The 67,277-nt window shown below is 33.4% G+C and overlaps 5 protein-coding genes and 2 long non-coding RNA genes across 8 annotated transcripts; 4 read left to right on the plus strand and 3 right to left on the minus strand.

The window, feature by feature from the left end:
* Window positions 1-9,141: 9,141 nt before the first annotated feature.
* Window positions 9,142-12,848, plus strand: LOC122276142 (receptor-like protein kinase HSL1). The gene is made up of 2 exons (XM_043085642.1): window positions 9,142-11,980; window positions 12,200-12,848. The coding sequence occupies exons 1-2, from the start codon at window positions 9,265-9,267 to the stop codon at window positions 12,589-12,591; spliced, it is 3,108 nt and encodes a 1,035-aa protein (XP_042941576.1). The 5' UTR covers window positions 9,142-9,264; the 3' UTR covers window positions 12,592-12,848.
* A 4,237-nt stretch (window positions 12,849-17,085) lies between these two features.
* Window positions 17,086-18,970, plus strand: LOC122275395 (putative receptor protein kinase CRINKLY4). Its single transcript, XM_043084428.1, has one exon. It carries the CDS (start codon window positions 17,415-17,417, stop codon window positions 18,414-18,416), a length of 1,002 nt encoding a protein of 333 aa, XP_042940362.1. The 5' UTR covers window positions 17,086-17,414; the 3' UTR covers window positions 18,417-18,970.
* Window positions 18,971-21,771: 2,801 nt separating this feature from the next.
* LOC122275651 lies at window positions 21,772-23,444 on the minus strand. The gene is made up of 3 exons (XR_006228618.1): window positions 22,843-23,444; window positions 22,326-22,478; window positions 21,772-22,052 (listed from the first exon to the last, which is right to left on the minus strand). It is a non-coding gene; the product is annotated as an uncharacterized LOC122275651 (long non-coding RNA).
* Window positions 23,445-23,476: 32 nt separating this feature from the next.
* Window positions 23,477-26,032, plus strand: LOC122275652. Its single transcript, XR_006228619.1, has 2 exons — window positions 23,477-23,682; window positions 25,589-26,032. It is a non-coding gene; the product is annotated as an uncharacterized LOC122275652 (long non-coding RNA).
* A 7,715-nt stretch (window positions 26,033-33,747) lies between these two features.
* LOC122277763 (NAC domain-containing protein 73-like) lies at window positions 33,748-37,578 on the plus strand. The gene is made up of 4 exons (XM_043087896.1): window positions 33,748-33,989; window positions 34,101-34,331; window positions 34,487-34,676; window positions 36,504-37,578. Exons 2-4 carry the CDS (start codon window positions 34,182-34,184, stop codon window positions 37,070-37,072), a joined length of 909 nt encoding a protein of 302 aa, XP_042943830.1. The 5' UTR covers window positions 33,748-33,989; window positions 34,101-34,181; the 3' UTR covers window positions 37,073-37,578.
* Window positions 37,579-39,991: 2,413 nt separating this feature from the next.
* LOC122275880 (guanylate-binding protein 2-like) lies at window positions 39,992-51,120 on the minus strand. Of its 2 annotated transcripts, XR_006228714.1 has the most exons (15): window positions 50,730-51,120; window positions 48,613-48,774; window positions 48,414-48,479; window positions 47,950-48,093; window positions 47,652-47,765; window positions 47,099-47,200; window positions 46,534-46,719; window positions 46,084-46,173; window positions 45,885-46,019; window positions 45,450-45,572; window positions 42,724-42,809; window positions 42,012-42,624; window positions 41,777-41,854; window positions 40,285-41,621; window positions 39,992-40,200 (listed from the first exon to the last, which is right to left on the minus strand). XR_006228714.1 is itself a non-coding variant. In XM_043085187.1 (14 exons), exons 1-14 carry the CDS (start codon window positions 50,979-50,981, stop codon window positions 40,578-40,580), a joined length of 3,195 nt encoding a protein of 1,064 aa, XP_042941121.1. In that variant the 5' UTR covers window positions 50,982-51,120; the 3' UTR covers window positions 39,992-40,577. The 2 variants fall into 2 exon arrangements, 1 of the variants encoding a protein (XP_042941121.1); XM_043085187.1 differs by having other exon boundaries at window positions 39,992-41,621.
* Window positions 51,121-58,236: 7,116 nt separating this feature from the next.
* Window positions 58,237-59,031, minus strand: LOC122275274 (glutaredoxin-C9-like). Its single transcript, XM_043084261.1, has one exon. It carries the CDS (start codon window positions 59,013-59,015, stop codon window positions 58,482-58,484), a length of 534 nt encoding a protein of 177 aa, XP_042940195.1. The 5' UTR covers window positions 59,016-59,031; the 3' UTR covers window positions 58,237-58,481.
* Window positions 59,032-67,277: the final 8,246 nt, after the last annotated feature.

The following is a 67,277-nucleotide window of genomic DNA, read 5'->3' on the forward strand; positions in this document are numbered from 1 at the left end:
TATAACTTTTCATATGCACATATATATCTATGTCATCCGAGATGATGCTGACCCCTTTATTACCTTCTTCTTTTTTGAAAAACACAAAATTTACTGTGGGGTGGATTTATTACAAATAAAAATAAGAACATTCGAATGATCGGTGCAAGAATATGGTACAAGAAGTGCGTTGGCATCATTAATAATATTGAGAGTAGTAGAGGTGAAAACCGACTCCATCGGTGTAGTTTTTAGACAAAACCAATGCCAACTAATGAAAGGGAAAACGGTGGAGTAACTAACCGTAACCATTCGATAGAGAGGAGAAAAACAGGCCATATCAACTCTAATGGTTCACAGTTGGTTCTCTGTTTCCCTAAAAGCGATGGTTGTCTGAGAGTGTAGAGAGAGAGAGAGAGAGAGGACACAAGAAATGGAAAACAGATCCAGTAAGAAAAAATGTCGAAGAAGACTTCATAAATTACCTTCTTCTTTTTTGAAAAACACAAAATTTACTGTAGGGTGGATTTATTACAAATTAAAATAAGAACATTCAAATGGATGGGGAAAGAATATGGTACAAGAAGTGCGGTGGCATCATTAATAATATTGAGACTAGTAGGGGTGAAAACCAACTCCTTCAGGACAGTTGCTGGGAAAAATTGACGCTGACACACAAGAGGAAAAATGGTGGAGCAACCAACCGTAACCGGTCGATAGGGAGGAGAAAAATTGACCTTATCAATTCCGGCAATTTACGGTCGGTTCTCAATTTCCCCTAACATTGATGGTTGTTTGAGAGAGAGAGAGAGGACGCAAGAAATGGAAAACGCATCGAGTACAAAGAAAGGTTGAAAAATACTTCATAAACTAGAAACGACACAGTTTGATTTTAAATCAAACAGCGTCGTTTCACTTTTTTTTTTTTTTTTTTTATATGTAATGGATAAAATGATGTTAGTGTCGTTTCAATTCTGTTTAAAACACAACTGATGGCATAAAACGATGTCGTTTAAAAAACACATTATTTAAAAAAACATAATGTTTTAAGCCATCAGTTGGCTCAACAGTTTGAACTGGCCTCAAATTGTGACCTAACCAACACCTATCATTTTTGTGAAAAATTTGTTGCCCGCCGACCAATTCCTTGCTGATTTCGGCCAATTCTAACCTCCGTCAACTGGTTTGTGTCGATCATGACTGGTGTGGAGGTTTTTTGTACATCCCTGGAGACTAGTACATCAATGTATTACATAAACATCGTATACATTTTTTAAAATAAAATAATAAAATTTATTATATTTATTTATACTTTAAAAAATATATACATGATATTTTCACAAAATATAATTATAAATATTATTTCAATATTAAATGTCTGTATAAATTAAAGAGTCATCTGTCCTCGTCGTCTCTTCTAACGGATACAAGCTTCTTCTTTTTTTCTTATGATAACATAAATAAATACACGTGTGTACTGATAGCGAAACGTAAACGCACCTGATGATCATCTATGACCTGACTTTGCCAACACGTCGGGGGATTTATCGAGGCCAGCAAGAGTGAGCTTTTATTTTTGTCCTGTTTTCTCCCCCGTGAAGTTCCTTCAATTCACCCACCTACCTACCTATATTGAATAAGGGTGGTGACAGGGTTATTACCCTACTACTACCCATATATTATTCTAATTCATTTTAAATTTTTTTATTATTTTATTATTTTTTTAAATATTTTTTTAATATACTTAATTATTAAAAAAAATTAAAAAAATATATAACTTTATTAATATTCATTTTTTTAATCATTAAATAAAATAAAAAATTAAAAAAATTAAATATAAAAATAATAGTAGATAGATAGTAAGTGGATTGTAAGCTATCATTAGTCATTGAACAAAGTGTAACCACATTGAGTTGGTTTAACCCATTTCTAGTTCGACTGATGATACGGGTCATTGCTCTTTACAATCCATATATAATTAATGTTCTTTTTAAATTCCAATGCATCAAATAAAAAAAAATTAATAAATATTTTTTTTATAATTATTATTTTATTTTATAATTATATAAAAATTGTGATTGAGTTATATATACTTTTACCATTTATCCGTTTAAAAAAATTTAAGAGATGTATCATACTGGACTCTATTTTTTTAAAAAAATAATTACATAATGTTTATATATTCTAAACTGTATGTATAGATATTTTTTTTCGTTCTATTTTAAATATGATAGATACAATAAATTTTACACTTTATATATAAAAACTAAATTTCTGTTTAAAGATGTGATATTCTCGTTTTATCATAAAATATTATATTAATTATTTATATAGTTGCGGTCTAGGAGATTATCTAGTTGTTAATTCTTATTAATTAAAATATATAATATCTACTAAACTAATCAATAAAGACAATATAATTCAACTTAAAATATAAAAACTGTCATATTCAAAGGAAAAATATAGGAATCTTGTTGGGAGCTCCTACTCTTTTTTTATAGTTTTTTATTTAATAATTAAGAAAATATTATTTAATAATATTATATATTTTTTAAAAAAAATATTTAAGATTGTTAAAATAAATAATGTGAAAAAAAAGACAAAAAAAAAAAAAATTCAAATAACCTAGCGGAGGCCAGCGGTGAGTGTAGACCCACCCATATTCAAATCGTACTCCGGGGCTCTTGAGAGAGGGAGAGGAAAGAAACAAGCTAGGCATCATTATCAAATGTCGAAAGAGGGGGGGAAGGGTCAAGGGGGACTGGGAGTGTGTACTGGAGTGGCAGCGATTGACTAGGCGTAACGTAAGCCATCAACACACCAAACAAAATCCTGAGTCCCTGACCAGTTTGCCGTGGCTCGTGTCTGGGCGTGGGTTCTGTGGCCTGAAAACCCTACTAGTTTTGGCTTAAACTAATAAAATGTCTGAATTAACATACAAACAAACAAACTCGGTCGTGGAGTTTAGTGTGGGATTCGTACCCATTGAACTTATTGAGAAAAGAGAAAAAAATAAAAAGGAGAAATTTGGGTCCAGTCTGACAGATTTCACTGCTATTCTTTGACTATCTTTGGGCAACCATCCACGAGATGAATCTTATGCTTCAATATCTTCCCCCCTCCAAAACCCAACTCCCCTTTCAGTTCCTAAAGTTGTCACCATGGCCAGTACTGCAAAACTGTCAATGTCTTCCTCTGCAACTTCATGTGGCTTACGCACTACAACTGAAATCTGTCCCTCAAAATCTCTCACTAGTTTAACTAAATAAATAAAAGAAACAATTTCTATAAATTCTAATTACATAAATTTTGCACAAAGTTTTATAAAAATATAGATATTATCTTAAAAAAATATAAAAAATTTATTTATTTTAATTTGATATATTATTTTACAAAAGTGATACGCAAAATTTGTTTATTTACAACTCGTTCTTAGCGCGCATTACTAAACAAATAATGAAAATGATTACACGTAATGGGGTCAAATGGCAGCATACACGCGATAGTGATACATCTAATTTTCGAATGCTGTTGGATAACACCTTGCAGGTGATTAATTAAGATTTTATTTAGATAGTGAATTAATATAAAATGAGTTGAGATAAAAGTTAAAAGTTGAATAAAATATTATTATAATATGATTTTTAATATTATTATTATTTTGTGATTTGGAAAAATTAAATTATTTATTATATTTTGTGTAAATAATTAAAAAAATTATAATGATAAAATGAGATAAAATGAAATACTTTTTATATTCAAACCGGATATTTAACTTAATGATTAACTTGAGAGTTAGAAAAATGGTTGGATAATTTAAAATATGAGAATTGATTCGTACAAATTTAAAAAAAAACAAGTTTCATACATTATAAAAAATAAATCACACTTTAAAAAAGTGTGTATATATATATATATAAGTGAGAGCCACCTTTTTACAACGGGCATAGGCGAAATTTGTCTATATGATATTTGTAGATAGCTAACATCACTCTCAAAATATATATATATATATATATATCTTAGATTAAACAATTAATAATATAGTTTTTTTTTTTTTTTGGGAACTTGAATCTTTGACCACCAATTGATATGTTATCCTCACGGTCAAATATTATAAACTTCGGATAGCAACAAATAAAACAGAAATCGGCTTTTCAAGAAGAGGGTTTTAAGATATCTTTCCTCGAATTAAAACGACCAAAAACTGATAAACAGCACACTTACTCACAAACTTCTGCAAACAATTAATGATACTTAAATGTAAGTGATTTTAGATTTTATTTTGGCCATTGGTTGCAATATCTCTCTCTCTCTATATATATTTCCCGTTCATACTAATTCATGTTATATCCATTCAACTTAGGCATACGTTAAAGGCACACTGTTTTTTGAGCCATGACGTTTTTGCTTGGCACACTCCAATTATATATTATGCCTATCGGAGTTGGCAGAAACAAGCAGAGATCACGCTTTTGATCAGTCTCAACACTGAACGCGCGCTTGGTGCGATCACAAGCATGCATTTCATGAAGATTTCACATTTTCTCTGCTGCTATAATATTTTTTAAGGGAATTATTGCGTGCGTAGAGTTCAAAATATAAGCTAATTCCAATGCTTCAACACACTATTTCCATTAAGAGTTAGTTTAGATTACTCGCAGTACTACTGCACGTAGTAAAATTAATTTAAACAGGACAATGCTAGCTACTCACCGCCAGCGTGTATCGTTGGGTGTGCTAGTAGTATATTTATATTTTTTAAAAAATATTTTTAACTATTTTTAAAAATATATAAATTTATTAATCATTAAATAAAAAATAAAAAAACATAAATAGTCAAAATGAGAATACAAAGCTGCATGAAATTACAAAATAGCATTTTCGATTTAAATATACCAATTGACAACCTTTTTCGTGAAAAAATATGGCTTAAAAGCCAGCATATCCTATCCAAATGCCAATGACTCATCAAGTTATAGTCAAAGACTCAAAAGTATTAAAATTGATTTGCGTTGGAATAGCCTGGCTTGAGCTGTGAGATACAGTATTTCTATCTATTTTTCTAAATTTGACCAGCCACTACTCATATTCCAAATATTATTTTATTGATTAAAGTATTCTCAAATATGTTTGTTAGATAATTAAGTTGAGAAAAATATGTTTGAATAAAAATTAAAGTATTAATTAATATATGAAGTGTATGTAAAATATTAAAAAAATTAAATTAAAAAAATTATTATTAAAATATATAATATTATATTATTATTTTAACTTTAGACCTCTAGTCCAATGTAAATTAATATTTTTATTAATTTTGTACTTAGTTAAAAACTCTAATTTTTGTCCAATTTTAGAATTGATAATAGCTAATGTATTGCCATTGGTGGAAATCAGTTCAAATCTTAATTTTTCCCTTATGCATGCATGGCTTTAGCTTGCACGAAATCTCCAACCTTCGTAGTGACATGCACCATGCAGTGTTTCGGCTTTGAATCCCTATTCAACAGTATTTATGGTGCCGTTTCGTAGCTTCACCGAAGGTCCGAAAGTGTCTGCCACAGCCGCTCGCAGCTGCAGCCTGCCTGCCTCGAAAATTCGAAATATAACCGTCGGACATGCCGAAGTATTCAAGCTGCTTCAGCCTATTAAGCCAGCGCACACAACATTGCAGGCATGCTTTTCACCTTTACGCATGCATGCATGCAATTAAACGTGCGTGATGGATCTTAATCCACTTTAAAAAAAAAAAAAAGAAAAAGCCAACTTGATCGGAGGGTAATAAATAAATAAAAATTGTAAAACAATTCATGCATCTATATTTTAAAACGAAGAATATTTTTATAAAATATGTAATAAAAGTAACTTCTCACGTATCAATAGGTAGCAATAGTAGCCTACGATCCAGTACACCTCGTCGATGTCTCCGTCTCATCATCCATCGGCTCCACGATGCGACCTACGCGAAGGACGTCTTGTCCTCTGCTTCTTGGCACCCTAAACTTCTTGGGACTCTACATTGATTCCCTTGCTGCTCTCTTCTCCTTCACCAATTACGTGCACCACCTGCGTCGTTTGGCTCGCTTGGATTTGAAGATTGTTTATTCCATCTTATCAATATATTATAATTTTTTAAAAATTTTTATATAAAATATAATAAATAATTTTTAATTTATTTTTAAAAAATTTTAAATAATAATAATATTAAAAAATTAATATTTAAAAAATATTTTATTTAATATCTAACTTTCTTATAAAATCATCTTTCTTCAATTCAAATGAGTAAGAAATACAATCTTCCAATCCAAACGAGCAATTTCATTACGTACCAAAAGCGTGGGAGTTGAACCGTGTAATTATATATGCTACATTTTGAATTCGATTATCTATGACATTTCCACAAGAGAGTTATATAATTAATTAATATTTCACGTCGAATATGATTCTATATTAGCGAAGATGTAGCACGAGCTGGGTCTGGAGAAAGAACAAAAACCATTATTTTATTTCTGTTGATTATTTTTTTACAAAAATCATAATATAATTAAAGAAATATGATCTTAATCACTAAATATAAAATAAATAAATAAACAAAATTTATGGGAAGCCAATCGGACCAACTCTTGGGAGCAATAGCATTTTTCTATTTAGAGCACCCATAATAGCTTATCTATCACATCCTTTTAAATATATTATCAAAACTCATTTTTTCTATTTTACTTAGTGACTTTTATAATATTCTATATATCAATTTTTTTTTCATATTATTTAAATATTATATTTTTTTATTCATTTCAAATATTTTCTTTAATTACCAATAATATTATCATATATTTTGATATTTACAATATCTATTTATATACAATATCATATAATTATGTTCTATTTTAAATTAATTCAAATTCATAAGCTAAACCAAAATATAAATTAATTCAAAAAAAAAAAGATTATATAATGAAAATGTTATATGAGAATATTCATTCTCGATAATTGTAAAAGAATATTCTTAAGATATTATTTTGTATATTCTATGAATATAGTTGATCTATAAATAATATGTGAGACTCAATTTTATTAGAATATCACCACTCAATTTGGAAAAATGAATCATGTTTAGAATATAGTAAAATTAATTGGAAGTAATTACGAGTTGGTATAGAAGGTGGCATTGCCATCGATTGAAATTCTGAAGTTGAAATTTCTTACGAGTTCTTAGCAGATGTAATATAGATACTTGGTTGAAATTCCTTACGACCTCTTGACAGATGCAAGATAGATATTTGAAAAGCTTGAGACAGATTACAAGACAGAAAGGTTGAAATGAAAATAAAAAGAATTTGAAAAAAAGGAGAAATCACATGAAATGAAAGAGAAAGTAATTAAAAATGTTTATATTTGATGAATAGGATATTCTACATGTAGAGGGATCACTATAGCAAAATATATAATATTTTTAAAATACAGAATCTAATAGAATAGCATTTTAAGAATATTTCTTTATATTTTGAAGGAAAAATGTATTTTATAGTAACCATTGGCGGTGTTCTTATATTTCACGAAAATTATTGTTATATATAGTCGTGAAATGTGTAAACATCACTTAATCGTTTTGAAAAAAGAATAAAATTTATTATTAAAAAATTAAAATTTTTTTTTATACGAATCTTATATTAATTTACTCTTTTTCAAAAAAGTTACAAGGTACCTGCATAATCACTGCAAATATCCTAATCTTCCACGAGAGAGTAACTACATCGTTTCTGTTGTAGATATCAATTATATGTGAAGTATCCACCTTGACGGAGTAAATGAGATTATCCCAATTTTTACATTCTGTCATGGGTCACGGGTGGCTGGTACTTCTGAGTTGGAAAGTCGTCCTAGGGAAGGAAAGTTACCCGCTATGTTTCAGTCTATATGGCCCTAAAATTTAATGAGTATTTATTAATCATATCTATACATTATATTTATTTTAATATTTTTAAATTTAATATTTTTAAATTATTTAATTTTTTCTAATCATCTATAAATCATATATTTAATAAGAAAAAAAAAATTATATATGATATATAGTGTGTGATGACTTATGAGTATAATTTTTCTTATAATTATTTTGATTAATTTCTTTATAAAGGACAGATGTTTGCCTCCACAAAATTAACCATCTTACTTACCTATATATATAAAAAATTATATAAAAACAAATTATAAATTAACATAATTTACTATCATACGTTAAATTTATTTATAATATAAATAATTTTATAATTTAACATATGTTAAATTATGTTAATTTATAAATTTATTTTAATATAATTTATTTTCAGCTCTGTAATTATATATGTTTGCTAGGTGCTCAATTGTTCCTGAATGTATTTTCAAGTTTATTTCTAAAATTATTTAATTGAATTGTGGAAACGAATTCCTGATTCACTTACGTCGTGTTTATTGCAGACTGGACTTGATATGGCGGATCATACGAAAAGCAAAATGTTGCCCTTGAAGATGTATTCCTACAAACTTGCACTTCACGCGTTCTCCTTGGTTTCACTGTGAATGATCCACTACACAGTATTTTACAGAAATGGCACTGTAATAATGCTACTTTTTATATAGAGATGTTATTTATCATTTTTGTTACCATATATTATCATATGTGATTTTTTATTTTATTTTTATACTTATATTTAAACACAATAAATATTGTGACTTATTTATTATTATTAAATGATAAAAAATATCTAGTAAAAATTTATCTAATAATAAATGTGATATATCATATATATATATATATAAATAAAATGAGAGCATGGTTTATACACTATTCTTTTAGATAAAATAGCAGAATCAATAGAAGAAGGATCTCTCGAGTCTCGATCACGCAAACAAAGGTGAGCTCTAAATTTCTTTCTTTAGGGAGGCCCATAATACAGTAAAATGGGCATCTGAAACTCAAGTACAATATGTAGCTCCATATTCACCACCGTACGTACCCACTTGGGCTCTCTCTCTCTCTCTCTCTCTCTCTCTCTCTCTCTCTCTCCTGATCTGTATGTACGGAAATTTCATAGTTGTTGTAATATTATCATTTATTTTTGCCCGTAGACGAAGCAAAAATAATTAAGGCATGCGAAATAGAGCAAGTAGAAGAACCAGCCACCTTCAAACTTTTTACCCTATCACACCGTTACCAATGTTCTCTCTCTTTACACGCGCACACATTCATCTCTGTGCTGTCTTCCTCTGCTTGACTCTCTCTCCTACAGCCTTCATTAGCACAATCAAATGCACATTCTGATCCTCACTCTCTCTTTCTCCTCTTTTGTCCCGCATATATCACGCCCAACCACACCGTTTCTCCTCGTGAAAACTCAAACTCACTTCTTCTCTGTTACCCATCCACTAACAACAATGCTTCTCCTTCTCCTTCTCTTCCTCCTTTCTGGTCCGCCTCTCACCGTCTCTCTCAACCAAGAGGGCCTTTACCTCCAAAGCCTCAAGAACTCCCTCGAAGACCCGGACTCCGCCCTCTCCGCCTGGAACGAACGCGACGCCACCCCATGCAACTGGCCTGGGGTGATTTGCGACCCCATTTCCCACTCCGTCCACTCTCTCGACCTCTCCAACACCAACCTTGCCGGCCCTTTCCCTTCCCTTCTCTGCCGTCTCCCCAACCTCGCTTTTATCTCCTTCTTCAACAACTCCATCAACTCCACCCTTCCTCCCGACGTGTCCACTTGTCGAAGTCTCCAACACCTCGACCTCTCCCAGAATCTTCTTACCGGTGAGCTCCCCCACACCCTAGCTGACCTACCCAGTCTCCGGTACCTAGACTTAACTGGCAATAATTTCTCGGGAGATATACCAGACACCTTTGGGCGGTTTCAAGAACTCGAGGTTCTCTCCCTGGTTTACAATCTTTTAGACGGGACCATTCCGGCATTCTTGGGAAACATAAGTACTCTCAAAATGCTTAACCTTTCTTATAACCCATTTGTCCCCGGTGGGATCCCGCCGGAGCTCGGGAACTTGACGAATCTCGAGGTGATGTGGCTCACGGACTGTAACTTGGTGGGTGAGATTCCTGACTCACTGGGTCGACTCAAGAAACTCGCCGATTTGGACTTGGCGCTGAATGCTTTGCACGGCCCGATTCCCAGGTCTCTCACTGAGCTGAGCAGCGTGGTCCAGATTGAGCTCTACAATAACTCATTGTCGGGCGGGTTTCCTTCCGGGATGTCCAACTTGACTGCATTGCGGTTGCTCGACGTGTCGATGAACGAGTTGACAGGGACGATTCCGGATGAGTTGTGTCGGTTACCTCTCGAAAGCCTCAATCTTTACGAGAATCGATTAGAGGGAAGCTTGCCTGAGAGTATTGCCAACTCAACGGGCTTATACGAGCTCAGACTATTTCGGAATGGACTCACCGGTGAGTTACCCAAAAATCTCGGCAGGGATTCGCCACTTAAATGGCTCGACATTTCGAGCAACCAGTTTTCCGGCGAACTTCCGGCTGCTTTGTGTCAAAAGGGGGCGCTGGAAGAGCTTTTGATGATAGACAACCACTTCTCGGGTCCAATCCCGGCGAGTCTTGGCGAGTGCCAGAGTTTGACCCGTGTCCGTTTGGGTTTCAATCGGTTTTCCGGCGAAGTACCGGCTGGCTTTTGGGGTCTCCCACGCGTGTCTCTGCTCGAACTCGTAGGGAACTCTTTCTCGGGCCAAATCGCGAAGACAATTGTTGGTGCGGCAAATCTTTCCAGTTTACTCTTGTCTAGGAACAAGTTTTCGGGTCCGATACCAGATGAGATTGGATGGTTGGGTAATCTGGTTGAGTTTTCGGGTTACAACAATAGTTTCAACGGGTCATTGCCTGGGAGTATTGTGAATCTTGAGCAACTTGGGATTCTTGATCTTCACAACAATGAGCTTTCTGGAGAGCTTCCAAGCGGAGTTAAATCTTGGAAGAAGCTTAACGAGCTGAATCTAGCGAATAACAAGTTTACAGGGAAGATACCCGAGGACATTGGGAGGTTGTCTGTGCTTAATTACCTTGATCTTTCAAGAAATCAATTTTCTGGGAAAATCCCGCTTGGATTACAGAATTTGAAGCTCAATCAGCTCAATTTATCATACAATCGACTATCGGGTGAGCTTCCCCCGTTGTTTTCCAAGGAAACGTATATGAATAGCTTTGTGGGTAATCCTGGTTTGTGTGGAGATTTGGAGGGTTTATGCGATGGCAAAGAGGAAGCTAAGAGCAGCGGTTATGTTTGGTTGCTTCGGACAATTTTTGTCGTTGCTGGGCTAGTGTTTGTTGTGGGCGTGGTTTGGTTTTACTTCAAGTACAGGAACTTCAAGATGGCGAAGAGAGAAATCGACAAGTCGAAATGGACGTTAATGTCGTTTCATAAACTTGGCTTTAGTGAATACGAGATATTGGATTGCCTAGACGAAGATAGTGTGATTGGTAGTGGATCTTCCGGGAAGGTGTATAAGGTTGTGCTAAGCAGTGGCGAGGTTGTTGCGGTGAAGAAGCTTTGGCTCGGGCTTAGGAAAGAGTGTGAGAGTGTCGATGTTGAGAAAGGTCATGTTCGTGACAATGTCTTTGATGCAGAGGTTGAGACTTTGGGAAAGATTAGGCACAAGAACATCGTAAAGCTATGGTGTTGCTGCACCACCAGGGACTGCAAGCTATTGGTTTATGAGTACATGCCTAATGGCAGTTTGGGTGATTTGCTGCATAGTAGTAAAGGAGGGTTGCTGGATTGGCCAACGAGGTACAAGATTGCTTTGGATGCGGCTGAGGGACTTTCTTATTTGCATCACGATTGTGTTCCCCCAATTGTCCACCGAGATGTGAAATCGAACAATATTTTGTTGGATGGGGATTTCGGAGCTCGTGTGGCAGATTTTGGAGTGGCTAAGGTTGTTGATTCCACTGGAAAGGGACCTAAATCCATGTCAGTCATTGCCGGATCCTGTGGGTACATTGCACCAGGTTAGCCACGTTAACTTCTGGTAGCTGGCTTTGGTTGGTTTGTATGCATTTTCAACTTGATCTCGATCAAATTTCATCTTCATGTTCCAGTTACTGTCATTAATTAATTCCTGTCTATGATTAGTGTTACTTGGATTCCATAACAGATATGGTTTCAATGTATAAAGTCTTTGTTTTGAGCTCAAAATTTAAGTGCCCTTTTGCTTAAACTTGTTTCAGAATATGCATACACGCTTCGAGTGAACGAGAAGAGCGACATATACAGTTTTGGCGTTGTGGTTCTTGAGTTGGTCACCGGGAAACTCCCGGTTGACCCCGAGTTTGGGGAGAAGGATTTGGTAAAGTGGGTCTGTACCACATTGGATCAGAAAGGCGTGGACCACGTTCTTGATCCCAAACTTGATGCTTGTTACAAGGTAGATATGTGCAAGGTGCTCAACATTGGCCTTCTCTGCACCAGTCCTCTCCCAATCAATCGTCCTTCCATGAGACGGGTGGTGAAAATGTTGCAAGAAGTGTGTCCTGACAACCAGTCCAAGATGCCCAAGAAAGATGGAAAATTGTCTCCTTATTACTACGAAGATACCTCAGACCATGGAAGTGTAGCTTAAGAGCTTGGGTTCAAGTTTTATACTTCTATTGGTTTACAAAATATATTATATCCATGGATGGGGGGAGTGGTAGCTTTTCTTTTCTTTTACATTTTCTTAAGCTAACTCCACATAATTAGATCCACTTTGTGTTTGCTTGAAAGCGTGGGGAAAAGTACATGAGAGTTCAAAAGTGAAAGAGGGAGTGGATTTTTTTAAGTGTAAAGTAATACATCCTTGATGGATTTATCCAAAGATTGCGTAGCTGCTTGCATTAACACCTCTTCTTGAGAATGATGTTTAGCACTGTTTCTTGATGGTGGACTTTCTCCCTGGCATCACTCAGGCGATTTTGAAAATGTAAACCTTTGGCTACATTGTCAAGAATCATGCTAATTTTTACTTCTGTTATGATGAGAAGATCCATATATAGGGAGTCTCTCAAAAGTAGTCATGCGGTGGTGTTGGTGCTTAACTTCTTAATTAGAGCTTTTAACTATCCTCTCTGTGAGAATACACAGCGGTTTATGCTACTGTAGTACTGTTTAGTGGGAGAGGCATAGGGGAGGAGGGCAGCCAGCCTATACATCAAATTCAATTAAGAAGGTAGTAAGGTTGATACAGAAAGGGTCCCTCCCATTTAAGTGAAATAGCTCCCTCTCTTTGGGCTGCTCTTATAACTGAACTTTGTGGAGTCCAGGACTCCAGATATACACATCCTACTTATTGGAAATGACTAGGACATCTCATTGGTAATATGGGGTTGGTCCTACCCACATTCAAGTGTCAAAAAAATCAAATTTCCTAATATGCAACTTCTTCGTATTTGCTATGGATTCAATGAAAATATTAGAGATATTATTCTCTTTTTTATCCCGTCTAATGATTGTCAGTAAGTCCTGCAATATGCTTATTTATGAATCTGATAGGATGGGCAAAAGCTAGTCTAGAAAGAGCGCAATTACTACTGCAAGCCTGCGCTGAGAGCCGTCTGTTGTTGCTCTAATATCCAGAGGTACAATTTTGGCACACCCCATTTACTCAGTTGAGCAGCTTCCTTGTAAAAACGTTGTTAAAATTTGACGGCCTTCTTCATAACTTTATAAAATACAAATTTGGGTTTTGTTTTCATCCATTCAAATGCAATGATGCCTTGTGGATGGATACCAGCCTACAGGAATAGGTAGCCCCGTGAAGAGGGCAGGAGTTATGCAATTCGCCATTAAAAGTTATGTACTTTCGCTTTCAAACTCTATATACCCAATTAATGCACACTTTCGTTCCGTCTTCGTTCCAACTAAATTCATGAATGCTTAAAAGAATTGTGACTTTGACGAGTCGCCTCCGTAGAAGAAAGGTATGAGATTCTGGATCTCCTTAGATAATCCTTCATCAGAGATATTTGGCTAAGAATAATGTGGCATTTGTTTGCTTTGTTGATTATTCTTCACTTACATATTTCTTAGACACTCAATTATGTTGTTGTTGGGTCCAACGGGGGGTTGCCTTGTACACTAAATGAGAGTGGCAGCCAGTGATGTCTCAGATAAATATGTCTTAACAGGATAGACGGCTCATATCTCGCACTCTTGAAATTATAATATAAGGACTTTAAACTTTTCTCTTTCAAGTAATGCGACATGTCATTCAATTCTTTTAAACTTAAATTCAACCAAATCAATCCCAAAATCCCATTCAAAATAGAAAAGAGAGAGAAGGTGACTTAAGGGTAGTAGATGGGAACTACATACATAAAAACTTCATTCACATAAACATACTGTAATAGTAGACTCATATAAATTGATGTAAATACATTACGTTATATTGTAAACTTTTTTTTTTTTAATTGTAAAATAGATATGACATGTCACTCAAACCAATGACAGTTTATAAATTTAAATCTATTTGTGAATCTAGTAATTCTCAGTTACATGACAGTGTTATCCTCCCGTTTAATTTCATCCTTTTTCTGCTTTTACTTCCTCACTGGGAAATGGGCTGTTTGAGTTTGACCTTATCAAGTTTCGAACTTGAAATCCACTTTTGTCGGACTATCCAGCGGATAAGTCTACATTTCGATGTTTATCTGGAAAGATGAGCCCATCAAAATATGCAGAGCATGAGCCCACGCTGGGCATAGGGTTAGATGGACAGCTGTACTTGTAGTTGTGGGTTTCCGAGATATTCAAGACTTAATAATTCGGCCCCATAGGACAATTTTAATGTTCTTTTAAAAAAAAAGTTGTACTTAATAATAAAGATATTATATAAAAATAAATTTATAAATGGATATAATATATTATATTATAAAATTATTTTTATTATAAAATAAATCTAATAAATTCTATAAAATCACATCAATTTATAAATTTACTTTACGTAATTTCTTTATATTTATAGCAGTTTCTTGTTCACGTACATGCTATTGTCAGTTTCTTCTAGTGGTGCGCCACGTATAATGGGTAATGGAGATAATTATATGGATTTTTGCATGATTCTGACAAGCTTAAAAAACTATGTTCATGTGTTTGGGAATTTGACTTTTTTGTTTTTCCAAACTAGTACTTATAATTTAAAATTTTTTAAACAAATCCTTGGGGCTTAGTGCCTATTTGAAAAGATCCATTCTTTCAAGCTTCATTAAGTTTAACATACAACTATCATTTCATAACCAATCAGAAGAGAATACTTGTCATATTCATATACAGTCAGCTTTTAAACGGTCACGTTAGTATAAAATGTTGAAAAATAGAAAATCATAAAATAAAAAATGGATCACTCTATATATATATCTTTCACTAGAAGTCTTGAAATCGGACAATTTGAAAACGTGTTTTCTCAAATTGTCATTCACTTCACACAGCCATTTTGGTCGGTTAAGTTTAGTGCTGTAGAGTTTTAAGACGTTGGAGCGATCGGACGCTACCGCGTACAAGTACTCGTTTGATTTAATTTCTAACGAAAACGAGATGGGACCATTTGACCCTGCAACAAATTTTGATGGGCCCAATAAAGTTATCTGTTTCAGCTATTTGCAGGTGCGCTCCAAAACTACGTATGTTGGTGGCTCTAACTAAAATGTTAAAAGGATGTATCAATATTCCTTATTTCCAGTCATGTGAGGGGAGATTGTTGGGTTGTTCCAGATCGATTGTTGAAAAGATTGGTGGTTATTTTATAAATATGAGAAAAAACTCCATATTTTGAATTAACTTTTGAGGTTAAAAAAGGGTCCAGACCATCTAATACTGGTATCAGAGTCTAAATTTATCAATAGTCTCAAATTTAATAGTTTGTAGAAGAAACGAGTTATCACTACTCTAACTTAGGGCCCGATATGTAAGGGGGAGATTGTTGAGATTGTTCCATATCGATTGTAGATAGGGCTGTAATCGAGCCGAGCCAAATCGGTCTTTGGCTTATCGAGTTCGGCTCGACTCAAAATACTATTTTTTTTATTTTTTGTTCGAGTTCGACTCGATAAGCTAAACTTTCAACTCGAGCTCGAGCTTGAATTCATCCCACAAACGAGTTCAAGTTGAGCAAAGCTCGAGTTCGAATTCTTTATTTTTTTTATGTTTAGAATAATAATTAATAATTAATAATTAATAATTAATAATTAATTAATTAAAAAAATAAAAAATCTAATATTGAATTTATGCAAATAATAAGTAAAACCTCTATTGAATTCTAAAATTTTCAAAAATTTATAAATAATTAATATTTAACTAATTGATATTTATCCAAAATAGCAATATATTATATGCCTATATATATTATTAATACATACACTTAATATGATAGTATATATCTATTTTATATATGGTTTTCATATAATTATAAAATATACCTATAAAGTATATTCAATATATAAACATAAGTAATTAGATTACATATTATATATTTAATTATAAAAGTGGTATACTTATATTATTAACTAATACATATATATACATAGGTGTATATATATATTTATCAATATATGAATAATTTTTAATTGAGTCGAGCTAACGAGTCGACTCAAATATAAACGAGCTGGCCTTAATGAGCCTTAGTTGAGTCGAGTTTTGTCGGGTATGTGTCATTTACAAATCGACTGGGTATCTGCTTTCATGAACGTTTTTTTATTTTATTATTTTTTTTTCCCACCAGTTCAGTTTGATTTGAGTTTAACTAAACGAATATCGAACGAGCTATCGAACAAATTAGTTTATTTACAGCTAATTGTAGAAGGGGTTGGTGGTCAGTTTATAAGTGTGACCTCTTGAGCTAACTTTTGAGGTTAAGAGAGATTCAAAACCATGGCACCCAACACAAAACTACGCCTCATGTGCTATAACTTCCACTGGATTAGTCCTTTTCATGGTTTATTTGTGCCACACAAGACACATGTAGTAGGAAATGCATGCGGCCTCGAGTGTGGAAGGACGAATAGCAATCACACCTACTTCCTAATCAAGTTGAGATATAATATGGTTTCAATTCCTGACCTGTAAAACTTCTCTCTTACGTAGAAAAATCAGAAGCCCAATCCCAAAACAAGAGCGACCTAAGCATACGTCATGTTTCATTAAGGAGGCGGCCAACCGTGAACAAACTCTACACAACTAAAAACCATGGAAAGTTTCCAACTTTCTCACCCATCTAACCCCGCAATATTCAAACCGATACCCTCTATTTTCTTCCCCATCATATCTGTCATTGATTGGCGATCATGTTCCTTACCAACTTTGAATCCCATGTATATAAGCCGATTCAAACACCGTCATATTGACCAGCCAACCCCTTTCCTCTTTTCATATTTAAAGCTCTCTACCTAGTCAAACTCTGCAAACAGAACGAAGATGAATCCAATCCAGCATATTGCTTATTACGTTGTCATGGTTTGCCTATCCATCTCTCTCATCGTTCTTGGTATTGTTCTCTACTTTATTTGCAAGAAGAGATCTGCTGAATCCGAAGAACCACTTTCCATCAAGCCTTGTGCTCGTGCATACTCATTGACGGATATTGATACTGCCACTGATGGCTTCAACCACAACAGAATTATCGGCCGGGGCCGCCTAGGAACTGTATATGCAGCCATACTTGAGCAAGAAGAACTAGTTGCCATTAAGCGGATTCATCCACGGCTCGTTCTGAGCAATGCGGGATTTGGGTTTTCAAAGGTGATCAAATCACTTTCTTTTGCCCAACACCCCCATGTAGTGCCGATTATAGGCTTTTCGGAAGCTCCTGGTGAGAGAATTATATTAATGGAGTTTGTTGGCATGGCGAGTTTGGATTTCTATTTACATCAAAACCCAGATGGGGCGTCTCTGTTGGATTGGGGCGACCGTTTGAGAATTGCTGCCGGGGCTGCTCGGGGACTCGAATATCTGCACGAAGGCATCGCACCGAATATAGTCCATGGTTGTATCAAGGCCTCAAATATTTTGATTGATGTGAAATTTTGTGCTAGAGTTTGTGATTATGGGCTATCTTTTTTGGCACCCTCTGGGGAGAAAGGCCTTGAAGGGTATGTGGATGATGAGTACTTGGGTGACAGAGGAGGTGGTGCTTGCAAGGAGAGTGATGTTTATGGTTTTGGGGTGGTTCTGCTAGAACTTCTGAGTGGGAGAGGAAGTGAAGAAATGCTACTTGTTAAGTGGGCATTGCCATTGATCAAGGACAAGAGGTTTTATGAACTTTTGGACCCAAGACTAGTAATTCCTTCCGATATAAAATCTCTTGTTAGACTGGCTAAAGTTGCTTCAACTTGTGTTGGTAACTCAAGGAAGAGCAGGCCTTCCATGGGTCAAGTGACATCCATTTTGAACAATTTAGAGACGGAGGTATGTCTTTGATTCACAGGTCTCTCCAAAAGGAGCTAATGACGCAGTTGAGTTACAATATTGAGCACAATTCAGAGAGAGATTTTGAACAAATTGGTGCCCCCTTCAAGTCACGGGCAGGAGTCAAGTACTACTGGTCTAAAATGGTTGCTGCTAATATCATTTGCGGAGAATTTTCAAGAGGAAAATGAAGAAATAGGAAAAATGGTAGTATTTGACTCTGATCAAACGCCATCTTAATGTTGTGGGTTTGAAACGTCTTTGCCATGTTTTGGTTTTGTCCCGTCTATGAGAATTACTTGGGGGAGCTCTTGGAATGCAAAGGTGGGATGGTGCCTCCATATTTCGGACGGTGTGTTTATCTTTTGTTTGCGTGTGGGCAAGGGGGAAGATTGCTCTAGCGTTGAAGGCGTTGAAGGGACCCATTCCAATCTCCCAATCAACCTCTTGTTTTGTGCAGTACTTTTTTGGGTTGTCATTGCTTAATCATTTGATTAAACATCATCTGTATATCATTAATGTACAATTATAAACAAGGCCATCGGCTACAAAGGATTTGTGTTTTATTTTTCGTCTTTTAGCCAAATGCTAGAATAAATGTTCACAAGATGGATAGTATAACTAATAAGGACAAGCTATCCATCCACATTTTATTATTTGGCAGGAAGGTATCTTTTTTGCTGTCACTTCCTATTGTTCAAATTATTATTAGAATTTTGGGTTTCTGTCTTTTGTGGCTAGGCGGGCTAAAAAACCGGTTGAACCGATGATTCGATCTGATTTGGTATTAGCTTTTAAGAATTGAAACCAGTTCTAAATCGGTTTAGTTTCGATTTTCATATTTTAAAACCCGGTTTGAACTGTATTGGACTAGTATATATATAATATATTATATCATATGCTAAAATGTATATTATTCAAGTCTATTAATTTTATAACATAAAATTAATATAGCATTTAATATAAATAAGACACTATTTATAATATATTAGTATAATTAGACATTAATTATATTATTTTAATCTTATTATTCAAATATATTAATCTCACTTATAGGTTGAACACTACTTATACTATATTGGTATAATAAGACATTAGTGAATTAATAACTATTAATAATAAATACTAAATTCTAACAATTAAGTTTATTGTTGAAAAAATTATAATACTAAACTTATGTACTGTCACGCATGTGAATAATAAACAGAAAAAATTAGACTGGATCAGATTAGACCGAAACCATAAAAACTGAAAGTTTCGATTTTAATGATAAACTGATCCGTATTGATTATTAAATTTTCAACATTAATGTATACCAATTCAGTTCTAAAGTTTGTCCATAACCGAATCAAACTAGACCAATTACACTTTTACTAGTGGCCATGGAGAGAATAAGTTGGGGTCTTTTAGAGATTATTACTAATTATAAGACTTGTCAGTTTAATACAACTAAATTAGTACTCTCAATCTTACTGATATTTTTTTTAATGACCAAGAAGTTTTAAAGACAACATAAATGCAACATATCTTTTACCCAGTTAAATTTTAAAGCACATGCAGTGCTTCCATCACCCGTAAACTATTTTCCGATAAGACATGAGTATGTGATCCCTCAAAATTGTTGCATTCCTTTTAAGATGAAAGAGTGGCTTTACAGCCACCGACTCGGAATTTAAATTTGAGTCTTGACACGTGTAATTTTTTTTTTTTTTCATGTGTTTTAAAATATTTTTAAATATTTTAAAAATAAAAAATAAAATTCACAATATTAATAAAAAAAATACTTACTTAATCACTAAATTAGAAATATATATATATATATATATAAAGTATTAGGAGAAATGCTCGAGACCCATTATCAAAAACCCAAGCATTTTCAAAAACTAAATTTCATACTACTTGAGCCAACGTTTAAGAGTTTGATCTCAATGCTAAGTTACACATCAAGTAATAATAAATTGTTAAGAATTCATTAGGTCTAACCACTGGGATGGTGGGTGTAACTTATTATTTGTGAATTGTGAGTACGTAATTGGTTGATCGTCCGCACAAAAATCTTATCTTTCCTAAAGTTAGTTCGTTATGTTAATTATAGCTTCGACAGTTTTTTTTTTTTTTTTTTTAAGAATATAGGAATTTGGTAAATGCAACCAAAAAAAAAAAAAAAAAAACACAGTTTTATTTGCAAAAATATGTCTTTTAATCATTGAACCAGCCCAAATCCCATGGACTTGGCCCATATTTTGTGCATTTTGAAATTTGGTCTGGTCTATTATTTCCAAGAACGTGGTTAACCCCGAGAAGTGACGCTTTTGGGCTGATAGACTTTTGCAAGGAAAAACTCTTAACGTATCAGTTGAAAGGATGCTGTCTCGTTTATTTTGATAAATGAAATGAATTATGATAAAAATTAAAAATTAAAAAATATATTTTTAATAATTATTATTATTATTTTAAAATTTTAAAATTTAAAATTTTTTATTTTATTTTGTATGAAAATTTAAAAAAGTTGTAATGATTAGATACGATCAGATGAGATGTATTGTGAAAACAAACGATTAGTTTTAATTGTTAGATATTGTTTTGGAAAAAATTTATTTATCATCATTTTTATCATTATACTCTCGACATTTCTTAATGTGACATTAAATGATAGGCTTACAAGTAAAATGTAATAAAAAATCTCCAATAATTTAATATCATATAATTGAATGATGAGAGAATTATGATAAAATGGATGATGAGTAGCATTATTCATGATTACTTTGCCTATGTAGTTATATTTTTCATCTTTTAATTAATGTTCAATCCACTTCTTATACGAGAGAAGAGGCAAATATCATCAGATTGTAAGATTTATTAATTATGAATAGTATCCATTCAATATAAAATTATGGGTTGTTTTGATTATTTCACTTATCAATTTATTTATTTTTATTTTTTGAAACACAACTATTAAAATACCTCAAGTTTACCATATGAGAGTCATCTATCTCAAAATCTGCCATTAAACCTATCTCTTACCCTCGGCCCCTCACCCATCCACACTCAAAAGAAGTAATTTTTATACTTAATGGTTAAGAAAGTAATTTTTAATGAGTTTTTGATTTTTTTTTTAATATTTAAGGGATTTAAAAAATATTTGGAAAAAAAAAAATAGAGGGGATAGAATGGAAAGCTAGCTACATATGCCTCCCAATCAATGTGGATCTAAATTCCATTTTCTCTTTTCATTATAAGAGGATGATTTCAAACTTTGCCATTTAAACTTAATTTTAAGTTAAAGTAAAGTATCAGGACTTTTTGTAATTAGGAAAAGATAGTAATGAAATAAGATATATATATTTTTTTAATGGAAGTAATGAAATAAGATAAAAAGTAAGCTCTGGGTGAATACCTAAGATCAAATCATTTTACATTGACCATTAGTCATAATTTTGCGCGTTAAACTCGACTCCAAATTATCATTTGTCACCGGCCTTCTTTCTTTATTTTGAATGGGTTGGATTCATACAACAACATTGGGGTAACATCATCGACCAACATTTTCTTCGCCATGGGGTCCATGCCTATTAAAGATTCCTTGACCTAAGTCTCGGCCAGCTTCAACTCACCTTTAACATTTCTCCATTGACATAGACATGGTTTCTGTTAAATATACATTTCACCATAGAACATTAGGTTAGTAACCGATAGAGAAATGCGATGCTTATCAAGAGAATAATAAAAAATATATATATATTTTTATAAATAGAATTGATTTGATATGACGTATTATATTGTAAAGTTTTTATTTTTTTAATAAAATAGATTTAATTATATATTAAATCAAATCATATCAATTCATAGTTTTTTGTTTTTTTTTACAGTATTCTTTGCCGAAGTAGCATTTCTATTATAGAATATTTATGAGAATTTAACTTCAAACAAAATATGATCGCATGCTCCCATTGTTTTACGAGCTGAACACGATATTGCAGGGGATAGAACATGTTTCTCTCCAATTAATCGAGCTAGCATCCCGCAGCTTGTGTTTCTCTCCAAAATCGATGGAGCACATCCAACCTGTGTTTTCTGAACCCTATGTCATCGTCAGCATATAAGAGATGAAACCCAAAGAAAATTATGCACTAACCATACACCCTTGTCATCAAGCGCACATTAATATCATTAAGTTCTGTCCAAGTCCCAAATCCTGGCAAACAAAATAGACCCCAAACAACTAATGCCTTGAACAAGGATTGGCTAGAACCTAACTTTACGAAGATGCAATGCACTTGTCTTGAAAGTTTCTTAAATTTTCATATACATTTTTTCCTTTTGTATTTGGATAAAGGCAAATCATAGTGGATGTTAACGAAAATCACAATGGATGACAAAGTACTCATTAGAAATCATGCCAACATTACACGAAAAATGGGGCTGTTAACTGCCTCACCTTCAGCGGGTCTGGTCATGACAGAGATGAGGCGATGGCTGTTACAATGGGTGGCGAATAAAGAGACTATAGGGAGAAAGAAACGAAGCTGAACATTGATGGAGGGGCGGCAGAGCGAGCTATCAGCAATGGCAGCTAACATGTCTCAACAGTCCAAATCGAACACAAGTGAAGAAGACACTGATATATTTGTTGTTTAACTTGTGGACTACTATCTTCAGCAACACACTCATTTTAAAATCGAATTTCGTCGGTGTGAATCGATATTTTACACCAAGTCCTATTCAATTGGTGAATCATTATTTGTACGTCTCTATCAATCAACCCTGGCAATGGAGTATCCCAACTATTGATCCACATGCTACTTTCATTGATCATGAATTGCGATTAGCCATGACATTTAAAAGAACTAAAAAACAAAACAAAAAATAGTGATCCGCGGGGCAAAAGACTAAAGTTGGTTGATTCGCATCTAAATTGACTGTTTATCATTTTGGAATTTGGCTAACCTTTTGAAAACTAATTCACTTAGTTCCGCTTTATCAGGTTGACATGGTTGACAAGAAAGGTTCGATCGAAACTTTATTTAAAGCGTCTTGCTTTATAGCTGAACCCCCTTAATTTGTGCCTCCAAGCATGGTCATGCTCATCGTCACCCTGCATATCATCCCACCCACCCTCTCTCCTGGCTGAAAGCTGTGGTCAGACTCATGCTGATCTGGGCTGATGTCAAGCACTGTACTGCTTTTGGAGATCGATCGATCGTTGAGCTCAAGCTCTTGGCGTATTCCGACGTCGACGTTCGTAGGCCAAGCTTAATCATGTCAAGCTCCTAACCTTGTATATATCTTTGTCACTTAATTGGCTTTTTTTGTCACTGTTTTTTTAATACCCATTGGCCATTCCTGAGAGTTATGGAGTCGCGCGGGGTAGTTAGGCCTTTTCTTTTATTAAATACAAAACTTTTATGCTATATATGAATATAAACATCTGATTTATAACCAAACAATAATGAGAAATTACGACATAACACTCCTTAATTAAGATTCGAATTTTCAATTTTTTGAATATTTTAAAATCTGAAATATATTGGCCTCGTAAGATTTCTACTATTTCAGTATTTTGGATAATGATTTTGTAAAGACTTTTTTTCCCCTTTCTGTGTACTCATGAGTCATGACAGTTTCTTTCTGACACGTGCGCGCGCGCATGTCCCATAACAGGACAGAAATAACATGCATCTCACATTCAACGTTCAATTTCAAGACCCTGGCCACCTTGCCCCAATAGCAAAGACTTTTAGCTAGCTAGGCATAATTAATAATACTTGATTGAAAACTTTCCTAGATTTAGCCTGTCTAATAATATACCTTGGTTGATTGTTTTTGGTATGGACATTGACCATGCATGGCAATTGTTCCATAAATATTGTAATCCTGGGAGCAAAAAGTCTTTGATTTGCATGCAATTCTTTACTGTACGTTGTCTCGGCCCTGAATCTTGGCTAACTCTGCGGCTAATGCCTCTTCAACTTCCTATGGTTATAAATGTGTTTTTTTTTTTTTTTTAAGAATTGCTTAGTACACAAAAAGTTCTCACAAAAACAAGCTAATAATTACAAACTCGATCACGTATTTCATGTGATATACTAGATTTTATTTTATTGTAAAAATAATTTTTTAATTTAATTTAAGCACACATCAAGCCACGTGATGAATTTATAAATTCACTCTTATGGTATCTTTTCAGATTATTTCTCATTTTCCAGCTGTCGAAACTTTGACAGTAACTAAGCCACAAAGGTACAAAAGGGTTCGATCTCATTCAATGATAGAAGTGGCCTAGCCTCTGATCAGCTTTGATAAGAACTAGTCAAATATTCAATTGATTTATTCCTTAATAATTAGCACGATATGGAAAACGTCCTGCAATTTGTCTTCAGTTTCTCTAATAACAGATTAATTAATGTTGTTTTGTCATGCATGCAGTTTATGTTCATCGAAATTAGTTTTGGGGAAGTGAGATGATCTTATTTTAAAACTTTTTATAATTTACTTTCTAAATATCACTTAAATATAAATACTTTTCAATTTTTTTCATTTAATTATTATCTAATCATTACAATTTTTTCAAATTTTAAAATAAAATGTTGACTATTTTGCTCCTTTAACTTAAGTCACACATGGGTGAGAAGTAAAGGAGAAGCAAATCCTCAAATCTATAAAAATGAGGTTTAGTCTCATGGTTAAGTGCACTAGTTGAAAGCTTATTTAGTAACTTTTGACTTTAATTAAATTCCTCTATTAGCCTTTCGTAAAAGGGAAAGAGGTGTAAAGTTAAAGGTTTACTAATAGTGTAGCTTTGTGGATGTGTTTGGAATGAGAAGAAAAATTGTGTGATTGTAACAATTTTTTACATAGTGAATTTTCTTCTTTAGGTCTGATGGTTTTTTCTCCTGTTTTGGAGTTTCTACATAAATTTCTTGTGTTGTTATTATTTCTCTATTTTTTTTGTTATTCCTGCAAATGGTAGATCTTAGAGGGGTGAATTTGGGAGATCCAAATTCCTAACAATTGGTATTAGAGCCACTAGGTTCTTTTTGCAGGGTGGAGTTTTAGTGTGGTAGTGTGGATACTTACAGTCTAAGGAGGTTCTATCTAGGAGATTGAAAATTTTAAGTGTGTCTATTTTACCCCTTCAATCTTTCCTGAGAACTGACTTAGTGAGGTACTATTCATTTCTACAGTAAATTCATCAAATCAATGTCAGGAAGTAGGGTTTTAAATCCTATCAGATTTTAGGTGGAGAAATTGGTTTACACAAAGCGTTGAAGGACAGATCAACCCCTGAAGTCAGCAGTGATACTAGCGACTGGTGAAACGGCTAGTACAAGGAGCGAATTCGGCACGTGGCTCCAAGTTAGTAAATGGATATACTAGTATTGATGCTAATGTTGTGTCTCTCTCTATGAAAAAAGAGACATGTATTATTCTCATGACATGTGGCTAATTCCTAAAGTTACAACGATAGAGGATGTGTTAATGTTAGCGGGTCCACAAATTTACACACAGGCACTGGTTTGACATTGATGCAGGGTGTGTGGTGGAAATTCCTGTCGATAACTGATGAACTTCCAGGAGAGTCAAACGTGGAAGTTATACCATAATTTTTAGCAAAGTTGTTTTCGACATGGGCCGAAATCAAATGCTTGAAATTGGTTTATTCTGAATGTATATACTTTTATGGTGAAACATGAAGTAGAAGTTATGAAGATCTTCATTGAGGTGGAGCTTGACTGTGGGACCAGTCAAAGTCGCAAGGTGGAGATTGTTGACTATTTTGTTCCTTTAACTTAAGTCCCACATGGGTGGTAAGTGATGGAGGAGCAAATTCTCAAGTTTATAAAAATGAGGTTTAGCCTCATGGTTAAATGCACCAGTTACAAGCTTATCAAATAACTTTTGACTTTAATTAAATTTCTCTATTAGCCTTTTGTAAAAGGAAAAAATGTGTAAAATTAAAGTTGTACTAGTGGGGTAGCTTTGTGGGTGTGTTTGGGGTGATGAGAAAAATTGTGTAATTGTAACAATTTTTCACATAGTGAATTTTCTTCTATGAGTTTGGTAGTTTTTTCTCCTATTTTAGAGTTTTCACGTAAATTTCTTGTATTGTTATTATTTCTCTATTTTTCTTGTTATTCTTGCAAATGGGGTAAATTTGAAAGATCTAAATTTCCAACACAAAACATAAAAAATAATATAATTTTTTTTAAAGTTTTTGATATTGGAGGATTCAAGTCAAATGATACTTATTTGTTAGATAGCATGTTGATGGTGCTACGATATCTTGAGTTGGCAGGTAAACGCAAAGATGATAGAAAACCATGATCTTTCCATAATTAGGACAATTTTGGCTGCATTTTGGTATTTTGAACATAACTTTAGCTATGAATATCACCCAGTTTTGCTCGGTGTGCATATCTTTTTAGGCCAAAATCCACTATTTTTCCTTTCAAATCTTCATTTTTAGTTATTTTTTGCTTTTTATAGTAATATTTCATTTATTGTTTATGAAGTAATTCTGAATTCGTTTTGAGTCAGATTTTTTGTAGATTACTTATTTTATCATGTATTTAATTTTAGTATGATTATTGAGATTTTGCTATTTTTAATAAATTTATAATAAGGACGATTTTTAGCTATTACAGCCGGACTTGTGAGCTAATTTTTGACAATTTTGGAATTGATAATTTTAAATTGAACATTAGAGGTGTTTCTCTCAATTTGTTTCTTGGGCAATTCTCTTCCTCATGAATTACCTACAGAAAAATCGTTATCTTGTCCTGCGTCAGTTTCAAAGCAAAAATAATATAATTAAAATATTATATTATAATAATATTTTTAATTTTATATTATTTTTATTCAACTTTTTCTCTCTCATTTTTCAACCTCAACAAAACATTTTAATTCAAATTATTTACTATTATTTACAAAATATTTCACTATTATTTACATAATTTTACTTACCTCCTAAACAAGTCCTATGTTTTCATTTTTAAGGACTCTCATATCAAAACTAGCTCACGATATGTATGGTGGGAGCTACACCCTCGTACGATAGACAGTTTGAATAAACAGTACCCTTTTGCTATTGATCACAGCATGAGCAAAACCCAAAACAATACAAAAAACGTTCCATTTGCACCTCATATATGTACAACCAGCCTTCTCCCGGCTGATTTGGGGAATGAAATAAGATGAGAATTTTTTAAATAATATTAAGATAGTTTGTAAATAATAATGAGATAGTTTGAGTTAAATATTTTTTAAATTTTAAAAAATGAGAAAGAAAAAATTGAATAAAAAATATGATAAAAGTTAAAATATTGTAAATATAATTTTATAATATTATTTTTGTTTGGATATTTGAAAAAGTTGAATTTTTTTTTTTTATTTGAAAGTTTGAAAATTTTGTAATGATTAGTTTGAAAAAATTGTAATGATTAGTTTGAAAATTTTGTATTTGAATTATGTTTGGAAATAAAATGGGATGAGATGAAATGAAATCAGATAAAAATTTTATGTCTTATCTAAGGCCCCAAACCAGCCTTTAACTCTTCATGTAATCAACAAAATATACTCTATGTCACAACTCCGGTATATTAATATATGGAAAATGCTAAATATATATACTTAAAAAAAACTTACAAAAAAAATTTTAGACCTAAGTTATGATTTGGATTAATAGTAATCAAAGTTAGATTTCTCAAAATCTAATAAAATATCTTCATTCAAACTATTAATTAACTATATGATTCATAAAAGTTTGAGATACTTTAAGCATCCAAGCATGCTCTAACTTAAAAATATTAACGTTGATATATTCGCTGTGTACATTAATAAGATCTTGTAGTGAGAGTATATATAGCTAGGTGTTTTGCTACCAATTAAGGGACTGGAAAGAGTAATTCTATATATAACTATGAAGTATGTAAATACGGCGTCATCACTTTGAAAAAGAATGAGATCTACTGTTAAAAAATTAATTTTTTCCATATAGGTCTCATATTTTATTCATTTTTTTCAAAATAATTACACAATAGTTGCATAATTAATTCACAATTATAAATATCTATTCTCTAATTATACTGTTCATACTGAACATACATTGACATTACTAGATCATTAAGTTAAAAAGTTAAATTATTAGGATAAGTACCAAACCAGAACACTCGGAATACATATACATGATCTAATTAATATAGACTCTTCGACAAAACTCAGATCGGAGAGAGAGATCTAGAGAGAGAGAGGGAGAGAGATGATTATACGAAGCCAAGATTAGCAACAGACAAGTAGAGAACCTTATCAGAAACATGCATGGCCTCTTTTTCTATTAAGGGAAACAACTTTCGACGGTGTCCCAAAACCCTAGTCCATACGTTAAAGTTTTAAAACACAAAGCTTACGGCGTAAGCTTTTCATTGCGTGGCTTCTTTGAGAAGCTCCATGATATGTCGGTTAGTACAAGCAATAAAATATGATTAACGAAGAAAGATGTTTTTCTCCACAATCATGTTCTTTCCAATGCCTTGTGATCGCTAATTTCCACGAATCATAATTAATAATTTTTAACGTCTAGACGGGGGCTCAAACTAATAATTAAAAAAAAAAAAAAAGTCCTGACAGAAAAAAACAAAATAGAATAAAATGTAGAATTAATTACAATAATAATAATAATAAAAAAGGGGATGTCAAGCTTGCCTGAAAAGCCAGATCTTCGACATTAATTTGTGTTAAAAGAAAAAAAAAAGAAAAAAAAAATTGGGATGTGAAAGTGCCACGTTACTTAGTTTAGAAGGGTAATCTCCGACCGCGTGGTACTCTTTCAGTGGTCCCGTAGGTACTGACCCTGTATTTCTGCTGATTTGACTGGGTTGTAGATATACAAAGGGTGATGTGGCGTACAACGATTGGCCAACTTATTGGATGATGCAAACAATTTAACTGGTTCAGAACGCCCGGCGATGGTATTTCTAAATTGTTTTTTTTTTCTTTTGTTTTTTTTGAATAAATCACTATGATAGTTCCATTTGACCTTGACCGTTCTATTCGACTGTTTTTTATTTTTTTTAATTTAATAATTAAGAAAGTAATTTTTATTAAACAAATATAAAAGAAAAAATACAAAAATATAAAAAATATAAATGTGCTAAGCAGCACGCTCAAATGTTATTAATGCTGGGTAATAGCCTAGTACAACTCTTTTTTTATTTATTGGCAAATTAGTAAGATAAAAAAATTTTACAATTATTATATATTATATTAATGATTGATCCTATAGTTTTTTTTTTTATTATTTATCTGATCATATATTTTTCGAGTGTAGTTAACTGATGCTGGACACACTACAACAAAAATCATTTTTTGAGACGAAATTGCTTTGGGACGAATTGAAAATCATCCCAAAAAGTGAGATTTTAGAACGAAATTTGAATTTCGTTCCAAAATAATGACAGAATGCCAGACCGTTCGAACGCGTTCGAACGCTATTCTTAGGGACGAAATTTTTTGTCCCAAATAAGTTAACCGTTCGACCGTTAATGATTAACCATTCGAACGTTTAATTGTTACCGTTTGAACGTAATATTGACGCGATAGGCAAAATTATTTTGGAAGGAAATTGACAAACCGTTCGAACGGTAAATTATAAACCGTTCGAATGATACATATTTATCGTTCAAACGTTATTTAAGCGTTCGAACATGGTACCGTTCGAACGGTCAGTTAATACCGTTCGAACGTATTAACTGAAAATTAACGCCCTTCCCTAATTAATCCAAATTTCATGATAATAAATGTTATTTAAATGCAATATTCAGTATTAATTATATTAAATATAATAATTAATTCAATTATAATATATTTTAACTGTTAAATATATTAAATGCAATATATTTAATGCGCTTATATATTATGAAACACTATATATTATATTTATAATTTTATATATATATAGTATATATTATATTATATTTAATTAAAATATATTATACTATTGAATATTATATAGTATATAGTATAAGTTATATTATATAGTATAATTAATATAATATAGACTACTATATACATGAAACTATGTTCATGTATTTATATAACATATATATTATATGTGATATTAACTAATATATATATATATATATTTAATAGTATATGTATTACATGACTTGTTTAGTATATTTTTCATATTATATTGCAGTTATAGACTAATTAGATGACACTCTCTATTCTAGCACTATAAATGACACTATATATACTCAATTTTAGTTTTTGTATCATTATAATACACTCTAATTGCTAGTAGTATAGATGACACTATATATAATAGTAGATATCCTATTATTAAATAATATTATAATAATAATATAATATAATAAACACTATATATATATGCATGTGATACATATAACCCTATACTATGATACCATATATATGTTATATATAATAGGTTAATATATGTACTTGACTATAATACTAGATGTAATATGATATTTTATACTATATATGTTACTAAACTATATAGTGTTTAGTAACATATATACTATAGTTTAGAGACATAGTAATATATTATATAGTTATATTACTATGTCTCTAAACTATAGTATATTTACAAATTATTATATTTAAAGGTATAGTGTAAAAAAAATACAATAAGCAACATTTTAATTTGACGTTTGAACGGTTTAAAATAACTGTTCAAACGTATAAGAAAACGTTCATTAAATAACCGTTCGAACGTTAATGTTCTACATTTACACGACAGAACCTCAAAATCTCGCACTCGTTCCAGTCGACTTCCAATCGCTCCCACGCTCATTTTCTTCCAACCAACGCCATTATTCTTCAATCCAGCTCTCAAATATTACTAATTTTTATCAATCTCTTATATTTTCGGATTAAGAGGTTGTTTTTACCGTTTGGTAAAGTGTATTTAAGTTTTGGGCATTGGGTACGGGTAGATTTTCCGGTTTATCTCTCTAAATCAAGTATTCTCCTTAATATATTCTCATTTTAGATTTTATATAAGTGTTTTCGTTTGCTATAATGAGTTTTTCATATAGTTTGCTGTCTTTTGATGTAATTTGGATTGTAAATGTTGAGATTTTCGGAGGTTGAAGACGACTGTAATCTGGAATTAATCCGTTCGAACGGTATTCGTATGCCGTTCGAACGTATGTCTTTAGATCGAACGGTGACTAGCACCGTTTGAACGTTATGTGTTAAAATAATTAATACTTTAAATGCAGGAATTGAATTAAAAATTAATTATTTATAATCTACATTTAATAATACTTAAATACTTAAAAGATTAAAGTAATCAAATGAGAATGAATTAAATTACAAATCATCTAAGATTTAATAATACTTAAATATTTAATAGTTGAATTATTCAACTATAAGTTAATACAAATAGTTTTGTTTTAATAACACAAAAATACTTAATCTTTGAATTAATAAAATGAATTTTAAATCAAATACAAATAATCTAGATTTAATAATACTTAAATACTTATTAAAAGTAATCAAATGAATTTGAATTAAAATATAAATTCTGAATTATAATTAATAAAATGAATGTTAATTACAATACAAATAGTTATAATTATTAACTAGAATGTTAATTACAATACAAATAGTTATAATTATTAACTAAAATGTTAATTAAAATAAAAATAGTTATAATTAATAAAATATTTTGAAAGATATAAAACAACTATCTAATTATTTAATACTATAAATACTTAATTAACATATCTTGCATTGTTTGTTTGATACATGTTATATTGAAGAATTGGTTGCAAAACAATAAGAGTTAGAGGCTCAATTGGCTAGACAAGGAGACATGGAAATGCGCCTCAAACAACATGAAGAAGAACAAACTGAGTTCAGGAGAGATATGCAACTCCAAATGCAACAGCTTATGCAACAGTACATGCCTCCAACCAACTGATGATTTTTTACGTCTAACTTATGACATTATCTAATTATGTATGAACAATGCTAGTATCATGGTTATTTATTTCTTCGCACTTATTATAAAACTTTTGTGAGTAATTAAACAGTTCCTAATTTATGTTTTTCAAATATTATGGATGTCTATTTAGTTTTTTTTTTTTTTTAATTATTGGTTTTAATAAAAATAATATCCGTTAGAACGACCGTGTCACGTTCGAACATTAATGGGTAGGTCGTTCAAACGATAATGTACTGTTCAAACACTAATGACCAAACCGTTCGAACGATACCAGATGCTCAAAAAAACGTTCAAACGCAGGTCATTACCATAGCGTTTGAACATTGATCAGCACCGTTCGATCTCTTCTACCGTTCGATCTGTTCCTTTAACGTTCGAACGTAATTCTATTGATCGTTTGAACGTATCTTGATAACCGTTCAAAAGATACATTAACGTTCGAACGGTAACTGAGAAGCATTCGAACGCCATTCTGGAACGAATTTTAACCGTGACAAAAAAGGTCATCGTTCGAACGGTATCGAACGGTCAATTTCAAAATCGTTCCAAAAGATATATTTTGGGACGAAATTGTGATTTTCGTCCCAATATATCTTCTGGGACAATGATGTTGGGACGACCTTGGGATGAAATTTTTTCGTCCCAAAAAATCTTTCGGAACGAAATCTATATATTTTGGGACGAAAATTTATTTTTTGTTGTAGTGACATCGCACAAATATATATACATAAGTTATGAAAAATGTTGTCATTGTTATTAGGTGTTGTCTCGTACATAAATGGTAGCATTAAGTAATGGATAAATAAAAGGGTCGCTGGTCGAATTACGTACACGGCAAATTCCAGATTTCGCAGTAAATTCCAGACAAAAACCCGAACAGAGACAGAGAAAAGGAGAGAAAAGATGATTCCTTTCTTGGCATGAGAAGTCTACGTAAAGAAAGGGATTAAGATCAAGAAGATCACAAGAATATACAGGTTGGTGTAATGTAATATGCCTGTTATTTCATATTTGTTGGTACGTTCCTACGTACGTACATTTTTCATTTATTTTTTATTTTTTACAACAGCTTTAAGTGTACTCTAGGTTGACACTGCAGCTGAAGCTCCCAACTCTCTCTCCCCCTAGATCTCTCTGAAGAGGTGAAACGTCCCAATGCCATAAGAATCAGGTTGCCTCATCTCCACTCTAGCTACCCTTTTCACATTAAGTTTCACTTTCCTAAGTAAGCTTTTAAGTAAGCTCAACATTCTTTAGACACATAGCAAAATACAAAAGAAAAAAAGAAGAGAGAGAGAGAGAGAGAGAATTAAAACGACCGAAGGCTGCATTCGTTCTCTCTAGTATTGCGTACCGTATGTATAATGTACACTAGCATAACCAAACTTGGCGTGCAAGCATCCTAGCTTGCACTATTTCAAGAATTTAATCTCATCTTTTCCATTCTTTTATAGCCCTTTGTTCTCCTATCTGGAGCTCCCTGTCTCTGTGTCTCTGAGGATGCCGCACAAGATCAGCTTAAGAAGGACCTAAATCAATCATAGCAAGGTGTGAAGAAAAAAGAAAGTGACCAGGAAGATCTAAATCCCTTCCCTGCTGACATCAAGAAGAAGGTGGTCATGGAAAACGTGTTTAAAATTGACAATGTTTCTTTAGTTCTCCTTTTTTTCTTCTCCTTTTTCATTTTTCAGTTAACCTAGCTAACTATGTGGGTATTTTGGTAGAGTCGTCTGTATTTAGAAGAAGTGGAGGAAACAAGAGGGGAAATCCAGTTTTGGAATGGGCATGAGAGCAAAACCAAAGAGATGACATGGTGCAATGACTCTGACGATGAGAGGGCTCTTCAGATAATCTCGTCCACTCCAAAAGAAACAAGTGTTCTCGATCCGAAACCCGATGAACTTCGGACTATAACTTGCCCATCATGTGGCCATAACATAGAATTCCAAGATCAGGTAGATATCTTATAGGTTAATTATATATGTTTCAGTTCAGCAAATCTCTTCTTCCTTTCCTTGGATGTTTCTAATTAATTAGTTTTATGTCCCTTTTTTCTTTTTTCTTTTTAAAAATAATTGGTATTATATGTATGACGTTTCTTGTGAATTAGACTGGGATTCATGATTTGCCGGGCTTGCCAGCGGGAGTTAAATTTGATCCAACAGACCATGAAATTCTTGAACATTTAGAGGCAAAGGTCCTTTCTGATACTCGGAAGCTTCATCCCCTTATTGATGAATTCATTCCCACGCTCGAGGGAGAGAATGGAATTTGCTATACTCACCCAGAAAAGTTGCCAGGTGATGATTCTTAATCGGTACCCTAGCTATTTATCATAGATATTAAGACAACTCGATTACATTGTCAATTTAAGAGTTGCTTGTAAAAGTGATTAGGCTAAGAGCAAAATGAGTTAATTAATTAGAAGGATCGGGAATATTCATGCATGTATTGCTACATTCCTTCGAAAAGGAAAAATTAACGTACAAGGAGATCATTGCCATTTCCTTTAATAATAGAGTACGTAGGAATTGAGAAGAGTTTCTTATTGTTTGTGGTACATGTACTGGAATTACAAATTAATTAGGCATACAAATGAAAAAATTAAAATAAAATAATAATCGCCCAAGAAAATTATTAAATGTAATGGATCGAGTTGTACTACTTTAATCATGTTATATTTGAAAATATAGATATTTTCTCCCTGGCCTGTAGGATACGTCGTCTCCATTCATAGATGTGATCATTTAATGATTAGGAGAAACGTAGAAACGTGCACAGGCCGGATCGCGAGCTTAATTACCTCTCGTAAGCAACATATATAATATATTATGTATGTTAGAAGCAAAAACCTAAGTTGACTACTGCATGAATTACAGATAAAGCATTCATTCCTCATTATTTAGGTCTTGTTGTTTGGATAATAAGTTGAGATGAGATGAAAGTTGAATAAAATATTATTAAAATATTATATTTTAATATTATTATTGTTTTGATATTTGAAAAAGTTAAATTATTTATTATATTTTGTATGAAAATTTAAAAAGAATTATAATGATCAGATGAGATGAAACACTTTTACCATTCAAGGCTTAATTCTATTCGCTATGATATCTTTACAAACAGATCTATATATGTGTGAGAGGCTATATGAATATATGTCGTAATAAATTTGGGTGTCCCTTTTAGTACCGTTGGATTTTAGATATATTGGTTGCAGCTCATAGCCCGACATGTCAAGGATCTAATTTTGAGTTATAAGAATCGCCAAGAGCTTGATGGCCGTTCTCCAAATGGATAATTTGGGTTTGATTAATTCCCATCCTCCTTATCAAAAAAATAAAAGTTATAAGAATATCATTTTGAGAGAATAATTTTTGAAACGGAATATGTTTTATCAAATACTCTACAAATAAGCATTCAAATACTCTATATATCTAATATTTAAAAGACTTCAATGTGTCTGATCTTTAATGCAAGATTGATAGGTGGAGTACTGACGACACTTTTTGACCCCAACAAAAAAAAAAAAAAAAAAAAAAACATTTATGGTCTAACGAGTACCCTAGATTTTCTAGAGGTTTCCATCAACTTCAAATAAACCACAAGCATTTCTTCCCAAACTACAATTTCTGAATTGAAAAGGCAATGCCGATGGATTGTTCTGGCTGGCCTAATCAATATCATTAGGGCGGATTTACGAGATCTAGTAGCTTCATGAATGATATATATAAAGAAACAGGCCTCCTTGCATGAATGACACCAAGTAGTCATTAATAACGTCTTAGCATGCATGAGATAAAGATCTGATTCACATGCTCGATCTGGTCGCAGTAGATCACTGCTAAATTAGCATGCATGAATGAGCTGTATATCTCCAAACTTCTGTATACTTTCAAGATTCTTTAAACACAAGCGCAATCATAATATTCCATGTATGTCAGGAATCACTCTCCTTTAACCTTTGCTCGTTTCCATTTATAATTAAATTGGTACCATGCAAGTTTTATTCCAGATTCGTTCACCTTTATTCCAAGTAGAGATTAATCCTATCTCTCTTACCAAGAATTAACCAATGTAGTTTTAGTAAGTACTACCTGTTTTCTTTGCTCATTTTGTTGAAGCAGGTGTCGGCAAAGATGGCCAAATCCGCCACTTCTTTCATCGACCTTCAAAGGCATACACGACTGGGACTAGGAAACGCAGGAAGGTCCACACTGATGAAGATGGGAGCGAGACCAGATGGCACAAAACCGGTAAAACTAGGCCAGTCTTTGCTGGGGGAGCAATTAAAGGGTTCAAAAAGATCTTGGTTCTCTATACCAACTATGGCAGGCAAAGGAAACCTGAGAAAACAAATTGGGTAATGCACCAATACCATCTTGGCAACAATGAAGAAGAGAAAGACGGAGAAGTTGTGGTTTCCAAGGTTTTCTACCAAACCCAGCCTAGACAATGTGGTTCAAGCATTAAGGATTCGTTTGATACAAGATTGAAAAGCATCCCAAGCGCCCATGATAATATTCCTTTACCTAAGAACACTGCTTTCGTGGAGTACTATGATCCTTTTATCAGCTACGACCAGGGGAGCCATAATAGGGAAATCCCACCACAATTAATCCCAAATTTGGTTGTCCAAGGTGATGGGTCTTCGTTTATTCGATTAACTGCAGATGCAAGCAAGAGGAAACTATGAGAGAAAATAGTGATTGGAGAGCTTTTGGTAGGGTATCAACGACAATGACAGCAACTCCTTTGGACGTTGTTGCAATCATTACTGTGTAATACGCGAATAAGTTATTAGATTGAGATTTTTAATGGGGAAAAGTGGTATGGGAATATGATATGTGGCTTCCGAATTGGGTATATATATATAGAAGATTCCGCCATAAATGTTCTCGAAGTTCTTTTGTGCAGGGATGGAAGATGTCGGGACAGTGACGGACGTTGTCCTTTAGAACTGTACAGAGGTGATTCGTACAAACATCCATACGTTAGTATTTACATGTTCTAGCTAGTTTAATTTCATCATGTCCATCTACGCTTTGTTCCTTTGAGAAACTTTTGCCTGAATTGATAACGCTCTCGACGTTCTACCTTTGGTATTGTACAAGCTGTCCATGTCGTACCTTTTTATACGATTGGGTATTTTCATTTTCAATTTTATACGTACATGTATGAATTTTACCATCTTTCTCGTTTTGTGAAAACTTCCAGTTTAATCATTATGATATGCAATGATTTTCTAGAACGATGATTAAGAGCTTGATTCAGATAATGTTTTATATTGTCTCATATATATTATCATTACACAAAATATAATAAATAATTCAATATTTTCAAATCTCAAAATAATAATAATATTAAAAAATAATATCTTAATAATATTTTATTTAACTTTCAACTTTTATTTAAAACTATCTCATCGATCTTATCTCGAAATCCAAACCAATTGTAAGACTGCACTATAATTTATTATTTTATCATTATTTTTTATTATTATTTATTACTATTCACTACTATTTAATATTTTATCATTATTTTTTCATCATATTTTTATTACTGTTCACAAATCATCTGAGATCATCTCATTGCCCAATCGTAATCTAATTCTTATAATTTTTGTTGTTTAAGCGAGAGGTCTAACGTGTTCATATGAATGAGAGGTGGGCTGAATTGTGAATCATTTTACATTTAGAACTCTTTCAAGTTTTGGTTGTACACAACATTCCATGTTCATATATGAAATATAAATATTTTGGTTGTTCTTTTAGGTCTTCGATTTCTCGGGGATTAAAAATGAAGAAATTTGCACCTTTTTAATCGTATCATCACAAAAGCATGTCTTTGATAACAACTTGAGGTTGATTAATTTGAGTTTTGTTTGTTTAATAAATGAAAATTAGACAAGTACTACTTTTATGTATAAACCCGGCTTAGTTTTTATAAACTCGTATATATCTTCATTTTTTTATTATTAGTTTTTATAGTATTGTTTAAAATCTTAAAGATGAATATTTTAATAATCTAGAAAATGAGAAAGATTAATGTTACAGGCGGCCAATGTGATATATATGCATAAATATCAAAACACAATTAGCGCAATTACCTATATACTTAATTACGTCGTTTATATACATACGGATTATATATGTGACCTTAATTAATGTGAACCATTTAAACTACACACTCTTCAAACAAACTTAATTTGCAGCATTCCATTTTTACGAATTAGACTTTGGTCTTTTATTTATTTATTTTTAATTAAGAGATAGTGAAGATGCATGCAGTAAACCTCGATCGCACCTTATTATTTAGGAAAACACTATTCCAACCGAGGATATCTATCCATTTTTTGTACCTTTTTACTTCATGGTTTAGTAAATATTTTTTAATAAATTTTTATTTTTTAAAGAAAAAATTATTTAAAAAAAAAAAAACAAATTACACATTTGGTGGCCCATCTTGCAGCCTCGTCCTATTATTTAAGTCAGGAAACTTATTATGCTTGAGGGCGTACGGAGTCAATACGTGGCTTCCAAGCAACCAACGGAGAAAATACAACTTTAAACTTGTCGACCAAGAAAAAACTCGTTTGTCGTTGCATAATTGATTATCCTCCGATGGTCGTAGAAACTTGTCAACACGTAACTGCATTTTTAACGTTTAGACCCTGTATTCACAAGACAAAAAATTCACAATTCAAAGACGTCATAGAATGAAAAAAAATCTAATTATAATCATAACTACATATTAATATATATATTAATTTAAAATAATTAAATAAAAAATAAATTTTATTAATATTAATATTAATATAAATTTTAAATATAAAAAAATTAATATTAATATATAAGTTAGTACACAATTTATATGTAATTTTATGTAGTAAAACTCTTTTTCTGTTTCACGGAGGTTTGAAAATAACGAGACTTTGAGACACGAGAGGCCCATTGGAGTTTCCATTAGGCTGAAATGGCATTCTCATACTTACACATCGTGTAGGCAGGACTAATTATTTTAACAAAAATTTTATATACGATTATTTTTATATATTTTTTATACACTCTATTAATATAATTGATTAAATCACTTTTTGTTAATATAAAATAATAGTTTTAAGCCATTAAATCAGTAGATATTGCAAAGAATACATAAAATTGGTTATATATTAACTCTTATTTTAATGCATAAACTATCCCTGAAGCTATATTAGAAGTGCAATTAAAAGGGCGGGATATACCCATTCCGTCTGGGATCTCTTTTCTATGGAATTAATTTGCAGTTTAGTTTCTTAAAAACAAAACAAAACCATTTGATAAGAATTGGTCCATTAGAATATTGTTAAAATAGTGGATGATTTTAATTTCTTAAAATACGGTTTAAATTGTGAGATAAGATTAGATGATTTTAAATAAAAGTTGAATAAAATATTATTTTTTAATATTATTATTGTTTTAAAATTTTAAAAAATTGAATTATTTATTATATTTTGTATGAAAATTTTTAAAAATTATAATAATAAGATGAGATGAAATACTTTTACTATCTAAATAGAACCTAAGTTCCCAAACCAACAAAGAAAATATGAGAAAAGTAGTAAAGGTGGCACATATAAGCAGAAGCAAATTCAAAATGAAAATAAAAACAATAACAAACAAGCGTGATACATACTGTTCGTTTTCCCTTCAGATGGGAATTTAGTTACACGATGCTGGTCCAACACTACTAGGCCCACGCCAATCGTCCATTTGGCACTTCAACCACACAGATCAGACAGTCAAATGAGTTCAATGGCCGAAGTACATGCCCACACAAGTAAATCTGAAAGCACCCATAAAAAAAAGCCCTTAAACGAGAATAAATTGGCTCGGAAAACAAAAGAAAAACAAAACTTGCAAATCTAACCTATTCTGCACACGCTAGTGCCTGATGATGGTGCTAAATGGCGAATTGCACAGGATGCACCACTACCAGTGAAGCCAAATTTCAAAGCTTCAATCTACAAACCAATGAGGATAAGCTCACAGGCCCTAACCTTAAAAATACCATCTTCCTAATTATGCCTAGATAAACACGTTGATAAGATTTATTAGGAAACCAACCCCTCGACAACTTATTGCTCTGGTACTATGCTAATTTATCAAGTGAACTTCGGTAGATTACAAGCACCTTCCCTTACAAGTCTTTTGAATGGTTTGTCATGACTTCTGGAGAACACATTTCTCGTACAGAGCAAGAATGTCTTTCTTGTTGGGATTCCTCAGCTGCAGCAGTTCAGCACCAAAGTTATGCTTTGTTAGTTCCTGCTTAAGTTTCTGAATGGTGAATTTCATATAATCCTCCTGATTGGTTTGCTGGCTATCGCTATCCTCATTGCCCCTGAAGACTGAACCACCGTCTTCTGTGTGCACATACTTCAGTGGGCTAGTTGTGCTCCTCGACTTCTTATTTTCTCTCAAGATTTTGTCACCTGTGTCCATGTCCTGAACAGACTCCACACCCATTTCAAAATCCTCTACCCTGGGACGTTTTCCATGGGAAACAGTCTTGAGCCTGCTATCCAATGCTGTTTCATTTAGACGAACCTTGGTAAACTGTTGCTGGAGAATATCAATTTTTGCCTGTGCGGCTTGTAACTGAAGAGAGAGGGCTTCTGCCCTGTTGCTAGCCTCTACATGTGCTGCCCGTTCAGAGTCCAGAAGACTCTGAAGGGCTTGCACTGTAGTGGACCTTTGCTCATTGTTTGATGTAAGTAGTGACTCTATTTCTTTCTCCCTTGCTTCAACTCTTGCCTCTAATAGTGCAACTTTCGAAAGGGCATCCATCTCTGATATGCGTGTTCTCTCTATTTCATGTGCCAAGTCATTCTTCTGTCTATCCAAATTTTCAATTTGCCTCTCAGCCCTCTCAATTTGGGCCAATCTCTCCATTGCCAATCTCTGCATCTCATTCTTATCCTTTTGGGCAGTACCTGCTTCAGCCCTAGCTTTATCAGCTACTTCAATTGCTCTCTTAGCTTCTCTTTCGGCAATTTTGCACCTTTCCTGCACCTCATCAAACCGTTTGAACTCCGATATGTATTTCTGCTCCAAATGTATCTTCTCCTGTTCTAGCATCCTTGCCTCTCTCTCAAATGATTTGGCCTTATCATTTACACCATCTAACTTCTCGTTCAACTCTTTCAGTTCAAACTTGAGCGATGATAATTCTGCATCATAACTCTCCACTTTTGACTCTGCAACCTGCAAAGGAATTGCCAGTTAAGTACCACTCAATATCATACTTACAGCCAAATAAATGGACTTCATGAAATGAATGTGTTTGTGAGGGTATGTGTACATCTAAATGAGAGAGGCATCATACAAGAGCCGTTATCGTAAAGATCCAAGAAGCTCACCTTCAACTCTAATTTTAGAGTTGTCAAACACTGCTCAGCATACTCAAGCTTTGCTGCCTTGTCCTTTACTTCCTCATCCTGGATATTTTTATTGATAAAGCAAACATGTCATCTTTTTTTTCTTTTCAATTATCAAGCACCATGCTAATGAATTGATTGAAAACATGTAGAACACATAGAACATGTGTGCGTATGTGAAGGGTGTGTGTGTGACAGAGAGAGAGAGAGAGTTGACCTTTTCAGCCAAACTGCCAGAAAATTCTTCCCTTATAGCATCTTCCCTCTGTTGTGTTTGTTTATTTGTGCGTTCTTGCACAACTGCTGCCTTCTCTAGAGCAGCTTTTGCTTCTCTCACAGCAATATCATACTTCCTTTTCCACTCTTCCGCCTCCTCTTGAGCAGATTGAGCTTGTTCCCGAGCAGCTGCAAGCCTAGCTTCAGCAGCACTACTTCGGGACTTGAGAACTGCAATTTCTGAACTGGCTTGTTCTTCTCCAGCTTTCTGTTTCGATATGATCTGGTCATATTTTCTTCTCCAGTCCAATGATTCTTGTTTGGCAAAATCCAAAGCTTTCATCAAGCTCGAACTTCTTTCTTCCAATGAACTGCAATTTCCCTGCAAATTAGTTATGCGACTCATATATTCATCAGCAAGCTTCTTCTTGTCATTGATAGCATCTTCATAACGCCTCAGATATTCAGATTTATACTTCTCGCTAGCTTCCAGCTGCTTGTTAAGCAACCCCATCCTATCTTCAATGGAGCGGCATTTAAGCACAAGTGAACTCTTCTCTGATCTGACTTGATCTATTAACTTCTTGGCAAGGTCGCGCACTTGACCTTCCAAACTGGGGAGTTATACAGCGTTAGATAGATATAAAACCCAATACAGAACTGTGTAAAGACTGCCAACAGCAAAAACCAAACAAAAGAACATTGCTACAAACCTCTGTTGCAAAAACACAGCCAGTTTCTGCCATTTTCCTGGGCCATGAGATGATGCTTCATACTCAGATAGAAGAGCATCAAGAACCTGCATAACATATTTACGATTAAACTCAATGGGAGAAGATGTATTCGGTCAGAACTTTCATGGCATAGACCATGCATTAAGGTAATAAAGACAGCATGTGTTATATATCATACAGAATCATAAGGAAAAGTGTTATTTGCTCTAGAGATACTTCTAGACAAACTAAAGGCACGATTAAAACAGGATAAAAAATTTAGCTGCTAACACAAATGAAGCGAAAAGGAGTAGATATTAAAAATTTGTTAAATTCACTGGACCTATGAAAGTAAAGCTCAATGATCTAACTTGTAACCGATATATGCTTTACAGAGAAAACTAGAGATGTAGTAGCCCTTGCCCCAAAATTGGAAGATTTGTGCTAATTTGTCTTGAATAAAGACCAATAATTTCATATATATGCTAGACAGATGCATAAGGTGAAACACGTGCCTGGGAAAAGTTCATGAGAAAGCACTGATGAAAGCAAGGTTGGCTCATCAGATTGTCCCATTTCTCATCTTCTAAAAGAAAAGACAGTTTCTGTAAACTCGTCCAAGATATAGGATGTGTATTTCATGGAAGTACACCTCTCTCTCCACTAAGATCAATTAATCAGCTCACCTACGTGCAATTTGACTAACCCTCACTCAATGCTGTGATGTGTCAAGTTGACAGAAGTCAACAATATTTTGAGCTAGTAACAATTACAGTAACCAACTAGCTATTTAAATATTGACAATTGACAGTGATAACTGGATGAATCGAGAAACAGCACTCCAACAAACATGGTGATTGTGCCACTTGTAAAACTAACTGACCTGGGTTAAGCCAAGCCAAAAGGGAATTTCTAGCCAGTAAGGAGTCTTAGGCAGCTAATGCTTAAGGTGGAAAATTTTAGATAATTAGATCAAGCATTAGAAAAACTCAATCCCGCGTAAGAGTAGCATGTCAAGATCGAATTAGCTCAAATAGCAAGTTTTGTTCCTCTTCAATTCACACAAGACATCAACTCCTATGCTAGAAATACAAACCAAAGTTGGAGTGGAACCATGAAATTTTGCTTGGGGGCTTTCAGCCAAATTACTCGTTCACCACTCAAGACAAACACAAAGTATACACACACATCTACACACACACAAATGTACATGAAATACAAGAAAAAGAAGATTAAAAGTCTGAATTTTCACATACCAAAGTGAGTTAGAAGTCTGAATTTCCAATTGGTTAATTGGTCAACAGTTTTTACCCCAATTTCTGGGGGAGGTTTGGGGATTCGCCTCTTGACGAAATTCAATCAAGCTCTTTCGGGCAAATGGTTGTGGAGGTACACACACGAAAGGGAGGCTTATGGAAGTTTGTTATTGATTCATAGTTCGGGGAGGCTTGGCAAGGATGGTGCTCGAATAAGGTAGGAGATACGCATGGAGTGGGGTTGTGGAAATATATTAGGAGTCTTTGGGAGTCCTTTCAAGGGCATGAATGTTTTGTTGTGGGCGATGGCTCTCGTGTCAGTTTTTGGCATGACAAATGGTGTGGTAACCATCATCTCCGAGACAACTTCCCTGCTATCTTTGAGCTTGTTAGAGAAAAGGGTGCAGTGATTGCCGATCTTTTGGCCTTTTCAAATGGTTCCCTCAATGGAATATTGATTTTAATAGGGCAGCCCAAGATTGGGAATTGGAGTCTATTACAGAGTTCTTTGTAGCTTTGTATTCCATAAGTATTTCAGGGGGGGCTGAAAACAAGATGCATTGGAGCCATTCCAAGAAAGGTATTTTCTCTGTTAGTTCATTTTATCAAGCACTAACAAGCCCTGGAAGGACAATGTTCCCATGGAAGAGCATATGGCAGACGAAAGCTCTATCAAAAGCATCTTTTGATGTTTTTGATAAGATCCTTACTACAGATAATCTGAGGAAACAACAGGTAATTGTGCTGGATTGGTGTTGTATGTGTAAGAAGCATGGCAAATCAGTAGATCATCTACTTTTACACTATGAGGTGGCCAGGATCATATGGGATGATTTTTTCTCAAGAATCGGATTGTCTTGGGTTATGCCTTTTAGATTGGTGCATTTCCTAGCAAGCTGGAGAGGACTCCATGGCAATTCATAGGTAGCGGCAATTTGGAGAATGGTCCCAATATGTATGTGTTGGTGTATTTGGAGGGAGAGAAATGTTAGAAGTTTCGAAGATCAAGAGAGAACAATGGATGAGCTAAAAGTTTTCTTTCTTTAGTCATTGTTCTTATGGGCGGGGGGCATAGTTTGTAACAGGCTAAGGGTCTATGACCTTCTACTTTCTCTTGTAACCTCTAGCCAGGTGTTCCTCATGTATTTTTCATGTGTACCTGGGCTTTGCCTATTTCTATGAATATAACTTCTTGATTACCTATAAAAAAAAAAAAAAAAACAGAAATATATTGTATGCAAAAGTTATCAACTTTGATATAGATGTATACAAAAGTATCATAAAAGAGAACTTAACGTCTTTCTAATGAGTACAGAGGTTATTCGCTTGGATTTAGACACAAACAAGCAATCCAAGAAAGAATTCACGATATGTGCCTATTATATTGTATTGGCTTCATAGAAGCACCATCAAATTGTGTTTCTAACAAAAGGCAGTGAGAAAGAAATTGTAGCAAGAAAATCACAATACCTTAACAACATTATCTATATTTGCATCAGAAGCGTGGCACGCTGCTCTCATCCTTTTTTCCATGCTTTGTATAGCATTTGAACATTGCAAGTCAGCCTCCATATATGCATTCCTCTTATAATCCTGCATCAATGGACAAATTGACGTTAATGAAATCAGGTCAAACACGCCATTGCCATGTAGATTCAAATGCAGATTAATAACATCTATACGTGTACAAATAACCAATTAGGAAGAAAAAACACCTGCACAGATTCCATTGCTCACAAGTCTATACTATTGTACAGGGGGGTAGTTGGCTTACATAAGAACAAAAAACACACCTGTGTGCAAGAACATCCGCATGCATGTGATAAACTAACTGACTGAGGTCCAGATCATTTTTCAAACCATGTTTTGAGCATTTTATAATGGTATTTTTCAGAAAACAGTTACCTCAAATTCTTTTCTGAAAAACTTCTGGAGAAACTCCTCATATTTCTTCCTAGTGGAACCAGCTCCTACAGCACCAGCATTAAACACAGCTAGAGATTTTTGAACAGCTTCTTCATGCGATTCCCTTAATGCAGCCTGCAATGCTGGAATTAGAAAATAATAGAAACAATTAAGAATGAGAAGTCAAAATAACACTTACTTCCTCAGCTGGCTTTGAACGGTCAAAAGACAACTTATAAACCTCAGTAGCAGAATCAAAGGCTCTTCTACACTCAGCTTCTTCAACACTCTGAGGAAAAAATAATAAAGAACTATATTAATGAGGGGGGAAGCATATCAGTGAATCATATGATATATGGGATAGTTTTCTTTAAATATTGTGATCCTTCTTGCCCCAAGATTTTAAATATGGTCTGCACAATGGTAATTTTCTTCTCGTGTAAACACTACCATAGAATTTATGTAAAGAAAAATGCCATAACTGAATATTCAATGTTATGCAACAGAGTGAAAACAATTACTTTATACCAGCTGAAACGCATTAAGAGAAAAGAGTTGCACAATTATGAATGCACAGTTTTTGAAGAAGAATGCATTGCATTTGTAAAGGCAATGGGATGGAAGTGGGCCTTTTAGAAGCAATACTAACCTGCCATGAGGAGGATATTGTAGGCACTGCACCATTATTGAGAGCATCTAGATAAGATTCTGTAATTCCAACGAGTATAGGACCTGTCATTACTGTTGCCCCAACTTGTTTTGGCCTTGTTCTCTCAAAAACAAACTTTGTCAATGCATCCAGTCCAGATCTAAATTCAGGCCTTAGTTTGTCCAACTGAATGCAAAACAAGACTTGAGTAAACAAGCAATTTTTTTTTTTTTTTTTTTTTTTTATTGACACTTGGTGTTCGGTAACAACGCCCTAACTAATCTCGATGATGCACAGGCTCTCGGCAATGAGTTTACTGCAAGTGCACCTCATGTAATTCAAGAGAAAAATCCTCAGTCTGATGGCCCCTAGAGATTGTTTGCACCCAAGGGAATTTGAACCTTAGACCTAGGGGGAGTATACCCCCAAGCCCAAGGCCTTTATCACTTGAGCCAACCCTTAGGGGTTAAACAAGCAATATAATAGAATGAGAAGACAATAAAGTAAACAAGATGACCCCCAAAAAGAAGAATAATAGAATATATGGGAACCATAAGGTACTAACCGATATTTGATCAAGTCTCTGGAGATCACTTTCATTGTTCAAAGGTCGGACAAGTGTGAAGCATTCTCTATCAGGAAAAAGAGCTCTGATAGAATCCCGAATCTATCGATAAATATAGTTAGAAAATTAGCACCACTGGGAAAAGGAAAAAAGAAAAGAAGAAAGATTCAAATCCAATGTTAACCTCCACATCATTTTATAACAGCCCATGATAGGTCTATTGAAACCACTGCATGTTGCAAAATTCCAAACATGAAAGCTTGATCTACATTTGGCTTAAAATGTTGATCCAATTATGATAGATCTTCTGAAACAAATAGATTGTTGGTGTTCACCACATGATGAACATAAACCCAGCCTTTTTCAAAAGTGTATAGGTTACCTAGATCAGAGCAGAGCATCCCACAAGGTACACTTAACAACAAGCATAGAATGAACACAAGATTTCTCACATTATCCCCTAGTATTCTTTTTATATATATATATATATATATATATAAGTAAATCCCCTCATAAACTTGTCAGAATAACTTAAATAAGAACCAGATAATACCTCATTTTTTGAAGCTATATCTTTTCCACCACCTTGAACAGGCCTTAAAGCAAGCTCCAAGTAATCACGAGGTGTTATTCTTCTATTTTCCTCTACTAAATCCAAATAGAAATCCTGCAAGGGAGAAGTTAATTATTACACAAAATAACCATTCAAACTCCTAAAATAGAAGAAAAAGAAGCAAAATATAAGCCACTAAGTAATGAATAGCAACTTTATGGCATCAAAAACCATTTTACACACACCCATGTATGTTTTTGTCAGGCATAGGAAAACACTATCACACATAACAAGTTACCCTTAGAAGCCAAACAAAGATTGGGGAGAATTGCCCAAGTTCAGAAGCCGAAGTCCTTCCTCCAGATGCTCTGACACGAATATGTTTTGTCATTTGAGTGACAAGAGAAAGACGATCAAGTGCAGCCTCATCTATACCGCCCATCTAATTAAGAGGAATGGCATCAATAGGCAGATCTAGCAAGAAATCCAATAAAAAACATAATATCCCATAAAGGAGTAAAAATAAACACTCTTATGAACAGTATACTACATTTTTTATAGGTAAAAACTTTATTAATATCAATAAAGGAATAGGCATAGCCCAAGTACATGGGATGTTATAGTAGACTCCAACAACTTGAGGTAAAAAAAAACTGTATCAGATCACATTTAATCAATTAAAAGAAGAATAAGACATCTTCAACTATTATATGCATGTGATATCTTCCAGAAGGATCAAGGTCTCCGCATAAGCTGCCCAACCTGGTTGTAGATAAACATGCTTGATAAGAGGACAGCCAAGGAGAATATTTGGGTGCTGTATGTTCCCTGTGAGAAAAGTAGGATGAAAATATCACACAGTTAAAAGGAACTTCTGAAGCAATGTCTACTTATCAAAAAAAAAACTTCTGAAGCAATGTCTTAAGTAGTAGTTATGCAGTGTACAGGTGTGAAGGCTGACCGTCTGATCATAAGCATCTATTCCTTCACTATCTAATAGTAAGAGATTAAACTCGGTTCCATCAAGAGCAACTCTCTTCAAGGGTGCACTCCACAACCAAAGTCCCTTTGTGCATGGACGATGAGTCGATGCTACTTGAAATCCGCTACTCCTCCCAAGAAGCTACAACACAGAAATTTAAAGCATGATACTTGGTTAAGTTGCGACTCAAAAAATCTGATCATTTATCATCTATCAAAAATAAAAAATTTGATCATTTATCAAGGTAATACACAAACAAAATAATTTTAACAATCATGAATCATTTGAGGATTTGTTTATGATCGATAATTTGATCATTGACTTTTATTTTTATTGGCATCGAGTGTTTGGAAACAGCATCCTAACTAATCTTGAGGGTGCACAAGCTCTCGACAAGGAGTTTTTCACAAATGCAACTCGGGTAATTCAAGAAAAAAATCATCTAGCCTGACGGCCCCTAGAAATTGTTTACACCCAATGGGATTTGAACCTTAGACCTAGGAGGAGCATACCCTCAAGCCTAAGGCCTTTACCACTTGAGCCAACCCCTAGGGGTTTTTTATCATTGATTATGGTATTGTAACTTTGTTTTCTATTTTCTATCTTTTCAGAACTGTTGATAATATGAAAGGAAAGAAGCAGTTTTTTTTTTTGGGAGGGGGGGTCCGGGTCAGCTTAAAGGAGGCGGAGAAATATTCAGGCTTCCAACACGAGAATGAATAACTATTTATGCCAATAATTGTACATATCAGCCCCATATACTATCATACTCCCATAACTAAGATTAGTTTCTGCTGTAGTGCTGCCTCTTTTGTCCAGACTTCTTGTCATGGACTCACTCGCCATGGCTAAAATAGCAAGAAGAACCTACCAGAAAGTGAAAGATCAATTTTAAGCACATCTGAAACAATTCACATTTTTTGGTAAGCTGCATGTTCAGTCAATACACTAAAAGCTACAGAGCTAGAGGTGTCAAATCGTGTTAACAGATCGTGTTAACAGGTCGTGTTCGTGTCATGTTAAAGCATGCATATTATACTATATAGGCCAACCCTAATCCAATCCGTTAAGTTTATCATGTCAAAATTTCAAACCCTAACACAACCCATTAACATAACAGGTCGTGTCGTGTCAACCCGTTTTGACCCATTAGTGAATATTACAAAATAAGTTAATATGACACGATATGATCTATTTCAAAATGTTTATATAAATGAATTAAATAGGCCCAAAATTAACTCATTTGATATGATTAAATTTAGTATAATTTTATATAAATGTTAAACTCATAATATCTATAAAAATTATAAAACTAACTACAAGTCCAAAATTACAATTCAAACAATAAAAATATCAAAATTAAAATTCTAACAATTTTACTTTTAGGTATAAGGGTATAATTGTAATTTTAACTTTTCTAACGTGTCATAGCGGGTTATAATGGATTAAAACGGGTTAATCCGTTATCAACCCTTTAAGCAATCTTATCTTAATAAATCAATCCGTTTTGACCCAAACCCATTAAAACTAAACCATAATCCACTATTATAGTGTCGTATTCATGTTAGATTAACGGATCGAATAACATATTACCACTTCTATATAGAGCTGCGTTATAATCTCCATCCCAAAGATTTTTTTTTTTAATTGGCACCAGGTGTCCATGAACGGTGTCCCAACTAATCCTAGGGTCCAAAGATGTTAACATCCTGAGGCAGTGATACTCTTGAAATTGCTGCTGAAAGGTACTTTGCTGGCAATGATAACTAGCTAATAACTTATCAAAATGATAACTAGCTAATAAAACCTCCAGCATTGAATGAAATCACAAGTGCATTCTTAAATTAGCATGCCAAAATCCCTGCTTTGAAACGAGGATTTCGACATCCCCAGAGAAGCAATGCCCCAACTAAAAGCTCCTCGAAATTGCTCAGAAACGTAAAACTACTCCCCAGTCGACACAATGAGACAGTTCCCTTGCCCAAGAAACCCTAAGAAAACTTCTCAATTCACACTTTACAAACCAAGGAGATCAAAGCACTAACCGAGCTATACCTAACGCCACAAACCTAAGTTTCACAACACCCAAAAAGCACCTGGTTAAGAATAAAACTCTTGCCCTGGCGAGCGCGGCCGCAGACGGAGACAACGCCAACTGGCCCCTTGACAAGCTGAAGCGCGGCGACGGCCTCGGGATCCATTCGAAACTTCCCCTTCTCGTCGCAGTAGACGAGTCGGATCGGCCTCGCAGGGCCGGTCACCGGCGGCGCCAGGGAGGGAGAGGGAGAGAAGGGTTGGGGAGAGGCATCGGAGGAGGAATTGTCTCTTCCTCTGAAAAGCCTCATCATCGTAAGCTTCCCCCCAGTTCTTCTCCGATCTGTTTCTGCTTTCGTTAATAATTTTTTTTTTCCTTTCGCCTTTCTTCGCTTTCTTTTTCGGCTTGGAGAGCAAGACGGGTTTAAAATTGGGGAGGGAAATGCTCTTTCGTCCTTTACTTTATACAGCAACTGACCAGGAGCGCAATTTACGTATATATACCGGATATGATATTACGATGGGAAGATATTTCATGTATTGAAAGGTTTTTTGGTCATTACGTAGCTGCCATGGCACTTTTGAGTTTTGACTCGGAGAGACAGCGTGGATGTAAAGCTAAGAGCATTCCCATCCGATTTTTTAAAGTATTATATTTTTTATAATTTGGAGTTTATTTTAGAGTTTTGATCAAAATATCTCCACATCCAGATCTCTATTTTAGGAAAAATATTTAGGAACTAAACAGTAAGTCTCCATATTTGAGGATTTACTATTTATTCCCTAAATTATTTTTATCAATATTTTATTTTAATATATTAAATAAATAATTTTTCAATCATCTACACTTTCTCTCATACTCATATTTATTATAGTTTAAATAATAGCTTTAAAAATAATTTAATTAATTATGAAAATATAAAAAAATTAATTTTAAAAATATTCTCATATTCACAAAAAAATAATTTAAATTTTTGTTTAAAATATTCACTAGAGTAATAGTTCAAAAAATAAGAAAAAAATATTGAGTAGTTAAATTTGTAAATAGAAGTGAAAGAAAAAAGTAATAAAAAAGAATAAAAAAATATTATTTAAGAATAGAGATAGGGATGAGAAATGGGATGTAGGAGATTTTTGAAAGGTGAATAAAATTTAGGAAAAAATTTAAGAAAATATGATTTTGAATTAAATTATAGGGATGGGGATAAAGAATGGGATGTGGATGCTCTAACATACCCTTAACTTGAAATTGTGAGCTTTAGATTGGGCCTGAGAAAAGAGAACTCTGAGGCCCATTATCAGGCCTTGACGGCTGGGCTTAGAGGAAATATCGGCAGCAGCATTCGGTGCAGGCTTATTAAGCTCATGAAATCCAGATGCTAAGTCAGCTAGTCGTAGAATACAACCGACCAATTGATTTACATGTAACATACAGTATAAAATAGCAATTATACGTACCTTTATTTTTCATGAGTTCAATTAAACTTATTTTTTTGATTTTCTAATTTCAAGTAAATTTTATACACACACACATATATGAGATAACCTTCTTCTCGGTCGCATTGGTTTCCTCAAAAAACAGCTTCCAATAGCCAGTTGCCATGTAGGCATTCCATTTGGCTAACTATAGGACCGCAACGCACAAAGAGGAGGATTATCTGAAATTCATGAGGAATGAATTGATATCATTTCGTTCTCCAACAAATTGATATCATTCCCCCTTGAAAGCAAAACTCATAAATCCGTTTCGAAACTTAACTCGAGAAGCTCAAATTTGCAAGGCGAAGCTAAAAACTAAGCTGCTAGAAAATTTTTCAGAAATGACAAATAAAACTAAGAAGAAAGAAGGAAAAACCCAGAAACAAGCCTAAAAAAAAAACCCAAAGAATGACCTTTCAAAAATGGACGATGTGGTTGTACTATTGTACTAAAAGTAAAGGCAACCCTGACAGCTGCAAAAGTGCTTGCAGAAGATGTTGCCCGTTGCATCATTGCGCCACCTCTTTGGATGTCTTCCTATGAGCGTCTCTGCCTTTGCCTAGCAATTGCACTTTGTGTTTGAGTTTGGGACTAAAATCTGATACGATATGGTATGGATAGAGAAATAGATCTCCTATGAGCGTAGTTTGTTGTGATAGAAAGCACTTGCTGTCCTCAAGGTCTTCACTGAATTTGGGACTAAAATCTGGTTTTGCGCTCGAGAAACTTGGGATAGAGAAATAGATCTCCAACCATCCGTCGTATTGTCCTAATCACCTAATTCTTCAACTTTTTCTTTACCATTTATTTATAAAGGTTTTTATGTGTTCATCTCTCCTTCTACTGACTCAATAAATATGGTTATTTATTGAGGTGGTCTAGGCAATTACTGTTTATTTTATTTTTATTTTTAAATTCGTTCACGACAACTTGGTCTCCTATGACAATGGTTTTTGCTAGGCAACGGACCTTGGTGGCCAACAGAACTTTCGACATCATTGTGTAGTGGTTCTAGAATGTTTGAGGGGCTTTGTTTTATCAAACTGAATCCTTGAATGAGCAATGTAATTGCTTAGGAGTCCTGATTTTATCGGATGTAATGCATCATACTATATTTTGTATAGAATTGCTGATGTGGTGTCATTTTATTGGGGTCTGTTAAAATCTTAAAAACAGATGAACAGTTTTAAAGGGGTTCTATATATATATATATATATATCTACTGTGACATGATCAATGTACAAAACACATTTGCTTAGTTAGGTGAAATGATTATTTAAAATATATATATTTCATTAAAAAAATTTGATTTCAATTAATAATTTATGGCATAAAGGAAAAAAATATGAATTTTAGCAAATATTTGGGCGTAATGATAATTAAGTAGAATACTATAATTATATGCTTGCATAGATTAGAAGATAGAAACATTAGTTCAAAATATAACATGATAGTCCAATATATATTTATAACATCGATAGTTTTATCAAAGTTGTCTGCAATAAGTTTAATACAAGTCCAACAAAAATATTAGTTTAAAATATGAGTCATTTGATATTTTTACTATAATCCATCATTTTGTGTCAGCTTGTACAAGATCAATAGAGATAATATTAAAATTCTTGTGCCGCTGTTGATTAAGTCGATCAAGAGAGACATCTTGTAAATTAACACAAATTTTTGAATGCAATGTTTTTAATTAAATTACTATGCATGTTATAAATAAAAATAAAATTGACATAACATACAAGTAATATCAATTAAGATGATTTTTTTTATAATTTACTTTTAATAGTTTTATTTTTAATATAAACCTCAATATACTTATAGATAATTTAGTAAATATGTCAACAATTTTAAGATATGCTTCACTCTTTTTAAAAAATTATATTTATATTAATAAAAAATATTATTATTAATTTTAAAAGTTATAGTTAATTGTATATGTAGTATATTTATCATCTCTAAAATAAATAAATAATTCTCTAAGTCCAGGAGAACGATGATGTCGTCGACCTTTTGTGTTAAAAAATAAAGATAAGACAATAGACAAAAACTCATCAAATTCTTTGAATGTTCTGAAGAATAGCAAGAGTTGATAACAGAATTAAAAGACCTTATGGTAGGAGGACAATTCCTATTTAGACATAAAAGACATTGTAAGCTTTGATTGCAATTAATATGTTCTTCTATTTTTACTCTTCATATTATTTTTCAACAAACAATCAATTTCGTTGATGACAGTTCAAATTGTATGTTAAATTATAAAGTCTTGAAGTGTGTAAATGTAATGCAATTGTTTTGAAAAATAATAAGATTTAATATTGTCTATTACTTATTGGCTATTTATTTCAAATTATTTTTACGGTTGGGTTTTTATTATTTTATTTTATTATTGCTAAGTTGTTGTGATTTTAAAATGAGTATGTCTTAAATGGGACTTATTAAAATAAGGGAAGGGTATACTTATTTTTGCTATTTTATTTATTTTGAGTTTAGAGCTCTTTTAAATCTCAATCCTTGATTTGTTAACTAAGGGAAATATCTTTTCAAATTTTAATCCTCATCATCCATTTTAGCTTCTAAGGGAATGAGTCTCAAATGTCACTTAAGCCCTTTTTATCTCCCAAGTCGACGGCAACACCAAAATCAATGAAACAAAAATCTTCCTAAGTACTTTATCCACAACCCATCGGCCCCTAAGCAACAAAGAGAGAAAGCTTTCTTCTTCTCCAAACCGTGCGATGCTCACTTTTCTTTATCCATTTTCGGTTTGTTTCCAAGTTTGAATCTAAGGTTTTGTTCTCATATTTCCAAAGGGAAAACCTTGAAGTGCAATCTGTGACGTCCCCAAATTCCATTTGGAATCGGACGGACATTTGAAGCGTCAAGACATGCAACACAAGGTTACCTGCCCTCGTTCATGACATATAAGATGCAATGTTCCTAACATGCATATAACAATATGCAATATTCGCAGCGGATAAATTTTTTCTTTAGCAATACTATGCACAAAATTGAAAATATCACAAATGCTTAAAACATACTTTATACATAAAAACCCATTGAACAACTAAGATCACAACACTAGTCCAAAATGGTTATGATCCAAAAAGTACTAGAGATACAACTCAATCATACAAGTAGTAATTTACGTTAATTACTATATTAACATTGATGTCGCACCGTCACTTAGTCAACTGTGTCTAGTTGATCAGCTCCTGATTCTCTTTTAGGTCCTGTAACAAGATCTACCATTCGGGAGGAATGGTAGTTGGGACTACCAAAGTGAGATTTGATTACAAATCTCAGTAAGTTAACGAAAAAACTTCCACACAAGCTAATGATGCATGGATGACAGTAAAAGTATAAATGCATAATCAAATTCATAAGTAATTAAAGCATAACTTGGCGTACAACATAGCATAATTGACATAACTTAAATTGAAACATGAACTGAACTTGACTTGACATGAACTTGATCTGAAACTTGACTTAGCATAAACTTACTCTGAAACTTGAATTAACATGAACATGATATGAAACTTAACTTATCACGAACTTGTTCTGAAACTTGACTTAACATGAACGTGATATGAAACTTGACTTATCATGAACTTGTTCTGAAACTTGACTTAACATGAAAAATACATACTCCACAGTTGTTGTGGCCCCATGTATTCTACGGAAACTTATTCTTTAACTGCTTAAATACATACTCCATAGTTGTTGTGGCCCCATGTATTCTACGTGTCACAATTGCTGTATCTTACGTAGTGTATGCGTCACAATTGCTGTGACCCCATACATAAGTAATTAAGATGAAACGTAACTGGAATACAAAAGGACTGAAACCCTGAAGTAACATAACGTGACTTGAACATAACTTAAAATACATGACCAACTTGAGATTGAAATATTTCGTAATATGACATAACATATAATAGACAACATATTTAACATGACATGCTTGCAACAGTGAATATTACATGACTTGACATACATGTAATAGATGACATACTTAGCATGATGTACTTGTAATGTACAGCAATACATGACAGAATATGGAAGATATGAGGCTGAAGTGAGAGTTAAGTGTATGACTCTCTTACCCGAAGTGAGAGTTAAGTGTGAGACTCTCTTACCCGAAGTGAGAGTTAAGTGTAGGACTCTCTTACTCAATAATATCCACGAAATTAGTTTAAAATATTTTTATCCAATAATATCCACAAAATTAGTTTAAAATATTTTTATCCAATAATATCTACAAAAATTAGCTCAAGATATTTTTATTCAATAATATCCACAGTTTTGAACAGACGTTTAGTCCGAAAATATGAAAAAGTGTTATTGCGCCATAAGACCTTAAATAACCCTCCGAGTCTAATGGCACAAACCATAATACATTTTGACACTTCTAACTATCTCCAATAATAAAAAAAATACACTTCGGATACCATAGTAAATAATAATATTAACTATGTGGTTAGACTAAAACCTATACGATTAATAGATTCGTGAAAACTTATGGGGTCTTCACGAGATTCCTAAAGCTAATAGAAATTTCACAATTAAATTTCTAGCAGGCTGTTACACAATCACTCGTGTTTCTTCCTCTACATGCCTATAGCATTATTTGGTCCTCCATTTTTCATCCTGAGAAGGAGCTAAGAACCAAGGTAAAAACCCTAACTTGACTCCATTGAAAGCTCTGTTGATCTACTATGCTCCCTCAACATCACGCTAAAGTTCTGTTTATCTCCCTTTTCATAGTATATTTTTAGATATGTTGATCTACTTACAAAAAGTTTTATTTTTCATCTCTCTCTCCCGCTTGAAAGCTCTTTGGTTGACCTCCATGCTATTTGTCCTCAAACAAACAACATAAAGATGGATTCCATTGAGCGTTGATGTGTATGGATAAAATTTTCTTTTCGTTTTTTCCAAACTTCGGCAAATCTAGATCCAAAAAATTTTATTCTAACTTTGTGCTTGTTCTTATTCATCATCACCATCTTCTTCCTCGTCCTCGTTGGGTTAAACTTCATGATCTTATTTTTCCTTTTCCTTATCTTTCACTGAACCTGGTTGAAGAACTTGATAAGGACCACCACCTAGTACTAGATGACTCCTAAGAGGAACCAAAATGGGAAAGCTCTTGCTAACCGATTCTAGATTTTGCATTCTTATTCTTATACCTTATCCGGCTGCCTAGATATAATTGTCATGACTCCCAAGACTCACTTTAGATTACTAAAAAAGATCGAGAGAATGTAGCTTTCAAACTACATGAATTAAGAAAATGATGAGCAAGTTCAAACTACGTGTATTTTTAAAATAGATTAATAGTTTATATATTTGTAATAATTTTTTAAAATTCTTTTTGCATGTATATCGCAGCAGCGGATTGCTTTGAGAGGGAGAGCAACGACTGAGGAGTATCGGTCAATGGACGAGGGGCTGGTTCAAGTGGTAGACTTAATTATAATACAAACGGATTTAACGGAAAAATAATAAAAATTAAAAAAATTATTATAACAATTAGATATAGTATAGACATTCATTTAATTGGAATTTCAGGCGCAAACACTTTATACGGTTGCAACCATTGCGTCCTAGGGCGTCCTGATTAATGATAAAAAGAAAAACATTCCTCTGCAAAAATAATCAAACGTACCGAACGAAGTACATCCATCTTGCCAAGAAAAAACCCATTTGGGTCAGAAAATTAATATTTCATTCTGCTGTACTATTTTGGAAGTAAACGAAGATTTACCCACGCACGCGCGCCCCCACACGCACAAAGAAAGGGACGGTGATAAAATAATTGATATCGCCATTGCAGTCAGTCCTTACGCAACTTGAAACCTGGGTAGCTAGGCATATTTCTATTTATTTGTTTATGTTTTCATGGGAAAAGGATGGTTGAAATCATCTGAAGTATATCGTTGAATGCAAAGATCCAGTCTGTCCCAGCGCATTCTGAAGGGTCATTTTCGAAGGCGGCCCTCGGTAACCAGCTTTGACGGAAAAATAAAAATACTCATATGAAAGCACCATATCAGATGACGATCATGAAGATCGTGATGATGAGCATAAGATCATTCTTTTATACAGGTATGCGCAATTAGAGTTTCCAATCAATCAAGCCCATGGTGATCTTCACATGAACGACCCAAAATTAAATCTCCATTAATCTACATGTATCTTTTCAAATTCCAAAGAGACATATAAACCCTGCATTCCTATCTCCCAAAATTCTTGAGAAGGAACATAACATGACACAAAGTGGGGGAAAAAAACAACCAAATAGAAAAAAAGTTCCAAATCAGACGTCAAAGCCAAAGAGCCCCGGCTTGCTTCAAGATGGGTACCAATTCACCCGAAATATGAGTAGCCATGACTCGTTCCAACCCGCCAAATAGCTTGCCCCCGACGAATACAACCGGGAACTGTACCTGACCGTCTTGTCCATCCTCAACGGCACCCATGATTCTCAACAGTTGGCTTGTGACGGCCACCTCCTCCTTCTCGTCGACCTCGAAAACGGGGGGGTTCACGCCGAGACCTTGTAGCAACCGCTTAACGACATGGCACATGCAACACCCACGTCGGCCGACAACCATGACGGCATTCTCTGACACCGTTTTCCCCACATTTGTGGCGCCTTCGGCTTCGCTTCCTTCGCCGTTGCTGCTGGTGGTGGGAGTATCCCTTGGATGACGCGTCAGACCGTCGGTGGTCGTGAAATATGTTCTGTGACTATAAGGGATCGCTTGGTGCATCGTGCAAAGATTGTGCCTCAAGGAGAGAGAGAGAGAGACAGAGAGAGAGAGAGGGAGGGTTTGAGGAGGGGAAGAGGCGTACATTATATAATGTGCGTGTGTAGGGGCGGTAGTGGTGAGGCGGGCTGGAAATAAGGGAGAGAAGACTCTAACGTCAACGGCAGTTACGCCCTCTTATACGTCACCAACACTGTAGTGACGTGATATGACGTCACCAATTGCCCCATTGATCCCAAGTTGCTACGTCCAACCCGTCGTGAATTGTACCACCTTTTACCCGTTCCTGGAGTTTCTACAATAAAAATTTTATTTATATTCTCACTTATCATATATTATATATATTTTTATAAAATATGTGATGTATAAATGATGAATAAAATAATTTATTAATTTTAAAAAAATAAAATTAAAAAAATTAAAAAATAAAAATAAATATGATTTATAGTGTCTGAAGATATGAATAACAAAATTCTTTTGAAAATGTCAAAGGTTGCGGTGAGGATTTTATGAATAATGACAAATGGCAAGTAACTTTTTATGATATTTTATCTAATTATATTTTTAAATGATAAATATTTTTATAAAAATAATTATATTATTTTATAAAAATATTTTTTTAAAATATATATTGTAAAATATATTATATGAGTATCATTACTTAAGATTTTAAGAAATCGTTACTAATAAAATCTTAAGTAATCATGCTCTTATATATCTTTAAGACAAATAAAACTATCTTTGTATTATGAGAAATGCTACACATCATCCTACACCACACACTTTATATATTAAAATATTATTTTTTATTTTTTTTATTTTTTATTTTATTTTATTCTTATTAAACTAATTAAATTATTTTATTTATCATCCACACATTACATATTTATTATAGAAAAAATGAAAAAAAAATTAAAATAAGTGTAGTGTGTGAAGTGTGAGGATGACAAATAAATTTTTTCTATTTAAAAAAAGTCGTCAAATGCGTTAATGTAATCATTTGGATTAATTGGTCTACCAAAACAGTTACGAATATAGAAATGAAGTGTCACAGGTACTAAACATTGTTTTTCTCATAACGCTAAAGGGGAAAAAAAATAAAAAAATCTTCTTGATGTATAAGATAAAGACAAAATTTTATTTTCTTATATAATTTTTTTATGATATATTATATTTCTAATTTGGTGCGAAGTATATCATCCATATTAATGATATGATATAATTTAATCTGTAAAAATAATTACTTTAGATTTATCTTGCAAGTTAAATTTTCATGTCAATAATATAATGTGAAGGGTATAATTTTTTTTTTTTTTTTATAGTGACTTCAATATAAAAAGTAAAATAGAAAATCAATAGATTAATCGAATTGTTGATTTCTTATCGGGATCGATAACAACATATCGCATCTACTTATGCAATCACAAAGAAATTTAAGTTATATTTAGATAATGAGGTAATTTTAGATATTTTGTAAATAGTAATAAAAAGAAAATGAAAAAATATAAATAGTATTAAGTAGTAGTATAAAATAATAAAAAATATATAAAAATAATGACAAAATAATTAATAGTAATAAAATATTCTTAAAAACTAATTAAAATGTCATTTTCATTTAAGAAAATTTAAATTTAATTTTCAAATGGTATGCTCTTGATCACCCATCTCGATATGAGTAAATTACATAACCTTCAATATTGAAAACCATAAATTACATATATTATATTTAAAGCAATATTAGATACAGTTATATAATATGAAAATATTGCATTTCGGTCAAAAATTAGGATCGACCATACTTGATCATTTTAAAAAAAAATAAGAATATGTATGATTTACATAATCTAAAATTATAAATATTATTTTTTTTCATTTATATCTATAAAGAAATATTATATATAATTTTAAAATGTACATGTCTTATATAATCTTTTTTTTTTAAAAAGTAAATATTATCATAATTACATACGACTTAAATGTCATTTTTATTTCTATATCTGTTGGATTGAATATCTTAATATAATGTTAGTACTTGTTATATACTGTACACAACCCGCTTGCAGCCGGTGCACGCACGTAGGTAATCAAATTGATAAGTTAAATATGGACAAGTTGCGATGACGTCATACCACACCTATTATGTTATCTACTCTACCTTCCTTTACTGATTCCACCACGTGGCAAAGATGGGGAACGACAACACAGTGGCTTCCCCAATGTTTATCCGAACGCGTCGTTTTCAGCCACGTATGCAAAACAACCTCTGGGCGCTCTTGGCAGCTGACGATTAAAATGACATGTACAGGCCACGGCTTATGTTTGTGTGGGCGTTCACATCGCGCAGTCAAACGTAGCGAATTCCGTTAGGCACTCCACGTCACAGCCTGTGAGCGTAAAGCGACAGAGAGCGAGCAATCTTAATGGTACGTAGCTCGTAGATTCCACATGTTATGATTGATCGTGTGGGCCCGAATTCCCGATCTTTCACTCGACGCATTATAGCGAAGGAACACGCGTTCGGCGTTACGGGATCAGGATGTACGCTTCTTCTGTACTATAAAATCTTGTAATTTTTTATCGTGGAAAACCCCCATATCTTTTTATATTTATTTGGAGTCACATAATTTTGTAGTTCTCTTATCTCTCTTTGATTCTCGGCCCCTAGTTTTGCGTTTCAATTCATTGGTCAATATAATTATCATTAGAGAATAATGTCATTCAAATGATTTTCATAATTTATTATCAGCTTAAATTTATTAGTAATTTAATAGAGTATATAAGATCTATCATATTTATTATTATTATTATTAAATTATCTTTTAATAGATGATTTTTTATTTTTGTTGAAGTAGGAAAAAAGAGGGTTTGTGAATTTGTTTTTGAATTCTGAAAGTGAAAAGGGGGGAATTAGATTATAATGACAAAAAGGGTGACAAAAAAGAAATACAGTAGAAGATAGATAGCAAGCAAGCAAGGGTTTACTTTGAAAATAAGGGGCGGTGGGTCGGTCCACTCTACGTGGAAAGAGCTAAATGAATGGGTCATGATATCCGATCAAAGGCACGCCCAAAAAAAGAACCTTCACAAAGACCATTAAATTAATATTATTATATGTATTTTGTGGAGAAAAAACTGGGTGAATAATGGAGAGGGAAAAACCCACGTAAAGTTAGAGACTAGTCTAAAGTTGCCGCTAATTTCATGTCATGTTACACGACTTGTGGGTAATTGGACCCCATCCACCATTCACAGCGTCCCAACCTCATTCTCACGTGTACACACACACACACAGGGGTCTACCAAGCGTCACACGCAATAATTAAAATGTTAATTAATTACCAACAAAGGATAGAGAATGGGACCATATTGATCAATTATTCTTCGAGTTAGGCTTTGGATTTTTTGTTTATTATGCTTCACATAATTTATATGTTTGTTAAAGAGTCATCGTCCATTTAAATGTTTGTGCTCATGTACGTACATTTTTTGTCCCGACGATCTTTGATATTTATTTATTTTTTAATAATTTATCATTTTCGCCCATGGTATCGCAGCATAACGAGCTACCTTATGGAACGTTTGTCTTTACATGTAAAGCAAAGTAGCTAGCAAGCTGGTTTCCTCTGTTCACCTGGCATTTCCAGAAAAAAGAACAAAAATAAAAAGGCCTCCTTTAATAGTTTCTGTCAACAAATTAATGATTCTGGTAGTTGGCTTACAGGTTGGAAACGCAAGCATGCATGCAAAAGCTTCTACTTCACCGCTAAAGCCTCTGTGCTTAACTTGAAGACGAAGAATCACTTACTTTTAAATGTAGGGATCTGTCATGCTTAGCTGTCTACGATTTAGGACCACCGTATGTGCAATTTTGGCACTAAAAAGATCCATCTTATATCCACACAAAGTCTGCCATATATATGTATGTCCACCACATGTTTTTGTGATGTGGTTTAAGAAAACTTTAATGACGTATTTGATGAGGTAAAACCTTCTCCAGCATGTTTAGATTACGTGAAGGACAAGCTAGCATCACAAATATATACATATTTCACTTTTGTTGATGGAAAAAATTAAAGCATGAAAGGAAAACCTGATGTAATTGAATCAGGGGCCCACTCTAGCCAATGGTTTTTTGAGTCTTTGGTTTTTGCTTGCTCACTCTGGCATGGGACTGGGTCTCTGAGATGGGCAGCAGACAGCCATGCAAAGCTCTTCTTTTCAATTTTCCTTTCGCTTCCCACCCTCTTTTGTCCAAGATATCTTTTTTTAGGTAGAGATAAAGATCCTAATTTTATTCCAGTCGCTCACTCATGACAACTGTAGCCACACAAAACTACAAATGAATAGGTCATGGTATTCATTTTATGCTAGTTGTGCTTTTGTCCCACACAAAGTTGGAATTGGGAGTATTTTTTTTAAACCTTAGCCATCCTAGTAGCGCCCTATGCTCTGGCCGGGCAACACATAAACCTGCTTTTGAATGATCCTTTGAGTTTTAGGTTTGATTCGGCTTTCCTACCTCTTAGCCGTAGCTGGGAAACCTAAGATCCTTTGCTCAGCAAATCTTTTTACTGTTATTATTATTATTTTTCGAAAAATGATATTTGTAGTTGTGGTTGTGCAAGCAGTGTGCAGTCGTTTTGAAAAAAGTAAATTAATATAAGACTTATATAAAAAAAAATTATTTTTATAACTTTTTTTTATTCATTCCGTATAATCGTTTGCATCTCGTTTATATTTATCGACTGCATTTAGCAGTTCAGTTATTTTTCTCAATGACATTTTATTGTTGTCATATATAGGTTTTAGGGGTTTGGTATACAAATAGCACTCTAAACACTCTAAACACGTGGCTAATATGATGGGTAATACAAGTCCAGAATACATGATTGATGATACAGAGTTTCCATACGAGGCAGGCAATCAGAGTTAGTTGGGGTTTAGAAAGTGAAATAAAATGAGGTGGGATAATTTTATATAAAAATTTAATAAAATATTATTAGAATATTATTTTTTAATAATATTATTATTTTTAAATTTGAAAAAATTGAATTATTTATTATATTTTGTTAGAAAATTTTAAAAAAATTATAATGATGAGATAAGATAAATTAAATTGATGCAATTTTGACATTCTCATCCTAATATGAGAAGCTACATCAGCATACATTAGCTGCAGAAAATACAAATTTTTAGAGTGGTTTTGGATACTCTTTTGCTGTGAACTTATGCAGAGATGGATGACATATTATTGGAAAAGGTTAGAAAACTTGTTTTAGGTTCCCGTTTAGTGTTCCTGCTTGACGTGCAAAGGCCACTTGGCATCTGATCTCTCTCTCTCTCTCTCTCTCTCTCTCTCTCTCACACACACACACACACACACACACACACACACACACACACACTTACACACTTTTAAACTAGGTCACCATCGATGCAGCATTTCCCTCCACTCCATCTCTCTTGGCCTGCATGACTACCCATCCCCTCCCCGCCATCTTTGACAACTAGCTCCTCGCACTGCTGCTTCATCTGTGCTAGCTCCGAGCTCCGAATCTCGTTCTCGTTGGACCTCGTCTTCATCTCCAACCATCTCCCCTCCCTTCCCCTCCCCTCACCCAGTTCGACTCTCTTTCGTTTTCTTTGTTGAAAATTTCCAATAACCCTCAACTAATCCTCACCGAGTCACCCTCCCTCCTTCTCTTCGTGTATCACTCCATGATTCACTCATCAAACTCTCACATATGCTTCTAACTCCCTCTCTTTGTGTCTCGTTCTCTTCTTCCCTCGTGCAAATCAGCAGCATATCTGTGACGTCTCCAAATTCTGTTTGGGATCGGACGGACATTTGAAACGTCGAGACATGCAACACAAGGTTATATGCCCCTGTTCATGACATATAAGATGCAATGTTCCTAACATGCATCTAACAATATGCAATATTCGTAGCGGATAAATTTTTTCTTTAGCAATACTATGTACCAAATTGAAAATATCCCAAATGCTTAAAACATACTTCATACATAAAAACTCATTGAACAACTAAGATCATAACACTAGTCCAAAATGGTTATGATCCAAAAAGTACTAGAGATGCAACTCAATCGTATAAGTAGTAATTTACATTAATTACTATATTAACATTGATGTCGCACCGTCGCTTAGTCAACTGTGTCTAGTTGATCAGCTCTTGATTCTCTTTCAGGTCCTGTAACAAGATCTACCATTCGGGGGGAATGGTAGTTGGGACTACCAAAATGAGATTTGATTATAATCTCAGTAAGTTAACAAAAAAACTTCCACACAAGCTAATGATGCATGGATGACAGTAAAAGCATAAATGCATAATCAAATTCATAAGTAATTAAAACATAACTTAGCGTACAACATAGCATAATTGACATAACTTAAATTGAAACATGAACTGAACTTGACTTGACATGAACTTGATCTGAAACTTGACTTAGCATGAACTTGCTCTGAAACTTGAATTAACATGAACATGATATGAAACTTAACTTATCATGAACTTGTTCTAAAACTTGACTTAACATGAACGTGATATGAAACTTGACTTATCATGAACTTATTCTGAAACTTGACTTAACATGAAAAATACATACTCCACAGTTGTGTTGTTGTGGCCCCATGTATTCTACACAAACTTGACTTAACATGAAAAATACATACTCCACAGTTGTTGTGGCCTCATGTATTCTACGTGTAAATACATACTCTACAGTTGTTGTAGCCCCATGTATTCTACGGAAACCTATTCTTTAACTGCTTAAATACATACTCCACAGTTGTTGTGGCCCCACGTATTCTACGTGTCACAATTGTTATGTCTCACGTAGTGTATACGTCACAATTGCTGTGACCCCATACATAAGTAATCAAGATGAAACGTGACTGGAATACGAAATGACTAAAGCCCTGACATAACATAACGTGACTTGAATATAACTTGAAATACATGACCAACTTGAGATAGAAACATTTCGTAACATGGCATAACATATAATAAACAACATATTTAATATGACATACTTGCAACAGTTAATATTACATGACTTGACATACATGTAATAGATGACATACTTAGCATGACGTACTTGTAAGGTACAGTAATACATGACAGAATATATTATGTAACAGATAAAAATTGATGACAGAATAAATTATGTATAATAGACAATTACATGATAACTTGGCATGACATGACATATATGATAACACACATATATACACTGTAGTTCCTTTACTTAGCACACATACACAGTAGACTGCTAGTAAGTTAAAAGTTAACTTACTTCGATCTCTGCGTTTCTTATAAAACTTCAAGTGCGATCACGAGGAACTGTAATTAGTGATTCTAAAAGTTAGAACTAAATCACTAATAATTTGAAATATGGAAAATACTAACTAAAAGAGTAAAATTTTCATTTTACTCTCTACATAATGGAAAATGACCGTTTTACCCATAACTTAAGGATTTTGCATACTAATTCCAAAAGTTACCAAAATTTACATGCCTCATGTAAATTTTATCCTCAACTCAAATATCAATTTAGAAAAATTTAAAACTAATCACAACTATTAAAACTTCATAGGGCCGAAATTCTCATATGCTATTTCCATTGATTTTTTATTTCCAACTTGTTTTGATCAACCTTTTGATCTATAACTTATAAATATGTGATCTTCAAACAAAACCATCACATGGTTTAAAAAGATGTCCTAATATATATATATAAGCTTCTAATTCAAGATCACATGGTTAAAAATTTACCAAAACATAAATTTAGCCAAGAACATCCACACTTTGGCTTATCAGAATATCTCTTTGCATAAAATTTCATATCTTTGAAACTAACATCAAATATCTTCAAAATAATAATATAACATGTATATAAGATGCTTATGATCCTCCAATAAAATTATCAAAGTCATTGGAATAGGTTTAAACCACCAAAGAGTTAAACTTTCTCAAAACAGAAACTGTTTTTCCTCTTCCAGTTTCTAAGTTTCTAAATCTAAGAAATCTTTCATCAAAACCTTTAATCATGCAAACATCCTCAACCAATAGTCATATATATATGTTAACAATACTCCATAAAAATTTTAGACCAATATCTATCCATTAGCTTGGTCAAAAACTCCAAACTATAACATATTCTCCAGTTTATCTTCCAGAATGACCTTTTTATAGTTTACATAATATTTGACTGACCAAATGATTTTCAAATAGGACAAATAATATATACACGTAAACTAGACTAAAAAAGGAACAACTTATACGAAGGAGACTTTATGATAAAACACTTACAAGAGCTTCGAAATGGGTGT

Source organism: Carya illinoinensis, chromosome 9 (assembly GCF_018687715.1).
Source record: "Carya illinoinensis cultivar Pawnee chromosome 9, C.illinoinensisPawnee_v1, whole genome shotgun sequence".
Lineage (NCBI taxonomy): Eukaryota > Viridiplantae > Streptophyta > Magnoliopsida > Fagales > Juglandaceae > Carya > Carya illinoinensis.

Coding starts and splice junctions, on each gene's coding strand:
- LOC122276142 (XM_043085642.1), top strand. CDS start 9,265: ATGCACATTCTGATCCTCACTCTCTCTTTCTCCTCTTTTGTCCCGCAT. Junction 11,981..12,199: donor CTGTGGGTACATTGCACCAG/GTTAGCCACGTT, acceptor AACTTGTTTCAG/AATATGCATACACGCTTCGA.
- LOC122275395 (XM_043084428.1), top strand. CDS start 17,415: ATGAATCCAATCCAGCATATTGCTTATTACGTTGTCATGGTTTGCCTA.
- LOC122277763 (XM_043087896.1), top strand. CDS start 34,182: ATGACATGGTGCAATGACTCTGACGATGAGAGGGCTCTTCAGATAATC. Junction 34,332..34,486: donor ACATAGAATTCCAAGATCAG/GTAGATATCTTA, acceptor CTTGTGAATTAG/ACTGGGATTCATGATTTGCC. Junction 34,677..36,503: donor TCACCCAGAAAAGTTGCCAG/GTGATGATTCTT, acceptor TTGTTGAAGCAG/GTGTCGGCAAAGATGGCCAA.
- LOC122275880 (XM_043085187.1), bottom strand. CDS start 50,981: ATGATGAGGCTTTTCAGAGGAAGAGACAATTCCTCCTCCGATGCCTCT. Junction 47,766..47,949: donor TCTTTGTTTGGCTTCTAAGG/GTAACTTGTTAT, acceptor TCTCCCTTGCAG/GATTTCTATTTGGATTTAGT. Junction 45,573..45,884: donor TTTTCAGAAAAGAATTTGAG/GTAACTGTTTTC, acceptor CCATTGATGCAG/GATTATAAGAGGAATGCATA.
- LOC122275274 (XM_043084261.1), bottom strand. CDS start 59,015: ATGTACGCCTCTTCCCCTCCTCAAACCCTCCCTCTCTCTCTCTCTGTC.